The sequence below is a fragment of the Daucus carota genome, chromosome 6 (assembly GCF_001625215.2).
Source record: "Daucus carota subsp. sativus chromosome 6, DH1 v3.0, whole genome shotgun sequence".
Classification (NCBI taxonomy): Eukaryota; Viridiplantae; Streptophyta; class Magnoliopsida; order Apiales; family Apiaceae; genus Daucus; species Daucus carota.
In genome coordinates, this window is record NC_030386.2 from 9,416,469 (window position 1) to 9,488,557 (window position 72,089).

Below are 72,089 nucleotides of genomic sequence, written 5' to 3' on the forward strand. Positions count from 1 at the left end.
GATATCTGAGGATAAATTACATACCTTGAGAGGTGACTCATTTCTTTTAGCATAAGTACGGCCTGGTGATCAAATGTTTCAAAAGATGAAATGCCCTGTTGGTGGTGGTGATCCAAAAGTAGTCGCAAAAGTCACAATACAATCAAAGAAAGATAACTTGATTATAAGGAAAGAAAAGCTTCGCAAACGATTATGCCTTTCATTACAGTATACATGAGAAACTGGACTCACAGTTTGGTATGATTGGATGACTTGCTGCTAGATTGTGGTGATTCTGAAGTGTAAACCCGATGTGCACATGCTCGAGCCTGGATTCTGGCCATAGCCTGCATTCGCTGAAGCATATGTATACTCTGCTTTCTCACAATATTGCCTCTTACCAGTGCTTGGAGCCTCACCAATGCTTTCAGTTCCTTCAATGCCCTTCTTGCCTAGAGTAAAGCCATGAACGAACTCAAATCAGCATAAGAGTCGGTACCATCCCATAGAGAAATACCAGCAATAAGAAAAGTAAAAATTATCGCATCATATATATGACATTAGTTTTCAGGCAATAGTACAATATTTTTTTGGTAAATAGGCACGTATTATAAAAGGTAAGCATACACATGCCTCAAAATAAATGTTAAAAAAAATTAGTAAAATCACTTGATTTTCGGAAACCAGGAGCCCCCGTTTAATAGAGCACTCAGAATTGGCCAAAGCTACTATGATGGTAAATACTTAATCTTGAACTTGCAACCGAAAGACGTGAATACCAAATCTATATATTAACACACTACTTTAGAATTTAAAAAAAAAAAAAAATCCTTGTTCTATAGGTTAATCGAACTTATTCACTTAACTAAGCAGAAAACCAAGAGAGCTTCAATAGTTTTGTCTATCATTTATTTTATCACTCTAGACATATCTCTGAACCAAAGGTACCTCGAGGAACTGTATATAAAGCTTTCCACCTATTAGACATGAAAGAACCATAAACACAAGTACATAGGCCATAAAATACTGAATTAGAGTTTGTAAAGATCATGCATGTTGTGGAAATTGTTATATGCACCTTAAACAAGAATAAGTATAAATGCATTAATAGGAAAGGACATGCCTATAATCACAAGCTAACCAGCGTATACCATATATTGCATCACTTTAATAACCATCAGATATAGTTTTCAGTTTCAAGTAAATTTTCTTTTCAACCTACCTCACCAAGAAGTGGTCGACATCGGTGCAAGCGATTGGGGTTTTGTAGATAAAGAAACACATGAGGAAGCAATTGTGATCCCCATATTGGCACATGCAATCATCTAAAAAAATTAATAAAAAGACCCATAAAATGTACATATATTGTATTCCTGACAAGATTAGGGAATGAAGACGAAACTGTGATAATTAGCGAAGTTTTATTTTCAAGAAAAGATGAGCAAGTTCCAGCTTGCCAGAAAGGCTCCAGCCTTCTGTAACATTATACTTTATACAGATAATCAGAAATAGACTTTGGAGGTGAGAAGATCGAGGTTTATTGAGCGTATATTATTGCTAGAAGAACTTTTAAGCAAACTAAACTACCAATTTTTTTTGTTATGTTACTAATATCCTAGTGAGATGGTAATTGGTCTTATTATTTCTACCATGTACAACTGGAGAAGTTATAATGGTTAACGAGATCATCTGCTCTATCTTTAGACTCTAATAATAATAAAATATGTTAATTTCCACCAAGGCTGTAATCATGTAATCGCTAAGAACAGGAAACCATGTAGTAATACATAACATGACAATTACCTTGATAATAGTAATGAGAGGACCATTTTTATCAACATATCCCGATTTAGATTTCATCTGGTAGCAGTGTAGCACATCCCTTTCATTCTAGTAATCATCTGGAAACAGTAATTGTAAGGATGAACTAAATGGTAACCTGACAAAACATTTTGGTCGATAAAGGCTTTATGCTGCTGCACTATTGCTATATATCTTGTTCATATTCTGCAAAGCAATCTCATATTTGTATACTGATCAGAACACATAAGCGTACTAACCTCAGAAATAATGAACTGCTCTGCAAAATTACAAACAACTACATGAAGCTCATAAAAGATAGATAGATACCTGTTTCAGATAAGGAAACAACAATTTAGGAGAGATATAACAATTTAATAGATACATATCCGTGTTCTTCTCCGATCCCTCGAGCCTAACGAATGAGAACACATGAAGCTCATATGGTGGTGTGTATAGTCACAAACAAATGAGGAAAGAAAGAGAGAAAAGAGAACATACATAGAAACTTAATCGTATCATCATTATAGTACAAATTGGGGTAAGAGTAATTTTTTATACTTAAACTAATACAAGCATAGCAGGCACAAAAAAGTAGCAAACTCTTATATGTCAGATCTAACTAATAGCAACCAGCAGTTGAGAAAGTTCCAATCTAAGAGCATGGTGAAACTATAAATACAATTTTATATCCTATATATGCATACATAGGTGTCACATTTCCAAGTTTATCAAATTTAGACATGTACTAAGGCAAGATGAGGATAAATGAAAGTATAAACCAGTACTATCTTCAGCATGAGCAAGAACATCCCTCCTCCATTCAGAAAGCCTTTATGTGCAGCAGCGCAAATATAAAATATACTTTTCTTTTGCAAGTTACTGAGCATTGAGGATATCCATCTATATCCTGCATTGAAATCATAAAAAATATTCAGACATAATTATGATATTATTTTTTACAAAGTCAAGGAAATTGAAATATGGGCAGAGATTCAGAGTACAAATAACATAGTCACAGCCTTTTAAAGCAGAAGAAATTAACGACATCTTGTCTCGATAAAAGAGATATCAGAACTCTCGAATTCAAATTCAGTAGAAAATGAGATAGCTCTATTTCATCAGATCATAGATCTACAGTAGAGATAGTTTGTATTTTCTTTCACATATCTGTCAATATCAATATAAGCCAACACTATAGAACACGGAGGATGCATCTATCTAAAAGTTCAGTCGCTTTCAAACAGCATTAAACTAATAATCTATTGCATTCCAGGTCATTACAGAAATCTCTTTAAGATTTAGCCAAACAATATTAAAGACTATTCAACTCTCTTTGATATATTGTCATATTTCTACATCAAATGTAAAATAACTTAAATCCACATGGGACAAAACATAAAAGGCTTGGATAATCACCAAACAAAAACTACCTTCAAATACGTGACAATGCCTGCCTAAATAGTTTTAAAAAAAGAACAATGAGCACAAAAAAGCATTCTGGGTATGAAAAGTTGAGAATGCGGATTTCCTTAGCCTTTTTACGAATTAAGCATCTAGCAAAACCAGATTTTGCCAACAAAATACAGAAGACTGCCACTGATGTTTTCGTTACAACTTATAATTCCTCAGCTAACAAATGATCCCACAAATAAAAATATATAAGCAACACTATCCTGAAAAAGGGTGACACTAATAAGGTATTAGAAGTGCAGCACAAAACAATTTAAATAAAGTACCAATTGCTGGGGAGTTAGTGCGCACGAAGGTCTAAGCTAATTCTGGAAATCTAACTTTATTTTGATCCTCTCATCCTCTGGGTATTCATATTCAAACACCTGGTGCATCGAACAACGACACCAGTGTGTACAGATGATAGAGAAAAGTCGATAACATGTGATCATACTACCCATGAACAATAGTAATCTAGTCTCGAAATCATATACGTATTAAAGAATAGATTCCTGAACCTCGAACTAAAACTCTAAACCTGCAAGGGAAAAGCCCAAAAATCTCTTATACCCAATCACCTTGAAAACTGCCTATAATATCAGCAACTGTTTATGAAGCATATCTATGTAGTATTAGATATACAAAAGACATATATACCTTTACGATGCAAGCAAAAAGTGAGACGATCCAATCGGCTGTACAAGAATAAGCAACGGCTGAAGGAATTCCCAGACAACATGACTGAAAACACTGATCGTCCAGCAGACATAGGGATAAAAAAGTAATGCAATCCTTATTATCATGGGTAAAATTGTAATTTCATAATGATTTTTTTGGCTCACACAAAGTCCTTGTTGCAACATTATATATATAATAGATTTTTGTAAGAGATTTAAATGGTAAAATAGAAAATTGATTGATTTTAAAACTTATCCCGGGCCAGCACCTTCTACGAATCGCACATGCACTCTCTTAGAACATGAAGCCTATTAAACAAATTTTTATCATTAATATATTTTTGTATAATTAGAAGATAAGAAGGAATTTTTTTTAATATTTATAATAAAAGGTTGTTTAAAAATAGATAAAGAAAAAATAGGACTTTTTTTGTCACTTTTATATAATTATTATCTCTTTATATATCAGAAGGTAAAAACAAATTTTTTTTTTTGAATATTTAAAATAAAAATCCTAGGCTTCGTCCTGGCTTCAATTTTTTTTATCTTACACTTTTTAAATATCTTTTGAATTAAATTACTGCCATATAAATTACAAGGAAGGTGGTCTCATTTAACAAACTTCACATTGTATTATTAAATGTATGCTAAGCTTTATTCAAAAAAAAAATGTATGCTAAGCTTTTTATTCTTGTTTTTGCGTTATATACACAACTTAAAAAAAAAACATTCCAAAATTTAATCATAATTTTTCTATAAAGAAATCTTAATAAAAACATTTTTGTAAGAAAATTGACTTTGTTGATAATAAAAAATAAAAAAACTTGCAAATTTTCCTCTTTAGCACTGATTTTATGTACTAACACTCCCTTTATTTCTATAAAATTCTCTTAAAATATATAAAATGGCCTACGCTCTCTTCCATCAGATATTTATGCAAAATTTAAAAGCTACTCTAACATTGTCATAGGAAGATTTAATGCACATATAGTGCACAAACATACTCCATGGCATAGATGTGCTTTTTGGAAGCGCATGTATGCATAACAAACGTAGGTATATATTATATGAACTGTTGCATGCATGCATAAGAAATACAGTATATATTATTTGTTTAAATCTAAACAAACATAAACCCCTGATTAGGGTTGTCATTAACACACACTCTTCATCACTAACCTTTGGTTAACTTGCTTAATTAACACACACTCTCCAAATCATCTACCCCTATGCCCTTCGAATCATCTTTTGATGTGTTTTCTTCATTACTCTGTTTACTACTGCATAACTACTCAGGAATTGCATTATTTTTGTTATGCATCTATGTTAGGTCCAAAGTATCGTAGAAGGGGGGTTGAATACGATACTTACTACAAATTAAAATTCTTTTGAATCTTGCGGATAAACAAATTGCAGTTCTGTAATGGGTTTCGTGTTCTGGATATTTATAGGGTCGGTTTCTGAGGATATGAAAATATTAAACCAACACACAATATTTTCCAAGGTATATCTGTATATTGATAAATACCTCGAAGGTGCTATAAATCCAAACCCGAAGGTTGGCTACAATGGCTAATACTACGTACACTCACAAACTCTAACTTCTAAATATATATATATATATATTACAAAACTAAGCTATGATTTATTTGTGTGTAGTAGTGTGCAAGGCACAAAGCCATTCCACCATAAAGGTGGTGGAGAGTGTTACCAATGATAACAAAATCCATGGTTATTTATAGACTTGTCACTAACTAACCGTGGTTAAATGAAGTGGCGCCAGAAACAACTAAACTTTCGCCTTGAACTTGAATTTGCGCCATGTAGCTCACTATGTATAATTATTTTGGCTTAGAATATTTTTCAGCAAGTGAACTTGCGCTAGCAACTACCCAGTTCTCTCTCCAGGTTAAGTTGTTAACCAACTTGGGCCTTTTTCTTTCTCTGTATGCTGTATGTAGTAGGCGCAAGGTTAATCTGGTAAAAGATTAACTTGCGCCAACCCTGGCCATTTCACAATTTGTACTGTTTGCCTTAGTTTCCATAGCTCTTACATCAACTGGCGTCATCAGACACATATACAGTGTATCAACCCAGCGCAACATGTAAGTTTTCAATTATAACCCTGCCTCTTGACAAGTATCACAAGATGCAGCACTGTGGAGAAGCGCAAGGACACATCAGGAAACAACCAACACCAGCTCGCGTTGTACGTGATCTCAGTTTACATAGCATTAGCAAGTTTGTGCATGATTTGCTGATTTTCTTCGAGAGTGCATGCATATGCATGTATTTATATGTGGCGCCTTGTTGTTCATACTGTGGACTAGTGCAAAAGGAGTTAAACCCTAGTTTGGGTGTAGACACATGACATCACATGCACATGCAAACCCTAGGTGCAATAGACACATGACATCATCATGCATGCATATAATATATAAGACAAAAGTTATTTGGACTCCTATAATTGTTTGGAGTCTTGGAGTCCAAATCTAGACCCTCCATTTAGAAATGATCCAACGGACAGGAGTATAACTGTTTTGTTTTTTTAAAAATATATTTTATTTTATATTTCATACAATCAGCCGCGCAAAGAGTGTTCTGTTGGTCTTGTCCCAGCGTTCATCGTGAATCATGCGACAGTTACAACAACATGAGCGTTTTAAGGAGTTCATACTGCAATTGTGTCTTGCATTATTTCTATCATTTTCTAATCTCTTTTCACCCTTTTGTCCTTGTGTTTGGAGCAACGAGAAAATCGTTCGTTTACAGCATGTTAGTCTAATGTCTAATCAGAATCCAAATGCAAGTAAGTAATGCATATTTATTTGTTGTTTCACTAACATTGGTTCAGTTTCTAAAGATTTTAATACTGGAAATCGATGTGTGTAGTACGTGTTGTAGGTGTTTGTCTTTTGTTCTATTAGTAATCTTATGTTTGCTTTTTAGTTTTTTAAACAGCACCTTGTTCGTTCGTTGTTGAAATCCTTATTTTGTTGTTTTGCACGACCTGGCCTGTGTTATATTAATTGGTTTAAAATTTAATTTTGAAAGTGTCTTGTTTTTAGGTTTTCCGGATGTCCCCCATATTTAGAGTTTCGATTCCGAACATTCATTTAGAGAGATGATGAAAGTGGTGAGACTGATGAGGACAGCCTGGATGAGATTGATGATGCTTGTGAATCTATATATCCCAAAGTTCCGGCCCCAAAAGTTGTTGTCTCTCCTAGTGTTGCTTTGTGAAGGCAACCAATATCAGTATAATACCTTGCGTCGTGCTAAACATATTTCAATGATGCTCCTCTACCATATTCACAATCCAAGTGTTCCATAATTTGTTCCTCTATGTCAAGTCTGTCGTCTTAATATTGAAACGGGTCAAGGATGGCACTGTGAGACATGTCCTGACTATAATATGTGCAGTGCTTGTTATAAAAAGAGTAATCATCCTCACAAATTGGCTCAGTACCCCCCAACTGTGGATGTAAATGCACGGAAGAAAGAAGCTACGCAACAGAATGTGACTCGAATGAAAGATGCATGATCTACTTGTGCATGCTATTCAGTGTCAAAATTGCCCGAACCCTGGTTGTCAAAAGATGAAAGGCCTTTTACAGCATGCTGCGATATGCATAACACATGAGATTGGCGGCTGTTTTGAGTGTAAAAGAATCTGGTATTTGTTTAAACTTCATGCTACAGTTTCCGTAGTATCACAATGTCATGCACCCCACTGCAGAGGTCTGAAGGAACGCGTGAGGAGGAAAAAGGAGTAGGCTGATTTTCGGGTAGATGCTTCCAATACAGTAAAGATGAGACAACCGTCTGCTAAGGCTTATGGCGTATGTTGATGTAAAGCGTAGAAGATTGTTGATCGGCACAATTATGTTGGCTGAAGTTCATCAAATGTGCTGACAAGAACTGTAGATTTGTCGATAGGACCATATTGTTTATTTCTGAAAGACTCACTTCTATAGATATTGAATGAAATGATACTCAATTCTTAAAATATATTTTTATGTTCTATGGTATTATTTAGTAGCTATATGTGTAGGTGCCTTATGTATAAAGTTGTGTTGCATAGGTGCGACGGTTAATAATGGTAATGGTAATCGGAGAAAGTAGAGAAATAATGAATAAGTTAAAAATAGTTGTAACATAATGAAAAAAGAAATTACCTTTTCACAAATAAACTTGAAATATGCTCTACAAATGCCTTGAAAAACCTACAATCGTAATAAGCCTACTTATAAAAATGATACTTTAAAACAAGAAAGTGGCTATGTCTAGCAGAATTATATGCCCAGACGTAAATCTAATTGTCATATGCTCAAATTATCCTCCCTTGGTAAGCTCTGAACAATATCTGACCATCTCCCCGGAGAATGATCACTGCTATTAGAAGACACTTGGGCTTCTGCTCTTGTCTCTTTAATCATCCTCAAGACCTCCCTCATTTTGAGCCTATTATTTGGTGTGAGTGCAACACAGGCCATTGCAATGTTCAAAAGAGCTGTAAGTTTCTCCCCTGATCCCTTGTTGCTAGAGCCAGGGTCATCACCAGACTCAGTCTCTTCTTCTCGGACTGAACGGACCCAACGTGGAATGTCTGCGCCATGTTCTTGAACAAGGTCTTGGAACGGAGTTTTTCCTGTGAGGAGCTCAACCTACGCCCAACAGTTTGAAAGTTTTAGCACAACTTTGCAATATACATTTTAAAAAACAAACTATGCATCCAAAAATAGACCCATCATTACGTGTGCAGCAAGCACAAAAAGTATGACCAGTTATAGACATAAGAATTTCATGCAGAAGACTATAAAAAATAGTTTGGACATACACTGCATAACAACAAAACCAGGAACATTATCACTCAGACTACACCTTAAACTACAAACCAAGTAAAAGGAATGAAGAACATGACCACATGCTACAACTACAAAGTGAAGAATCAGATCAAATACCACATACCCATAAATCCACACTTAAGTTCTGCAGTTTACTAAGACATAAAAAAGGATATATGCAGGACTTTGCAATACACATCTTAGGGAACGAATTATGCATCCAAAAAATAGAAATATCATTACGTGTGCACCAACCACGACAAGCATGACCACTTATTGACATGGGAATGTCATGCAGACGACTATCAGCAAAAACACGTTTAGACACACACTGCATAACAACAAAACCTAGAACATTATCACTTAGACTACACCTTAAATTATAAACCAAGTAAAATAAATAAAGAACATGACCACATATTACAACTACCAAGCGAAGCAACTTACCAAACAACGCATACCTGTAAATCTAATTTACGTTCTACAGTGTACTAAGACATAAATAAAATGAAATATGCAGAACATGTATGCAGGACATAGAAATCTTCTCTTTAAACTTCCTGAAATCAGTCAATATCTTTGCAATGTCAACTGCAGAACACAAACAACGCTTCCAAATATTGTGTGGCACAAAAGAAAAATCCCCTAGCCAACAAATGCAGGACACGTATTCATCAGAGAGCAAGTCTCAACTTCTATTTCTCAAAATCACTAAATATATTAGCAACATCAAATGCAGAACAAACTTAAGGTTATATTAACTATTCTGCACAAATAATAATACCATTCGGCCCCTACTGTTAACAGGAACAAGCTTCAATTCCCAAATAAAAAACTAGTCCACTCCTTAAATACGGTACAAACAACAACACTCTAACAATAATACCCAGATGATGTGTAATCGAAGCACTAAAGTCATGCCGGTTATAAAGTTGCAAGACACACGTAAAAAAACCCAAAGTCATACCCGTAAATCTAAAGTTACAAAGTTGCACGACAAAGTTGTAAGATACTCTGCACATACGTTATAACTAGTCGGCCCAAATAAAGAAGATACATTTTGGTATATTAGATACTCTGCAGTACGAATATTTAGTGCACAAGTGTCTACTGTGGCACATCTTAAGTTTAAGATTCACTAAACAAAAAATTAATTCGTGGATACCACACACTATTTCTAATCAGCTGGACACAAACATATAGTCCGTATACACTTACAAGCTGCAAGACTCTATAGTCCAGGTACCGAATAAACAATGTTTCATTCTTTTTCATACCCCACAACAAGATCATCCCCACTTTAAAAGCTCCACACCCGAAAAAATACGGAAATGTACTGTACTCGAATACCCAAAGTCACAATTAAAAAACCATCTTTTGCCTCCCAAATTAAAAAATGCAGTACCACATTATCTTGCCCATCATGATATAGACAACCCCATTTCCAAAATTTAGACAACAAAAGGTATTTAAAATTTTAAAGCAATATATCAAAACTAAAGACCCAAATTTACCCAATCACAAATGTGCTGACCTAACATACAAGACAACATTCGATTTTCAATTGATAATGGTAGAACTATACTTCAATTATTATTAGCTTCCAGTGACAATCAAAATCAAACCCCACTAAATCCCCCCAAAACGGGCGACGATTAGTTCGAAGACCAAAGCGCAGGACGGCCCATTCAACTACGGAGCGGCGGTTCACCATAACTGGTATGATTTTGATCAAAAACACGGCATGCAAAGAAAAGTGCAAACCCAACGATGTAGAGTGTGAGGGTACCTGAACTCATAATGTCGTCGCCAAGTATTGTGCTGCGGAATTGTACCGAGTTCTTGAATTAAGAGAGTGACGTCCCGCACCTTGGTTTGATCACACCGAAAATCAAGCCCTCGTGATAACGACGGTAGTTTTGAGCGGATTATGTGGGATAGGGGTAATAGTTAGCGTTTAAATTTTAATAAAACTGTATCTGCAGTATTTTATTTCATTTAATCTCAGCCACATGATCGTTTTTAAATCCAATGGTAGATCTTAGGGACTCCAATTTGTCAATAAATCTAGCACCCCATAGATCTCCACTATATATATATATATATAGAGAGAGAGAGTTAAGTTCTATGGAGTACATAAAATATTGGAGTATTGGAGTACAAATCATAATTTTTTAGTTTGATCCTATATAATATCTTTGATTATCCAAATTTTGATATAATCTATCATTTATAAGTTGTCTTGCACATAATTGTCAATTAATCATTAATATCTTTCAACTTTAACAAGTATTAAGATTATTGTTCTGCTTATTAGTTATATTGCAGAACATAGAGTCCTATGATTTATAAAAGTAATTATTCTACCATTTGATCACGATGTTTATGTTGCAGAACATAATGTGCAGGTTGTCAAATATTTACAAATATTATTGAACAAAAAAAAATGAAATTTAGATGATTAGATTACATTTTATCAAACTTTGTACTCCAATACTCCAATTTTTTTTGTACTCCATTGAACTTAACTATATATATATATATATATATATATATATATATATATATATATATATATATATATATATCGATTCCAACGATGAGGTCGAAAATGACATTTGAAAACTGGAACTTGAAATTAGGATTTGTAGTTGCATATATGGTTGCATATGAGGTTGTATTCAGTTGATTCTATTGTAATCTAATGGCCCCGCCAGGGGCACACATACATCAGTTGCAACTTATAGTTTTCCGTTGCATATGAGGTTGCACGCAACCTCATATGCAACTAAATGCAACTGAAAACTGTAAGTTCCAACTGAAGTATGGGTGCCCCTGGCGGGGCCATTAGATTGCAATAGAATCAACTGAATACAACCTCATATGCAACTAAATGCAACCTCATATGCAACTAAATGCAACTGAAAACTGTAAGTTACAACTGAAGTATGGGTGCCCTTGGCGGGGCCATTAGATTGCAATAGAATCAACTGAATGCAACCTCATATGCAACCTCATATGCAACTAAATGCAACTGATAACTGTAAGTTGCAACGGATGTATGGTGTGCCCCTGGCGGGGCCATTAGATTGCAATAGAATCAACTGAATGCAACCATATGCAACTGAATACAACCAGATGCAACTATATATGAAACTGAATTTATGATTTTCAGTTCCAGTTTTCAAATGTCATTTTCGACCTCATCTTTGGAATCCATATATATATATATATATATATATATATATATATATATATATATATATATATATATATATATATATATATATATATCGACTCCAAAGATGAGGTCGAAAATGACATTTGAAAATTGAAACTTGAAATCAGGATTTGTAGTTGCATATATGGTTGCATATGCAACAACCGTATTTTTGAAAAATATTTTCAAAAAGGTAGTATTTTTGAAAATATTTTAGAGATTTGAAAATAAGATTGGAGCAGGTAGTATTTTTGAAAATAAGATTGAAAAAACAATATACAAGATAATTCCCCAAGAAAGTACTCCATCCGTCCCATAATACTTTTCCGGTTTCTCTTTTTCATGCTTGCCCGTGCATGAAAAATTTTGAACTATTTAAATTTAAATTGTAAATAATAAATTTAAATTTTGAACTATTATTAGCCCGTGCTTCGCACGGGTTTAAGGCTAGTATTTGATAATTGACGAGTTTGATAATTCCAAATTCCAAAGTTGATGAAATAATTGAAATATAAAAATAAGAGATTTTGGATATTTGTTATTTGGGGATGGAGGTGTCTGATTTATTGGATGCATCGGATCCTTTTCATGCTTGCGCACCTTTTTATACAGGGATGAAGTCAAAGCAGTCTATTAAGATTAGATTTTTTTATCCCCATAGTTGTTAAGGGATATATTTGGAATTAAAATATTTTATCTTTTAATTATATTTGGGTTAGGATAACTTCCTGATTTCAAAATTACCGTTGACATATATTGTCTATAATTAGTCAGATGTTATTCCTCATTTCAGGAAGATGAAGTAATTAATTTGGGACTAATATTAATTATTAATAGATCATTGTTAGGAAATTTAGGAGATTATTCAGCTTGAAAATTATTCAGCTTGAAAAAACTAAGTGTTAACAATCCTCAATTCTTCAGGGCAGCTAAATAGACAGAAGAATTAAGCATTCTGCGACGTCCGAATTTTTAAGTCATAAAAAACAACTGGAAGTGGAAGAATTAGTAAAATATATTGAGCAAGTGCCGTATATTGTATGTGAAGATGCAAGAAATTAAAAAAGCTGAAATAAAAAGGAAATATGTACGTCTTGAGATATTTGCATAAGCAGTATCCTATAGGATTTCAAAGCAACACCCCGAAGGATTTTTCAAACAAAACCCTTAAGGTTTTTACCTCTCAATATCCTAAAGGGTTCTACAAAGCAATACTCTCGAAAGACCTACCAAACTATATCCCGAAGGGTACTCCAAAATAATACCCCCTAGTGTCACGCAAGCTATATCCCTGAAGGTCTCCCTCGGAGGGTACTCCAAAGCATTACCCGGAGGGTACACTAAGGAATACCCCGTAGGATCTTCTTCGTAGTTTATTGGTAATACGGGCTATTACATCATAGGACTCTTACCTACCTTTTTAAACTCAACCCTTCGCAACTGCAATATCACTAAATCTTTAAACAACCCCACCTCCACCTCCACCTCCACCTTCTCCGGCTAGGTCGCCACTTCCGGCAACACCATGCATGCCGCTCCCTCCATGTTTGTTGCCCCGTGCCGCCCCGTTCACGTTCACCGTCCTTCCAATCCTCCTCCACCGTTTTTACCACCAGGGCCAGCTCTATTCATAGGCCATTTAGGCCATCGCCTAAGGCCCCCAGGAGTAAGAGGCCCCAAAATTAATTTCTATTAGTATGTATATGTATAAGTATATGTAAGAAAAAAATAATTTCATAATATGAATTGAAAAATTAAAAAAAAATAAAATTAATAACTAAATCTTGTAGAAAAACTGAATCTTTTTGTGTGATCAATTTTATCAAAAAAATAATTAAAATACTAGTATTAGAAGTATTAATCATGTTTTTTTACTAACTTCATAAATACTTGACTTGAATTCAAAACTTAAAAATATGTAAATGATTGTTTTATGTGATGTAACTATATTGAATATATATGGTGAACATAAGTTCCGGTTGTAACCTGATTTTCATAAATTCTTATTTTAAAATAGAATCCTAAATAAATTATATAAATATATACAGATTATATAATCAATTTAATTTTAATAGATATAGTATTTAATTGTGTTTGCTTCTGATTTTAATATAATTATATATTTTTATTTAGAATAAATTATTGATTTTATTAATGCCTAATTCTAATATATTGCTTAAATCATTTTTACATTTCAAATTATAGATTAAAATATTAATTTTATATACTAAGAGACATAATCAATAAAATTAATAATATAAAATATTATATATAGTAGTGTGTTGTGGGTATTTTTATGTTTGCAATATTTAAATATTGAAAATTTTGTATTTATATTATTAATTAAATATTTTTTTTTTTAGAATTAAGGCCTCGTTATATTGATTCGCCTAAGGCCCCAAAGTCTCTTGAGCCGGCCATGTTTACCACCAACGTCCACCTCACCTCCACCTCTTCCACCACCTTCATCTCAACATCAGCCATCATCACTTCCACCTTGACTTCTACCACCACCGCCTTCATCTCTACGCGATATCTCAGCCACTCCCTCCGCCATAACTCCACCTCGACCTCCACCTCCGCCATCTCAACCCCACCTCTTGCATCCTTCATGCCCCCGCCCCCTCCATGTCCACCACCACCATCTCCACCACCTTCGTCACCTCCAGAATCAACAAACTAGAACAGATATGGAGGTTTGGATCAAGTTCTGGAGATCTCGACGAATATCACTAATTTCTAAAGCGAATATCACTAAAATGTATAGCTGATATCACTAAATCGTACATCTGAATATCACCGATTTTTGTAAACATGTCAGCAGCAGGTGGCAGAGGTGGTGATGATAATGGTGAAATTGGAAATAGTGACATTGGTGGTAGTGTTGGTAGGAGTGTGTGGGCAGAGATGTGGTGGTAGAGGTGGAGGGAGAGGAGATAGATGAAGTGGGGTTGATGAAAGAGATAAGGTGGAGTTGTTGGGTAGTATAATGGAAGAGGTTTTTAGTTTGTATTTAGTAGCTGGTTTGTATTTGATCATTAGCCTATATATATATACATACCTCAGATTTGGATATTATCGTATACAAATATGCCTATATCTGTATCCGTATCTGGAATTTTCGGATTCGGATGCGGAAATATCCGATTTGTCTCGGATACGGATAATAACCGCTTTATCTTGGATACAAATGCAGATTTTTCGGAAGGATATCAGATTTTTGGGACTTTTTTGACAGCCCTACTTCTAGGCACTCTTTAGCCTTCTCGCACTCTAATTGCTTTTCTTCGATGTCTTTTCAAAGGTCATAGACCCAACTATTTTCTTTATATGATTTTTGTGATTGGCATTCTGTGATGGCCTCAACCGTGACATGATGAAATTTGCCTTTCGTAGTTTGTTGTACGTCTCAATACGTCTTTGTCCAATGGTTTGTGGTTGCCCCCTCTATGGGCAATGGGAAAGCAGAAGCAACATGCATGATCAGGTCCACCTGTAGTTGTGTGAGTCCCCTCTGGTTGAGTCACAGTCGGTATCATTTATTTTATTCATGAGAGGTCCACTACATACACTCTAATGCCTTGCTGCGAGCGAGATTACATTTCTCGATGTGATGTATTCCTATATATAGTCATCTTAGTGTCATGTAGGGTTATTAGTCATGTTGTCGCATCTACTTGGAATCAGACCCGATATTGTTTGCATAAATTAATATTATTTTGCGTGTACAGAGTCGTGTTTCGTATGGTTTCCTTTCTTTACTGTTTGTTTAGGAAAAATCCCCTCCCGGCGTGTCAAATGATAACTACTCCGCTCTTTGAGATGTCATTTTTAACTGTTTCGGGCGGTTTCCGACAGACTTCAAAATATCGCCGCGGGGGGGGGGGGGGGGGGGGGTTGTTAAGCATCTCAAGCTTGATAATTAGTTATCTGAATGTGTGAATGAGAGCAAAAATTAGAGATATATTGTGTGACACTAATTCTAGGGAGTGGAAATTTTATGATCCTTCTCTAGTGTTGGGACATTTATATTTGTAGTGTTGGCCATGCATGCACTATAGTTATAGTGGCGGCCATGACCCTTACTTCGAAGGGGCATGTGTTGTTAGAAACCTACCATTGAGCCATGTTTATTCTCCTTGTTGTCCTATGTGAAGTGATTGAAATTCTCTTTTCCAGTCCCTTTACCTTTCACGCGCGTATGATTTACAGATTGATATATTTTAAGTCTTTCTATTGTCTTTTGACCTGTGATGACACGTGAATCACCGGCCAAGCTTGTCCATTATCAGGATATGATTCTCAAAACTGTCATCAATATATGATAAGATATGACTTACTAAACATGTCATTGACAAGAATTGGTTTATAAAGAACATGATAATGATCGATAGAAAAAAATAAGTTTTCTCTATAAATGATTTTTGGACTACAAAAGAAAATCATAGTTCCATGATGTTGATTTCGGTAAAAAAGAAGAAAGCAGTGTTATGATCGCATCCACTATAGATTAACGTTAATCAAACACGATAACTAGCACGAAAGCAATGACCACGAATAATTAGCGTGGAAACCCCTCAAGGGATGGTCAAATAACAATTCCAATAAATATGAATTTATTACAAGATTGGAATCACTCCCTCACTCAACACTCTTGTATATAAACACCTCAACTTGATCACAAAAGTCTTCTCTTGTGTATCTCGTACACAACTCTTAAACTTTTGCAATACATAAAAATCGTGCAGATAACTATATTTATAGGCATCAAAAATATTCTTATCCTAATATATTTCGGATCCTATTTCTACCAAAAATAGGATGACCTCAATTAATATAAATAAGATACCTTCTCAAATTGGGATTATTAACTTATTTCGGAATTCAAGCCGGGCCCCAACAAATCCTCCCTCGACTCGAATTTCCTAAAACTACAATTGATTCCGAGAATTTTATATTTTTCCTGGTCTCCATCTTTGTTGCTCCACCATCTAAACAATAGATGTTCTTCTTGTTCATCACCCCTCGTAGAGTCAAGCTCTTTCCTTATACACCTTGCAAATTCGCCATCATCCAACGAATCCGTACCCTCGTGATGCCAACATGTTTAAAGACAACACATTCTCTGATGCATATGGTACATATTTCATATTGAGAGCTTTCTTGATTGTACCATCATGGAGTTTAAGACAAACAATTCCAACTCCTTGAACTTTCATCTTCTCCTCATTCCCCATAATGATATTACCAAGATCTTTATCCGTGCATAAAGCCTCAAACATCACTTGATCCCTACATATGTGCATAGAAACAGCAAAATACATCACCCATTCTGATTTATTCATCACCGAATCAGGAATAGTATCCTCACTCACCATCAAAAACTCTCCATCCTCGATCATATGTGTAGAGTGTGCATCATCATTTTTGTTCTTTCCTTTCAAGTCTTCTTTAAAGTTTGAACTGAACATCTGCATATGACCCATTTCATCACAATAATAGCACTCAACAGTTCTCATATCCTTTTTACTCGGCTGAGATTTACTTCTTCCTTACGGTTCAACGCTCGCGCAACTTCTCCTTCTTTCAGCACTTTTGACAGCTAAAAATGTCTTACCACTTTGGGAAACAACATCATTTATCATTCTCTCATTATCTCTTTATGCCTTAAACACATCATCAAGCGCAAGAGACGTCCTCTCCACTAACAGCATTTACTTGAAATATTTGAAGGACTTCGGTAATGATGACAAAAGCAACATAGCTTGTTCCTTATCTTTTCTCGGCTTATCAATATCAGCCAGCTTACATACTAGCTGATTAAAACAACGAATGTGATAATGAAGATTACTTTCTTCATCCAGTTTTAAAGAGTACAACTCCATCTTCAAATTAAGTCGGTTGGTCAATGACTTCGAAGCATATATGCTGGCTAATTTATCTCATATCTTCTTCGGTGTCGACTCCTTCAACACGTTATATCTCACATCGGGTGCAAGTTCCAGCCTAATTGTACTCGCCGCTCTCTTATGGATTTTGCCCAATCTGTATCACTCATCTCTTTTGACTTTGTCTGCTCCATGACATCATCAAGTCCTTGTTAAATTAATACATCCTTGATGGTTAATTAATTGTTATTGCCACATAGTGAAATCTGTCTTCTCATCATACCTGGGTGCATTAATCCTTAATGATTTCATATATTCCATCAAGCCAAAAAACCAACTCAAGACCAACTACACGCAAACAGCCTACTTCGTGATTGCCTCCTCTTTAACATCCAATATACTTCTCGAACGCAAGTTCTTGATACTAGTTTGTTAAAATCGTATCTACTATAGATTGATGTTAATCAAACACAATAACAAGTATAAAAGGCTGTCGCGTGCCTATCAAATAATAAATATCTAACAAACCTCCTAACTATGTAGTAGGGTAAGTCAGAGTCGTTCCCACAGAGACAAACGTATCAAACACTAGCTATCTTCGATTTAATCCAACTAACAAGTAACACAATAAAAGATGGAGATATAATTAAAATAATACAAATAAAATCTAGAAAATAATTAACTAAAAATATCCAGAATCAAGTATCCCCACTAGCATGAATCAATGCAATTATGATTTTCTCCCCCAATTAATCAGATAAATTACCCAAGAGGAAAGATGCGCCCTATAAAATACCAATAACCTCTTCCGAGTATTAGTGGCTTCTCTAAATTACAATCAAGCCTATTTCCATGGTATCATGCAATTCAGAGACATTAAACACAGCATCCTAACTTCCAAACAATTCTTCTACCTATTTTCATGGAGAAGTTCATGTCCTTATTGGATAAATCACAACCATCTAAATCCAACTTCCGATGGCAGATAGATATTGGTTCAAACAATATACATAATCACGTCTGACCTGTAATTGTTAATTAGCACAACTCAATAAGCAAGAAGAGCAAATAACCTTATCAACCGAAGATCATCGAAAATCATGCATCAACTATAACTAGGGTTCAACTTAACTCCAGAATAAAATCTACTCTACCATAATAAATATAAAAGAAAATAAAGATGGATATTACAATGAATTCTTCAATCCCGAATTCTTGAAGAAGAAGAGCCAAAAGTGTTTTAAACCTAACCTAATTATACAATACAATTCCCCTCTTCTAATCTAATTTATGTCTCTATAAATATATATGATTTTAATGCTTACAAGGAAATACAAATCAGTTTCCCAACCGGAATTGGTTTCTTCAAGGAAAATTCGTAGCTGATAATTCTGGCCTGTTTTTGGGCTGATTCTGTTGGATTTTGGATATTGGACCATCTCTGAATTAAAGAAAATTATCCAAGCTTCGTGTGGGCTGTAAGATCACCCAATTCTGACTTCTAGAACTCAAGATATGGCCCAAATAGTGAGTCATGTGCACGCAATCCAACAAATCCGAATTTCCTTCTAATTGATCTTCAAATAAAGCTCTTTATTCCAATTTCCTCCAACTTTAGGAACTCCTTGCTTCCTACAATAAAATATTAAAATCTAATAAATAAATATCCAATTAAATGCAAAATATAATTAAATATGAGAATAAAATCATCTAGAATATATGTAAATATATACTCTATCAAACATCCCCACACTTACCTTTTGCACGTCCTCGGGCAAATAAAAGAAATAAAAATATCCTAACTAACTAACTAACACCACTTTCGTAGATGACACGATTGCATTGAGCGCATGCAACAAGCCGTTAAACCCCTAGGCAGCCCTAGTAGGACGAGTTTTGTCTCGTGAGGGTTTATAGAAGATATACCCACAAAATCAAATATTTTCTACCAAGTCTCAAGAATGCAACTAATATAAATGCAAACTAAATGAATATGCATAGAACCCAATCATGAAAGCATTAACCTCGTCAACATATAATCTTCAGAATTGCAACAATCAAGAATTTCATCTATCTCACATTTTAGTCATGCAACTCTTCCACTGCAAGTACGGAGTGAATCGTGTGTGCTTAACATGCTCTCTTATGAAACAAAACAGAGACCAACAAACTTCAACAGAGTCTTAAACATGAGTCGTTAATCAGAATGATGCTTAAACACTTTATTACATTATAGTCAACTATAGCTTAGGGTCACAAAGGAATTTCTATGCCTCTCTTATATTTTTTCTTATACATAATTCTTTTCTTCTTCTTTTTTCCGCATACTCGGTCTAGGGTTGGGACGCTTCTCAGGATAAGTGAGTTACGACCACCATAAGACTTTGCAAGCTTATTTTTTTTCTCCTTTATTTTTTTTTAGTCAAGTAATTCTCCAGTAACCAAAGGTTGTGAAAAGTCACCAAGAAATTTTATTTCTAGTACATCACTTAATACCAGCACATGTACATGGATCGTCCCTTTCACATGACATTATATTGCCACCATTGATTTCAAAGGAGTACTCAATATTTTATTTTTAATATTTTATTTTTTTTAGAAAGTCATATACATCCCATTTATCCCCCAAATCTAAGATTTACATACTCTAAGCTCAAAAGAGAATAGTCAAAATTCTACGCCCGACTCATAGGAAAGACTCAAGAATTAAGCTAGCTTATGTCTCGTCTCTAGATCATTTTATAGTGTAATTAAAATTTCCGCACAAATAATTTCTAAGCATGCAAGACATCACATATGATTAAGACTACTAGCCAAGAAATTATGCAAACAATTAACGTAGAAATCCCTCGACGGAGGATAAAACCACAAATCCACTAAATATGGATGTGTTACAAGATGGGAGCAGGGCCGGCTCAACTCAATATGAGGCCCTAACCAAGATTTTAATGGAGGCCTTTTCTTATATATATAAAAAGAAAATTCTCTTTTATTTAATATATAAATTTATATATTATTTATAATAATTTTTTATGTAATACTCATTTTTTATATTTGAAATAGTTTATATTTTGGATTCTTATAGATAATTATACATATATTTTTTTATGAGAACATTAATAATTATATTTATATTATACACAAAATTTATACATCATTTATATATATAATTATTTTTTTAAGTTAATTTGTATATTAATATAACATTTAAACTAATCAAATTTTTAAAGAGTACTATAGCAGAAAAGATAGAAATCACATAATTTATAATAACCTAAAACTTATGAAAAAGAATATATATTATTTATATAAACAGTATATATATTAAATTTATTAAGTTCTTACACATATCAATGAAAAATTCAAAATCATTTGTTTCATCTAATTCTCATTTTTCTAAACTTATCTTATTTATATTACTAATATTATATATATATATATATATAAATATATAAAGTAAAATAATTTATATTTATTTTAAATATTTATTTTCATAAATACAAATCAAAATTTAACTATTATAACCTAAACATATATAGAATACTATAAAAAAAATTGAGGCCCTTCCAGGACTTGGGGGCCCTAAGCAACCGCTTAGTTGGCTTCAGTGTTGAGCCGGCCCTGGATGGGAGTCGCTCCCTCATAACACTCTTGTATACAAACACCTCAACCTGATCATAAAGTTTTCTCTTGTGTACGTATCACTCACACAAACTCCCTAGCTTTTGCAATATATATAAAACTTCTACAAATAATTAAATTTATAGGCATCACGAATATTCTAGTCCTAATATATTTTAAATCCTAGTTGTGAATATTATTTTTCTTATCTTGAATAAGATCCTTTCACAATTAATATTTCTACTGAAATAAAAATAATTCAATTACCATAAATAAGATATCTTCTAATTTATTCTTAATTTAGGTAGAAATTTAGGATGGGTCCTAACACGCAGACATGAAGAGCGGTCTTATGTAGTAAGCGTATAGCTTCTGAGACGAGCTGTGGACTTTGGTCGTATATGGAAATTATGAGTTGATAAATTTTTAATATTTTGGAGTCTTGTACTCCCTGTCACTCGCATTTCTTTACATTTTTCGTTTTGGGTGTTCTATTCAATTCTTTACATTTCAAAACTTACCAAAAATGATTAATGGGTCTCACCACTTCTCTACTTTTCTTTCCTTTTCACACTACTTTTACTCCACTATCTTCTTTTTATACATTAAAAATCAATGAGTCCCACCACTTCAACCACGTTTCTTCCTCTTTTTCACTACTTTATACATATTTCTTAACATCCGTGCCCAACCCATTCGATAAGAAATGGGAGGGACGAAGGGAGTACAATTTATGATTGATGGAGTCCTGGAACAAAAAGAGTTGACTCGGGGGATTCATTGATGAAAAATCAAAATATGGGTCCTCAATTCCTAGTAGGCTACGTAGGTGGATTACATTGCTATTTATTTGCTCATATAAGCATGCACGTAACCAAAGAGTGTGTTCTCACGTATATTATTCATGATTTTTTGGACTACGGTCGCTCAATAACAATCACATTTTCAGTGAGTTATTGAATTTTATTGTATTATATTCATTAATAATAATAATGTAAATTATATATATAAAAATAATAGATCAAAACAAAAATAAGTTGTTATTATACGCTGATGTGGCCACCTCTTATATTAGCACCTCTTCCTCAAGTGCGGGCCTGATGACGGTCGTCTAAAGAAAAATTAATTTTCGACGCAATAAAGTTGGTTATAACTGGGATCGACCTCATTAAGGCGATCAACACACCAAAAAATATGTGCATATATAGTATATAATGATAAATTTATACATTTATATATTTATTACATTTGAATTGATTGTGTTCTTAATTTTAAAATAATGTTTTTGATTATGTTATTATATTGTATGAATGTATATAAATTTCTTCTTTACAATCTTGAAAAATAGGACACGGTTTTTAAAATTTATCCTGGGCACTCAAATCTTTAAGTCCGGGCCTGGTTATAATCATTGATTAAATTGAACTCGTAAAATATTATGTAAAATTGGTCGAATCTGCAAAATATTGTGCTTCGATGATGTTGCCTATATTGGTTGGCTATAATTTAAAAATAGTATGTTATTAATATTTTAAATGATTAAAATAGAAAATATTTATTTAATATGATAATAAATGATGTGCAATTTTTCTACAAATTTTTTACACTTCCGTAGAAATTCGACAAATATAATCATAATAGAAGATTTGTTATAATTATTATTATAACAACAGATGAATATGACTGATGTGATTTTTTCATAATATTGATTATATTTTTTTTATTTTTAAATATGTCAACTCATATTTTAGGTTGAGTTGGACGTCCAAAGAGGGATGTCCACGTGGCAGACGGTTGAGTGGGGAAAGAAAGATCAAGAGAGGAGGCCAACTAACACCCCCCGCTTCCCACCCAACACTCTTTGCTTTGCTTTGCTACTCTCTCCCAACGTAAGTAATGAGTTGAAGAAAGAGAGACACACACAACACGTACAGATGTTGTTGTTTGATGTATCCCTATCTTATTCTCAGCATCAAACCCCTCTCTTTCTCCTTGTCTCACCTCTCTCTCCCTATTTAAACTAACCATCTTTATCATGCTTTCAATCACACTCTCTCTCTCCCTCGATCTCTCTCTCTCTCTCTCTCAAACAAAAACAAAATCAACCCTTTTTGTTGTTTATTTATAATATAATTGTGATGGGGGATGGTGAGAATAAATACGGAAATGGGAATGGACATGTAGGAGTGTTGATGGATATGGATGATCCCCTCAACTGGGGGAGGGCTGCAGAGTCATTGAAAGGGAGCCATGTGGAAGAGGTGAAGAGGATGGTGGAGGCGTACAGGAAAGAGCTAGTCCGTGTGGGAGGAGAGGAGCTGACAGTAGGGGAGGTGGCCGCGGTGGCGCGTGGAGTGAAAGTGGTGGTGTGTGAGAGTAGAGCAAGTGGGGTGAGGGAAAGTAGTGAGTGGGTGATGGAAAGCATGAGAAAGGGGACGGATAGCTATGGGGTGACCACTGGTTTTGGTGCAACATCTCATAGGAGGACTAAACAAGGGGCTGCACTGCAGAAGGAACTTATTAGGTACTCCCTCTCTTTTTCATCTTAACTACATGCCTTCATTTCATATCATCTATCTCGTGACAAAACAACTACTCCTACTAGATCATTCATTGTGTCCATAAACCTCATCTTCCTACTACATGCTGTATAACAAAGACATGGAGTGTGGAATATGCAAATATGGATGGAATTAAAATTAAAATTAAGTCACTTAGAGTATCTCCGACCATGAAGAACCATTAGCTAAAATCGGCCATGAAGAACCATTAGCTAAAATCTTGGTTGACATATCAAAAATAAAAAACTATAATCGATCTCTTCAAGAAATCACACTCCAACCAAACCCACCCTTGTTTATAATTTTAGTTAAAATGACTATATTTATCAAACCTTTACGAGTAACCGGGTGTTGGCCTTGTTATTACTGTATCCAATGTCCTAAATATCATGATCCTAAATAATGCCCCTAGATATTGTTTATTAACGCTATATTGTGTAGGCGTATTGAATATTCATGAAAAAGGCTACATCGTCTTGTGTTTAGTTAGAGTTAACCTAACAGAATGCTAGTTTATGTAGCGTCTCGTTAGGTTAACCATAATAGGAACGCTACATCATATAGTGTTTTGCTCGGTTAAAACAACAAAACGCTACACAATCTGGTGTTTTCTTCCCAAATTAAAAACGAAGATTATCAGAGGTTAATAAATGATATTTAGGACCATCCTTTTCAACTCTGGGCATTACTTCCGGATTTTGTGAGATCTGGGATCATTTACTTCAAATACATGTGTTTCCATTATAATTACTATATTCATTGGCTATATATTAAATATAGTATATTGTTATTATTTCAAATTGTTATAAATGAAATATATTGTATTAATATGATAATTGATGACGTAACATTTGTTACAGATCTATAGTGGTTTTGAAATATAGTCATCCATGGAAGATTGACTAAAATTACAAATAAATGAAGAGTATATATTTATGAAATTATTTATATTTTTTATTTTGGTATGCCGACTCATTTTTTAGCTAGAGATTTAAATGCTTGGAGTTGCTTTTAGAAGTTCAGCTTATTTAAAAAAATATAAATTAGTTTTTGATAGATAAATTAGAATTTTAAAAATTCAACTAATTTAACCGATTAACTTCAATTTTTTAATTTGAATGGGAATAGACTTATTGATAATATTAAAAAAATAATTTATAATATTTTTTTGATTATATCATTAATTTTCATATCTAACAAGGTGTAAATTATCAATAAGTCTATCCCCATTGATAATCAAAACTTGTTCTTCCTCGTTTGCATATGAGTTCTTTGAAAAGTTATGCGACAAGGAGCTAGTAGACAGCAAGGGGCCTCATAAATATTTTTAAGAATCATACGGATGATTCGGTGATGAATCTAAATGAGTACATTTAAAATGATTAGTATTTTAAAGATAGAAGGATGCCCTATCTTGATTAAAAAAAATGAGAAAAGGTTATGAATATCAGAAATTGAATTCCAAATACCTTTTTTTTTTAGAATGAATTCCAAATACCTGAATATAATATTCTTAAAAAAAATGACCTTCAATATCGCATGGGGTTAAATGTTTGGGATGTAGTGTTTTGAAAGTGATCTTACATGGACTTGGTTTAAAACGCTGGATAAACCTAATGTTATATTATGTGGCATTACATTTTTAGAATTTTATGTGTTTTTCTTATGAACTTGGGCTGAAATAAGGAAGGGGTTTTATATCAAAATGCACATCGAACTCGTTAAAATGTATCAAGTACCTATCCAATCTCCAAGACGACTCATTTAACGTACTAAAATCATTATTATATATATATATATCAGGCTGTTAGTTTTTTTTAATCTCTGAACATAGTTTGGGATATCCTGACTATACGCAGACAATACTTCGGTCAAGGTCTCTCGAATCATTTATATATAAATGTATGAGATAAATAGCCTCTCAAATCTATGAGCAGTCCCTGGAGGTTCCACAAAACCAGTCTAAACTCAGGTGTTTTTCTACCCATTTCCATGTTCTTGTTACACTAGTAATAAATCAATAATTCAGGAAGCATAGTGTTAATGAAAGTAAGTCGCTCAGTTTCACTGGGTGATAAACAATTTGGGATAATAATCATGTGCTCAGTTTCACTGGGTGATAAACAATTTGAGATAATAATCATGTTGAGGGGTGTTAACACAAGTCGATAAAATACTTTCATTAAGAGATTAAATAAATTAACAGCCTGATATATATAATGATTTTAGTATGTTAAATGAGTCGTCGTGAAAATTGGGTAGGTACTTGATACATTTTAACGAGTTCGGTGGGCACTTTGATATAAAACCCAATAAGGAATAAACGTCCATTGTGTAGCGTTTTAATATATATATATATATATATATATATATATATATATATATAAGTTACACGATGTAAAGTTATAGAATGAGATTTAAGACATATTTTTTGGATGTGATATTTGCGACATTAATTATTATTTGAAATTGCGTTACTGAGGGACAATACCAAAAAACCAGAGTAAGATATTTTTAAGAAATCTCACTAAAATAATAACAATTCTTGGTCTTTAATGTTGAGAACCAGGCTTATATATAACTTAGGCCATCTCCGATAATTCTATTCTAAAACAAGTTTATCTTTATATTTTCGCTTTATATCACCACTAGATCTCCAACCATTGCTCTAGATATTACTTCAAAATTAGCAATTACACCCATTTTAACTGCTTTTTTAAGAGAGATGCACAAAAACAATATTTACATTTATTGAGGTGTTTATTTGAATACTTTTACATAGCTACCCCTCTTAATGTCAAACTAAACTACTATTTGTATTGCATAGAAAATATTAGCTGCACTAATGAGGGGTAAAATTGAAATTCACCTACCAACTACCAAATAATGTATGAAAACAAAAAAAAATCACTTATTTTGGGACAACAACTAAATTTTAAAAAGGCTATTAAAAAGCGACGGAGGGAGTATATAAATATTTTATATATACCTGCATACAATTACACCTACACAAAAATTCCATATCTCAAAACATGTATAAAATCAAATAGTTGATTAGTTAATAATGAATGGAGACAAATTTTAAATTTTGACCCTATAATTAAAAATAAAGTTGTCTTTGAAGGCATCGGAGATGCCCTTGTATCGCATACATACCACTGCAATGTACTCCCTCCGTCCCCCTGAGTTGTATACATTGGGGGACGGGGACGCGGCACGGACTTTAATGCTCCTGTAGAGTGTAGTTGTGTAATTTATTTTTAAAATTTTCTTTTTCTGAATTAAAGTTTGGATGTTATATTTTTATTCAGGAAAAGAAAATCTCAAAAATAAGTTACGGAACTATATTTTATAAGAGCATTGAAATGCGTGTCGAGCAGTTGAAAAAAACGTATACAATTAAATGGGACAGAGGGAGTACAGCACAACGCATGCCTGCAAAATAGCAGGGAGTAAAAGTAGTGTGAAAAAGGAGAAAAAGTTGGGTAATAGTGGGACTCATCGACTATTTTTGATAAGTTTTAAAATGTAAAGAATTGGATGAAACATCCAAAAAAAATTGTAAAGAATCTGGTGGGACGGAAGGAGTAGCTTGGATCCAGTTTTATTACTAGATGAAGATACAATGGACTGAAGAATATCAAAATAGTAATATGGTAAATCTCAGGATATCAAAATTCCGTGCACTATAAAATATAATCCAATATTTATTAATATCTTAACTGTGTCAGTTCCCATATTTGTAAATTGTCTACAATCCAAGACCAAGAAATTAAGAGCCACTGATGTACTGTTCATAGATGTATTATTCATTTCTGACTTGTCGTCTGCCTCTGGTACTAGTTCCACTGGGGGAGAATTTTGGGGTTTACAACACTAACTGACTGAAATTTGAAATAATATTTCAATGTGTTGATTAGGCATATGAATGAAATATAAGCTTTCTGCATAACACACTAAGGAGTCCCATAATCCTTGCCAGGTTCTTGAATGCTGGAGTATTTGGAAACGGAACAGAGACAAGCCACACATTGCCTTATTCAGCAACAAGAGCTGCAATGCTTGTGAGGATCAACACTCTACTGCAGGGATACTCCGGCATTCGATTCGAGATATTACAGGCCATTACTAAGCTGCTCAATAACAACATAACTCCATGCTTGCCACTTCGAGGAACCATCACCGCATCAGGTGACCTCGTCCCTTTGTCGTACATTGCAGGCCTTTTGACAGGTCGCGCCAACTCCAAGTGTGTGGGGCCAACAGGGGAATTCCTCAACCCTGCTAAGGCCTTTCAGGTGGCTGGCATTGATGGCGGCTTCTTCGAGTTGCAGCCCAAGGAGGGGCTAGCATTAGTCAATGGAACAGCAGTGGGTTCAGGGCTGGCTTCTTTGGTCCTTTTCGAGAGTAATGTGCTGGCCCTTCTATCAGAAGTTCTGTCAGCCATTTTTTGTGAAGTTATGCAAGGGAAACCAGAGTTTACTGATCACTTGACGCATAAGTTGAAGCACCATCCGGGTCAGATAGAAGCTGCAGCAATAATGGAACACATATTAGATGGGAGTTGTTATGTTAAAGAAGCAAAAAAGTTGCATGAACTGGACTCTCTTCTGAAGCCTAAACAAGACAGGTATGCTCTTCGGACTTCACCACAATGGCTTGGTCCTCAGATTGAAGTCATTCGGGCATCAACCAAGTCCATTGAGCGCGAGATCAATTCAGTAAATGATAATCCTTTGATTGATGTTTCAAGAAGCAAGGCATTGCATGGAGGAAATTTTCAAGGCACCCCAATTGGCGTGTCGATGGACAATACTAGATTAGCGGTAGCTTCCATTGGAAAACTCATGTTTGCTCAATTTTCAGAGCTTGTTAATGATTTCTACAACAATGGTCTGCCCTCAAATCTCTCTGGGGGACGAAATCCAAGTTTGGATTATGGCTTTAAGGGCGCTGAAATTGCAATGGCATCATACTGTTCTGAGCTCCAGTTTCTTGCGAATCCAGTGACAACCCATGTTCAAAGTGCTGAACAACACAACCAGGATGTGAACTCTCTAGGATTGATATCTTCACGTAAAACAGGCGAGGCGGTTGATATATTGAAGCTCATGTCAGCTACTTATCTGATTGCTCTTTGTCAAGCTATAGATTTGAGACACCTAGAGGAGAATCTGAAAAGTGCTGTGAAGAACACAGTGAGCCAGATAGCTAAGAAGGTACTAATTATAGGGGTGAATGGAGAACTCCATCCTTCAAGATTCTGTGAGAAGGATTTGCTTAAAGTGGTGGATCACGAATACGTCTTCGCCTATATAGATGATCCGTGCAATGCTGCATACCCGCTGATGCAGAAGCTAAGGCAAGTCCTTGTTGATCATGCACTGATCAACACTCAAGGTTCGAACAAATCGGGTACTTCAATTTTCTTAAAGATTGAATCATTTGAGGAAGAACTAAGGAGTCTGTTGCCCAAAGAAGTGGAGAGTGCAAGAAGTGCATTCGAGAGCGGAAATCTGACAATCCCCAATAGAATCAAGGAGTGCAGATCTTACCCGTTATACAAATTTGTGAGGGAAGATTTAGGAGCAGAGTATTTGACAGGAGACAAATTAAGATCACCAGGAGAGGAATTCGATAAAGTTTTTACAGCCATTTGTGAGGGAAAGATTATTGATCCATTATTCGACTGTCTCAAGGACTGGGATGGGACTCCCCTTCCTATTTCTTAGCTATTCCCCGCCTTTGTGTAAGTTAGCTTCTCTGCTTTCTGTAACAAAAACATCCAGTTATTCATTTATCTGTAATAATAAATAGTTTTATTTGAAACCAAAATGTATAAACTTCTATTCATACTAATCACCAATGATCAATTGCAACTCAATTTGCCTTTATTTAATGCATAAGTTATGCTTCAGCCCCGTCTGACTGCCCAGCTTCAAAAAGAAGCAAAGTACAGTTAGAGGTAAAAATCTGAAGCTAGAGAGTAGAGAGACATATGATGCTTTTGGGTGCATCTCATCCATGAGAAATGAATAAATGAATTGGAGAGAGGAAAATTGTTACTACTGCGTGAATCAGCACAGCAAAACAGTTCTATACAGCAGCATATATTCGATACAACATTTGACAAACATCACTTGTGTCTGCGATGCTGAAGATTTCTAATTGAAGACCTATAAAAAAAATTCAGAATTAATCTTCATCTGATAAACAAACTAAATTGGTTGATACATCTGGAACTTCTGAGCTTGGTGGCAAGCTAGGCCCAGTTTCAAATACAGAAAAATCTATTGAATCTAATGTAGAACCCAAATCTGGGAGAGGTTCATCAGGTCTCTGTGCACCATGTGTCTTGAGCAATTCCTGATTGGACATTGAAGCACTGGGAGGAGCTGATACTCCAGGTGGTAACATATCTTTTGCGGCATTAGACTGGGTTGATGATTTACTATAGATGGCACTGGAGTAGTTTGGTGCCATATTTGGGGCTACTGAGCATGGCAGAGGATAAGATGAAGATGCTGGCAGACTAGTTGGAGTCAGATGACCCGGCGCCATACGTTGTGCAGAAGTGTTTACAGATGATGCAGATCTGAAAGCCTGTAGATGTGGGGCAGGAGCACGGGCACGATTTTCATTTCCAACTCTGACATTGCCCATCGAAAGGGTGATAGGATTTATCTGAGGTGGCCTGGTTGAAATGCTTGAGAAAAGAGCCGCTGATTGGTGAACAATTTGTAATGGAGGTTGGGTACTCTGCTGACCGGAAGCAGAATGAGCACCAGAAGATGCTAAGGAGATGGGAGAAATCCTTGCTGAAGGCTGCGACAGTGGCTCGTTGTTCTGCTGGTAGGTAGCCGGTTGGCCAGCTGAAGATGAAACAGGGACGAAGTTATTACCAGGCTCAGGCTGCGTCAGCAGAGTAGTATGCAGCTGTGTGGCTGCAGGTTGGCTATCAGAAGATGCAGTCACGGGTAAAATCCTAGTTCCATATTGTGATGATAAAGTCGTATTTTGCTGATTGGCTGATGGTTGGCGAGCCATAGACGAGACAGTATTTAGGTGAAGCCTTGATGCAGGCTGTGACCTAAGAGCTGTATTCTGTTGACTGGAAGCAGGTTGGCCAGCTGAAGATGCAACGGTGATGGGAGATGGTCTAGGTGCAGTATGCTGAGGTAACTGATTCAGGTGTTGCCCACGACCAGGATGCACAGCTGCATTAATAGTGGCAAATAATAATTATATATATGCCACATCACCAACATACAAGAATTTATAACTTTGTATCATTTTCGACAAAAAAGTTCTAGCAAAATAAAGGAAGAACAAGAACATTCTACTAAAATTCTGAATTTAAAATATTACACAACTACACCATACCCTATAACATGTAATGTGATACAAAGACATTCACAGAATAAATTGGATATCATATCACTACTATGCTAAGTTTTTTTGGTTACTTCTCCCGGTATATCTTAAAGTGAGCAATACTATTATTAATGTATCAATGCATATGTGCCCACTTCAGTGCTTCAGAGGCTGGCAGAAGCACAAGTTACGTTAAGAACCCGGTCACAAACGTCCCAAGTCTATCTAAAATATCATATATTGTGTATCTTACGTCCAAAAGACACAAGTAAATACAATGATTTTGGGTCTCTAGATAAATCAACTTTCCTAATTCATAGATTTAGTATACATAGAAGTTGTGTTATAATTGCATCTCGATATTTATAGTGTCTCATCGAGTTTAAATCTTTGATTCATGTAACTAGGTAATATCTCAACAGAAAATTTAGCATTGGTATTTGTGGTGGTTATTTCTTCTGTACTGTGGGAGAGACGTGAGATTTTGGTAATCAAACAAAAGTATTTACAAGGCTAAAGACAAATAAGAAAGGCCATCTGAAACTAAAGAAAGGGAATTTCCACAATCATCTCAAAATTCTTCATAGACATGAGGCCCACAACAGATTAGGGCATAGGCAGAAGATTACTCATAACTGTGAGCACTGTTGAACGAGCACAGGGTTGGGAAACATGAACTGCTAATTCTGAAACCTTTCGGCGTGAGCATGTGAAACAGGTAAAGCCTGATTAGAAAAAAATCTTCAGAGTTGCTAGTCTGTGTCACAAAGGCATGCCAAATTTGGAGACAAATCACCCCATTAGCACTCTCCTAGATGGATTACAGTTGTAAGAAAATTATTTTGCAAATAAATACTGCTAGAGCTTGTAACATATCTTTCTAGCCCTCATTTCTTTTATTAGATTAAAGAGACCTCTACCATGGCTAGAGAAAACACATGTTTTAGATCCAGTGTTCGAAACTGAATTAGTTTGAAGCAAGGGAAAAGATTTTGGCAAACAAAAGAAAGGAAAAACTTTATCCTCTATTTTGAAATATCCAGTGGTACTTTACCAAAGGTTGTGTGCATGTCTTCTACTTCATTAAAGGAAACCCTAATTGATTGGCTTGATGATAGTTTGGATCGAAATGAGTACAACCAGAAAAACCCTAAGGCTGTGTTCACTTGGATGGAATGAAATGAGGGGAGAATGGAATGAAATATTATATAAAAGTTTTATGAAGAAAGAAGAAAGTATGACATAATATTGACTAAATATAAAAGGGTTAAAATATCTTGTGATAAAGATTGAAAGGAAACATGACGTAGAAGTGGAATAAGCATTCCTTCCAAAACATGTGGTTTAGAATTCTAGTTAAGATGATAGCAATGGAATGATCGAAGGAATGAAAATTTCAGACATTTTCTCAAAATAACACCATGTTAGAGTACAAAATTCATTCCATTATCCTTCCATTCCATTCCATTCAAGTGAACACAACCTAATAGGTTGACATACTTTTGGGCAAAAAAAAAAAAGAATCAAGGATTTGAACAATCCAAGCCAATCACTTGTAGCTGTGCAATTCCCTTCGATTGAGTAGATAGTGAATGTGATCGAATTGTTCAACTAATGTAAAGGTTCAAAAATGTTATCAACCAAACATTAGGTTGCAAGTATTTTCTCTGTGTAACGTTACGGTCCAACTTGTCATTCCACCAGTTGACTTAATTGTTGATTTGTTGTAATCGGTCCAACTTGTCAATCCACCATGTTGACTTAATTGTTGTAATTGTTCAATAAGAAGACCAATTTTCTACTGTTCTTTTGATTATTAAGCATATATTCGGGAAGTCATATGTATATGTAAAAAGGGTAGAGTGAGTGAGAAATTGTACCCATGACCTCCATTATAGGAGAGGGAAACAATAGACTACAAAAAAGACATTATATTTTAACTATTAGTCTACCTTAGGTAATTGATTTATGTTTATATGGTTTGCCTTTAACTACACATGCATGTAAAAGTGAAACATTTAGCTTTATCTAGTATCTATAGAGTAATACAGTATGCATCGCAAAATAAACCCCAAAACCAGAACTGCCTGTTCTACATTAAAAATATTATAAGAATTGCATGAGACTTTCTACTAACTTTCACTGCAGTTCCTTTCCGAGCGGCTGTAGCACAGACGGCCGCATAGGTAGTAGGGCAAGGTAAAACGCCATATACCTATGACTTTATAGTCTGTAGGGATTACACTTCTATATAAATCAAGGAAGAACTAAATCATAATTACTAGGATACCGTAGAGGAATTATTAAATCTTAATCCTACATCTTTTATCACTTTAAAAATCATTTTCCTTAAACCATTTAATTAAATTAAGTTGATTCTACTTTCAAATAGAATTAGAACTAAGTTTAGGAATCACCTATTTGATTCAAATTTATAATATGATTAATTCCTACCAATTCTAGAAAGAACAGTCTTTCCTTTATTATTCCATTTCTTCCCCGAATTATATCTATAGAAATTCCCATCCTCTTAAATATATATATATATATAGAGAGAGAGAGAGATATATATATATTCACACTTCCCTACATATTTATTTTGCACCTCTTATTTCTTCGTAAAATTTGATTTCACTCCTTCCAACTAAACACAACCTTAGTCTCTAAAACATATTCACACTTTCCTACATATTTACTTTGCACCTCTTATTTCTTCATAAAATTTGATTTCATTCCTTCCAACTAAACACAACCTTAATCTCTAAAACCCAACTCTTAAGTGGAGGTAATCATCGACCTATTTAGTGGTGCAGAGGATCTAAATTGACTATAATTTATTTGTTAAAAAGTAAAGTAGTGGACTCTCAACTGTGGCTATCAGATAATAACCATGAGCCCAGAATTGTTCTGCCCAATTACCACCATTTAATCCAGAAGTCATATATAGAGAAGTGAAACATCACAATCACTAAAGGAGATAATTTGAGAAATTAAGAAGCATTCCCCAGTATTCAATTGATATGCAAATGCAGAAAAAAAAACTCGAGTAACTGTAACCCTATGATTAGATGTAGTTGAGGCTGTATAGCATATAGAGTTGATTGCGGACCAAAAGATGTCTAATCATGTTGCTTCTCCTTTTGAAAGTAATAAACCAGCACAAATAGCTTCAAAAAAAGGGACAATTCCAAGTATCATATTTAATAATTACTTACCATGTTGCGACCCTGTGTACCTAGAAGGTTCCACGCACTTGGACCTAAAAGCATCCGCCAGAATTTTATTCACGAGGACTTTGTTATGATTTGTATCAAGTTCTTTCTTCTTCCATAGGAATGCATCCTCAGCTTCCTTACATTTAGCTTCATAGTTCCTACGAAGTTGAGCTACACTTTCTTCAAACTCGAATTTCAGTCTCATTTTCTGCTCAAGAAAAGTACTACAAATGACTATAAAGCAAACAATATATACGATAACTTATGATAATACTTTTATAGAAAATTTATAGGTGAGCACTGACCCCCTCTTCATGAAGCTTTATAGCTTGTTCAGTTTCCTTACGAATTCCTTCAAGTTGATTCTGTAGTGGGTCACTGTATGAAGTTACCTTCGGAATTCGTGAAGGGACCTGGTGTTCAGCACGCTGTCCCTGAACAGACATATTTACTCTGGTCGAAACCACAGCTTGTCTGGGAAGCTCTGTTGTACTCTCATTGACTTGTGGCACAGCCTCAGAGTTCAATAAATATGTACTCAAATGGACAGGCTGGTGATCGAGTGTACTAGATGGCAAATCAGGCTGGTTTTGAGGAAGAGGTGTTTCTATTACATCAGTAGTGGTATGCAGGTCCACATTTGCCCCAAGAAGTGGAAGAACTTGATCAGGAAGCTCTGTTGGGTGCTCAACCAATCGTGGCGGAATCTCATGATGCTCGTTCGCAAGATGCCTTGCTTGATCATTCTCTTCTGCAATTTGACCATCTAGTGAAAAATCCTGACCTGAAAGCTCCATTGTATTCTCAGATCTATTTTGAGGAAAAGTATCCCTTTCATTAGTTAATCTAGGAGCAGATCCACTAGCTGGAGGTAAATCGCTTGAAGTGTGACCTAAAACTGGAACTGTAGAAATTTCCGATTGCAGTTGCTCAACATGTGACACTTTTTCAGCACCAAATACTTGCAAAGCTGAAACTTCAACTTGATTACAAGCAGTAGATAAAGCTGGCTGCTTTTCAGGTAATTTTAGTATCTCTGTGGAAGAGGACTTAACATCAGCAGAGCTATTTGCTTCACCCCCATGGGTATGATTTTCAAGAACATTTGGTGTTTCAGAGCTTGTTCCATCTACTGTATCATTCTCTGCATGGTATTCTACAGCAGGCGTTTTCAGCTCTAAGGAGTTGGCATCACCGATCACTTTCTCTGGAATCCTTTTCAATGGTTCTGATAGAATGATTCTACCTGGATCATTTAACACATTTTGTTCTGGGTTCTTATTTTTGGACTGATTCCTACAAAAAGATCCCGTGTTTTCATGAATATTAACAGAACCATCTATAATAATAGGCTGCTTACTTGTAGCAACTGGGACATTTACTAACGCCATATTCTCCACCTCGTCATCTTTGGAAGCTTGATTTGAAATCATTCCACAAGTATTACCTGGAACCTTTTCAACTATATTTTTTTCACATGCAATGAGATTAGGTAGTCTAGACAGAGTTGGAACATTCTCAGAAACAGTTGGAGACCCATACTCACCAACTCGAGAGTATTCCCCCTCATTCTGAACACCAGATTGAGGCAAAGGCAGCTCCTTCTGGCCAGCAACTTCTGTAACAAAGGGTGTTGCTGATTTTGCCCCCTGACTTAACTTCCTGTTCTCATCTGATAATGCATCAAGATGCCGTGCTTTTAATTGTTTAAAGCTTATCTCCTTCTGACGCTCAAGTTCTTCTAATTTCTTCGCGCACTCATTATCAGATGCCTTGAGTTTATCCATTCTTAACGCTTCATGAGTATACATCGCTCCAATAATAGCCGACTCAACTTTTTGCTTTTTTTCAATATCTTCTCTCTGGGCCTGCCAAGATCTATTAAATTCCTTTATTTCTTCATCTTGTTTCTGCTTCAGTTTTGCTATTTGCTTCCTAAATTTTTTCTGGATGAGTTTTAACTTAATCTCCTTATCTACATTGTGTGTCTTATCTTCTTGTACCTTCTCACCAGTACACACTTGATCTCTTGTTCCTTCATGCTCTAGTTTTACGTTTTGCAACTGCAAAATCTTCTCATTCAGTGTTCCTTTGCAGGACTTTCCAACTCCCAATATGTTACCCTTTGAAATATCTGATATCACATTCTCCTTGAATGCTTTTTTTAGCTTCCGCACAGCAGAATACACAGAGTCTGCTTCTTTTTCATTACATATAAACTTCAGATGTTTCTGTGCAAGGAGGAGAGATCCCACCCTATCAACTTTCTGATTTAGAAGTGAAGCTGAACACCAGCACTGAAACAGAAAAATAACCAGCACAAAAATAATCATACAATTCAAATTTGATATGAAAAAAGAAAAAACAATTGAGCCAACAGAAAATTCCAACTAAAGTGCTTTATATTATTTTTAGAATTTGATGAGAGATATTCATACCAGAGATATGAGAAATGCCTGCAATATGTTTTCGTCTCTACTGACTTGATGATTAGAAACAACATATTCAAGAAACCGTTCTGCCAGATTTTTGATGTCATCCTGAATATTACACAAGTCAGATGTTTAAAATATGATATCAGTTACAACCAATTTAATAAATACAGCAGAAATAGGTATACCACCTTTCCAGTTTAAAAAACAGAAAGCTGTAAGGCAAAATAGAGAATGAAAAGATTAAAGGGCTCATTAAAAATGGATCATAAATGATTACATGAGCTCCAAGACTGTGTCCTTACTTGAGCAAGATTCATTTTAAAGGAGCATTCCAATACCGGTATAATAGTACTACAATTAAGACTGGAATGAGAGAAATTAAATTTTACTAGTGAAGTGAATTTCTTAGGTCATTCAGATATCATCTTTTCTCTATATTTTTCTTTCGAAGCTAGGAAGCACGGACACATCTGGAAGGCTCAAGGTGGCGTTCCAATATGCAAACAGCAGTTGACTCGTCGCTGACACGAATCAGACGCTGCCCAATGACTAGGCCCACCAAGAAAAAACCTAATCCAATCTAATTTTAACCTAATTTATCAGCAACTCTTCCCCCCCCCCCCCCCCCACCCTCCCCCTCTCTCCCCTTCTCTACACCTCCCTCCCCCGCCCCACCTCTTGCCCCCACCCTCCCTCTCCCTCCTCCTGCCCCCCCCCCCCCATCTCTCTCTTCCCTTTATGTATACATATACACACATACAGACAGACATATAAATGTATAAAACTCTGTATATTTGGAGTCCATTTTCAATGAGCTGAAGTATGAATAGTAATACCGGTGTAAGTGGTTGATTTGACACACAAATTCTATATACGCACACACAAATAGAAATGTATATTTTTGTGTGTGGTGTCCTGTATCCGGGACTCTTTGATAAATGATGATTGGTGAATCCTCTCCCTGAAACTCTGCCGCCCATATCCGAGTCTGTGCTTCCTAGCACTTTAAACAACTGCCAGAACTGTTTCATTAAACAGCATTGCAGTAAATGTGAACTTTTATATTTAAATCTTTACACATAAGATAAAGTTCAAAATGATAGTCAAGCGGAAGCAGCCTGAAGTTGGCTAAAAAGTTTGAGTTTTTATTTGGAAGTAATGAATGTTGCAGAAATATTAGCACAGGGGTTATCTGATTATAGTGATTTACAGGTCTAGTTTTGGTGCATTGGGTGTATGATTTTCTAGCGGTCATGTTACCAAAACCCTCCTAGTGCATCTTTAATAAGTGTGTCAAACCAACACTATATATGTACTACTTCTAAAAGCTCCAAAAAAAATCTCTTCTTCCAAATGGACCAGGTTACACTAAAAACACATTAAATTACATCATACTAGAATTCCATGGCACCCCAAAAGAAAAGTGGAACGAACAACAAACAAATATTTGAAAGGGAATAGAAGTTGCATACTGATAATTTTAAAATCTCACAAAGCTTCAACATAGATGTCTTCACAGAAAGATTAAAATTGTTCTGTGCATCTGGCACTCTGCTCTTCTCAGAAGCAATTGTGGTAGCATTGCTAGAGTTGAGTAAGTCGGTTACACTAGCATCTTGTCGTTCCATACAGCACAGACCATGATCTTCTGGAATACCAGAAGCCCCAGCAATTTTGTCTGCAAACAGAAAAACACATTGAGACAGATGATGATAGACAAATGAAGCAATAGCAAACTAACAAGTACCTCCTATAGCCTTGTTCTGTTCAAGCCCGGGACTGAAATTAGCTCCTCCCTTCTTGCGCTTCTTTCCAACTTCAACAGCTTCACATTCTGCTTGCTTTGGTGAATCATCAAAATACTGAACTTTTTTCCGGTGCCTATGAGTTTGACCGGTCAAAAATTTCCACTTCGGATTTCTTCCTTTTAGCAAATTTTCCCAGAAAATATGTGGATGTTCACAATCAGATGATATAACCTGTTGCTCGCCCAGCAACCTCAAATTTGAACTGTAAACTCCACCTCTCTGCTGAATCTTTGAGATGGAATAGTTGTCAATACCATCACATTCACCATGCTGAGAAAGTAATGCCAATATTTCATCCACTACTTTCCTCGCAAGGGTTTGTTCGGATGAGACATTCGCATCAGGGGTACTATGAAATTCGTCCAGCCTATTGAATAAACTTGATACTCCCCACATCAGCAATGTGTTACTAGTAGCACGACTTATGTTCTCTAAGTTGCTTTCAAGTGACAATCCCTGCTTAGCAAGAATCAGAACTTTTTCTTCAACAGTAAAAGCTGAATATAGACGAAATATCTTCATCTGCTTGGACTGTGAATCAATAGATATTCTGTTTAATGCTTTTATATCATTTGCTGGATTCCAGTCACTGTCAAAGATTATTATAGTGTCCACTGACACAAGTCTAATGCTTGGGAGGCAAGCACGGTTTTCTAATAAGAACACAAATCTCCCACTTCCCTTGTTGAAACTGTTCAATGCTTTTTGTCTTAACTTAGATGAGACCGCACCCCCATCAAGACGTTCATAAGTATTTTCACCAAATCTCTCACGCAAGAAATCATCTAAAATATCTCCCAGTCCCAGTGTGTCCCTCCCAGATCCTGCTACAGACTGTCAGGAAAAGAAGGATTTTGAACAAACACAAATTAATAGAAGTAGCCATAAAAATGAAAAAAAAAATTATGGGATCTTTGCAATTGGACTCAGATATCTGGTAGACTTAAATAGATACATCCGATAAGCAATATGGCGCAGGTTTGACACATAAAAATCAACAATATCAATCATTCGATAAGAATTGAACATGTCCAAATGTATGTAGATAGAAGCGAGGCTTCAAAGGATACACGCAAAATTCTATGAACCCAAGCAGACACACAGCTTACCAGCAGAAGCTGCTAACTTGCTGTAACCAATAAAAATTTTAATTTGTTGGTAAAGATCACTCTAATAATTATTACATCTACTACCCTTTACTGAAAGGCCAACGGCCCTTTACACAGTACGCCACATTACCATTTGGGTTATGGTTATCACCCATATTATCTAAACTAAACTATAATAAGCGAACAGAAAGTTATCATATAACTGATACAAGATAAATACTATCCTTTTTATTATAAAAACGAAAAAATGAAAAGTATGAAAAACATAATTTATAATTAGTTAAAAAAACAAATAAAAAGTGAACTGCCATCAATAACATATATTAATATTAAAAAATACTTATAAATAGATGATAAATATTTATATATTTCTAATTTCTACTACCCATTTACAATATATAAGAGAAATATTGTAAAAGCTAAATCTCTAAAAGAAAACATAATCAATCGGTCAATAATATTTAATCGAACTTCAATACATTATCATATCTCATATAAAAAAGAATATAAATGAAGTTAAAGAATAAATTAAAAAAATTGTATTATATTCACGGGTTTAAGGCTAGTAAACTATAATAAGCGAAAATTGGGATAATTTGTAGTAGTAGTTTGGTCAGATATTATTTGTCATCCCTAAATTACCCTTTCCTTTGCCATTCGAAAAAATAATTAAAAAAATCATATTAACAATAAAACATGTCTCTTGTTCAATGTGTTTTATTTCAAGACAAACACAAGTGATTATATGACTCTTCTTCACTCTGACGTGTTCTACTCTAACATGTGTGTTCTACTCCAAGACAAACACAAATGATTATGTAAATCTTCTTAACTCTGACTTGTTCTTCTCCCCGTGAAGCCAATGAAGCCAATACATGCATATGAAGCCAATACTGGATAATATCCTTTATTTATCCTTTTCCTTCCTTTTAAATGAAGAAATAAGCAATATGAAAAATATGATTTAAAAATAATCAAAAAACACATCCACACTTTTTAATAATTAGGAAAATATCTACAGATAAATGAAAAAAAATTATTGTGTTTACTACCTATTCATAATATTAAAAAAACATTGTAAGAACTAAATCTCTAAGATAAAATATGATCAATCAGTTAATACTTGATAACATCTAATCAAACTTCAATACATTATCATGAAATTCCTCAAGCAAAAAAAGGGGGCATCCAACAATACTAAACCGCTAATAATATGATGTTAAATATTAAATAAACCGAATTACATACTCGTCCTTCACACGGGTTTAAGGCTATATATACACACACACTCACACACATATTATCTCGTAATATCTAATATTTGAGAATTCAGATACATAAATTGGAATCCTGTAGAATTATAATATATATCCCTCTTTTCTAAGTATATAGTATATCCTACATCTTGACCTATCAAAAAGCCAAAACCTTAGAACCACTCGTCCTTTATAACCAGAAAAACAGGTTAGAAGTGGTCAAAATTGTAAATACTGTGACCATGGATGAATGGGGATGCTTGTTGTCCAGAGTAATAAAATATTCCAGAATATGATGCAAGATCTCTTACTCTACCAAAGAATTGATAACATAATATCCCCAGAATAAGTTTTGTTGTGATTGTAACACTTTGCAAGACGAGCATAGAAGCAGAAATGAAGAAATCTTATAAACTTGAAGGATTAATCACACACCTGAAAGAGAAGGAGCACTCTCAGTTGTTGCCTTCTAATTTGCGAGAGTATCATCTCCAGAAGTTGTAGTTTTCCACTAGCTCTTATCTCCACGTCCAAAAAATTTATGGGAGGAAGATCTTTCGTTATTAGGACTTTAAGAGAAGGATCAACAATATAGGGATGGTCACAGCTCTAAAAATCAAACAAGTGCAAAACAATGTCAGATTTTGACCATATCAAGATATTCTTTAATATCAGATCATGAAACTGAATGCAGATTGCAGATGTGGCCAGAGATTAGAGACATAAGATATACATATAGCATTAAAACAAAGAAGCACTCCTTTATTGTAGAACTAATGGGCGAGAGGCCTAACCTTTCTAGTCAAAAAGACAGTTTGGCGGAGAGCCCCAACAGGATCAGTCTTTGAATTCAAGCATAGACACATTGATTTTGATAAAAGAGTATCACAATACTGCTCAAGCTGCACATTCGATATTATAGAAGGAACCCAAAACTCTACAAACCTGGGAGAGTTTGACTTGCATTCAGATGCAATATACTGTGATAACCTCTCCTTGAATTTACTAGTATCACTCGACTCGGCATTCGAAACATCAATACCACAAGAATCAAGCAATGACAACAAATTTACATATTCAGTGACATCATCCTGCAAAACTCTGACGATTATTAAATGACTATGATTAAATAAAAAACAAAAAAGGGAAAAAAATTTACCTTTAATGGACCGCCATAGAGAAGTAATTTCACATCGGCAACTAACATCTTAATTTGTTCAAACTGGGATGAGATTAAAGATTGTTGGCACTCATCAACTATCACTACTTTCCATTTCATGGACTCCAAGAAATGCAAATCCTGGAAAATATGTATGAATTAAACTGAATACGAAGCCAGCATACGGCTGCCAAAATTATGAGGGCTAACATCATCAACTTATATTATAGATCCTAGATAGATTTGCGGATATCTCATGCTAAATGTCATTGCCTTAAGTTTGTTTCCAAGGATCACAGTCCAAGAAATATACATATACATATACATATACATATACATATACATATACAAATATATATATATATAGAGAGAGAGAGAGAGACACATACATGCAGAGATATAGTAGCCGGATTAAATATAAACTTTTTTAAGTTACAAAATTACAATCTTTTTCCGGCATGGTATATTTTGGTTATAATAAGCCTCCATGTCTAATTTAAAAAACATCACCTTTCTATGAAAAAATATATAAATGAAATTGTTTGTATAACGTGCATTCAACATTCTCAGTGCTTCAGTTCAACATCATCAATTGAACATGGTTATTATTATGATGAACTTATGTTTAAACTATCATTCTGGGATTCACCAATACCCAACTAGGGTGTAGAAATATCAGATATTTACTATTTAATTCATTTTACTTAATTAGATCATTGTAGAAATAATTATATACTTCATTCAGCACAAATAAAATGTTCAACAGAAATTGTTGAACTCAAGTTATATATGTGATGTTACATTTGGGATGGGTGATGATATATAGAAGTGGCAAATGTCATATAGAGGGGTTTGTCTTGATTTCTGTTTAGTTTTTAACTAAGTTGTTTCTATCTGATCATTTGCATATATATATATAGGCTACCATTCAAGAGAGGGACTCCTTATATGAAGTTACATAGTGCGCCACTATAAATCATCAATTTTATTATAAATTCTGTTATAAAATACATATAAAACGTGATTCTAATATAGAATACTATAAAATATATCTATTTTAAGTAATTTAAAACTTAAAATTTGATGAAAAAAAGTATATTTTCGAAACTGATTCTACGACAGAATAATTCTGGATGATTATTATCTGTTATAGAATCATTTTGAGATATTGCATAATTTTAGATGATCTTTGGAATAAAAAAATTGCATATCTTCGTTTTCGGTTTAATAATCAAAATTTGCGATTATATTTCATATAAAATATTATAGAATATATATTATGTGTATATTTATAATGGTGTGCTATGTAACTCCATATAAGAGGGTATGCTATGGAGGAGTGCTGCCCTATATATATATATATATATATATATATATATATATATATATATATATATATATATATATATATACACAGTAATACATACATACATATATAAGTAATACATTATACCACACTTTTACCAGTAATTTATAGGATCTATTGATATACAACTCCAGAAGTTGTAGGGAAAGATACTGAAAGTACAATAGCCGTCCCAATGTTAAAAGCACTGAAACCTATAATCATCCTAGAAATTTCAATGATTGTGTGATTTTCAATTAGGGTAGCAGTCTCTTAAAAGTTAAAATATATCCCCGAATCTTATGCAATCTGAAACAATCATGCTCCTAGGTCTACAATGATATTTAGCCTAATTGAACATGGGCTTCACAAATTATGATGTACCTCAACAATGATTTCCACCGAAGATAAAAGCACTTGAAGCATTATCCCACCCCCATCATCATAAAACTCCAGTGTCCGGATACTTTTTCTGTTATCAGAACTCCCATCATATACTACAACATCAATTGATGGTGCCACACGCAAGAACTCAGATTCCCACACAGGAAGCCAAAAGGAAGTTGTTACAATAAGGAAGGGCTGACAGACGTTAGACAAGGATACAATATATAAAATTGTCTTCATTATTCTGTCCTGCAAATAAGCATCTTTCGTAAGATTCTATGCATGCAAGTCTGAAGAAAACTAATCCAATTGGTATCAAAAATAATTTAAGATATAACTAGTGCCTCCTTGCTTTGCTTCAATTATCTAAAAAACAGCTGTATCTGCAACTAACAAGTGAGCTATATGTGGCTCTAAAACTAAAAGTCCCGGTAAGAAACAAACTGATATTTAATAATAACAAATAGCAGGTTGAGGTCAACCCTTAACAATGACAAATAGCAGGCTGAGGTCAAACAGACAATGTTTGGCAGGGGTTATCAGCTAGTATGTCTATTATAAGCTTGTTATTTTGAACCAAGGACAATAAGAGCCAGAGCTTCAGACCCAATTACCCCCCTGAAATGGTAGAACTTATGTGCTTTCAGAATGATCAACTAACAAAGTAAACCATGCAAGATTCTCAAACAGCAAACACATTTGCATTTAAAATGAAGTTTATTCAAGGTACACGGGACTTCTTTCACGGATTCTTAACAGCATTAAGAGCTTGCAGTAATTGAATTTAAACATAATTTCCATGTGAGGTCTGAACATGTGTTCAGCCCTTAACATCTTTATGCATGTCTCTCAGGAGATTCACTAAAAAACCAAATTACACTTCTGGAAGTAGAATTATCATAATGTCTATGTTTTAAACAACAATAGCAACATTTATATAGAGGTTCGGTATTTTCGGGTCTGTCCAAAAAAGCACAAGAAGTGAGCTTCAGAATGAAGATTACCTGGTCATCAAAAACAACAGCATTCTGCCCTTTATGTCTAAACTCTCGCAGCTTGTTCAAAGTATCAAGATGGCTAGGACCCAAGCCAGGTGGACTCCCAGCTGGAAGCTTTTGAAGTTCAACTACATAACCATGATTATCCTGAAGTATGACCATAAGATTTCTATAAATCATGAAAGCAAATAAAAATTCCAACACGATATATACAAAAACAGTTGTATCAATTGAAATGGACGAAGAGCTTCAAGATCTGTTATCAGTGCTGGTGCCTGGATTTTGACAATGATCAATAACGGAAAACACATATCATTTGCTCTTAGACTTAAGATTTGTTGAAATTAAGATTTGCTGAGCTGGAAATTACAAAGGAGGCTCTCACAGTTAGGAACAAATTTAAGAGAGACAATTCAACAGAAACTTAGTGATTATGGATCATTGTGATCTTTCAACAACTGGATATTATCATAATTCAACAGAAACTTAGTGATTATGGGAATCATTGTGATCTTTCAACAACTGGATATTATCTTAGATACAAAGATATTTCCTCCAAATGTATATTCCCAAAAATATACACATGTTTCCAGCAAAATTTGTATATAGCAGTTATGAACTTTATAAAAAAATATCTTATACAGTTCGTCGAAAATATCACTAATAAAAAAGTTTCGAAGGCTGCAATATTATTTTGGGTGGAACATTCTTGGAAAACCTAATGTTGTGTTTGGTTGGGGGGAATGGAATGGAATGACTAAATATAAATTAAGATAATAGAGATAGGAGGAAAGTTTTGAAAAAAATTGAGTGAGTGCAAAATTGTTATGATGGATTTAAAAAAGATATTGAGTATAGGAGGGAATGGGCCATTCCTTCCCAAATTGAGGTTGCGATGTCTAGTATAGATTATAAGGAATGGAATGGAGGAAGGAATGAAATTTATAAGCAATTGCTCATAACATAGTTTAAATTTCATTCCATTCCTTCCGAATTCATTCACCCCAACTCAATTTTAAAGATAATCAGAGTACTAGTTGAGTGCTCGTTTATCTTTATACATTATGAAAGTGTAAGCCGGGTTTTGACTACTACGCGAATTGTAGAAGACAGAGCCTGGTTGTGGTCAAGAGGTCAGATTCAACAGGAGGCAAGGTAGTTGTGGCTATGTGCCAAACATAGCTGTGTGCTAGGGACCAAGATTAACCAAGGTGCCTCAAAGTATACTCAAGGTTATTTTAATTGTTCATTACATACTTCATTTTCTTTCAAATCAAAAAAACAATGAATATACACACCTCAGATAATTCTTGGAAAGCTCTATGCCTCTATCATTCTTGCACTCTCATCTACATATCTATCCAGTTTTTAAGGAGTGTCAGCTGATAGTAAAGTGGCAAGGGTTTATCTTTATTAATAATAGAAGACCTAGCCATGTTTTGACTACTAAGCAATTTGTAAAAGACATAGTGTAGTTGTAGTTGGCGATGCGGTTATATAGGAGGCGAGGTAGTTGCGGGCCTGTGGCTATGTGCCAACAATAGAAGTGTGCTAGGGATCAGGATTTATCAAAGTGCCTCAAGGTATAATCACGATCCCGGTTATCGTAAGAATATGTTATTTAGAAGTTTAATAATAGATTATCTATACCACGCTGGTGACTTGGATGCAGGACATGCTCTTAAATTCGTATCTTCTGCACGTTTAGTTTCTATACTTGCATATATATACTAACTGCAGTAGTCGGCCTCCATTAATATACTTATCCCTTTCGGACATTCCTCTCCCTAATGTATTTCAATTCGTAAGTGAGGGTCCCTTTGTGACTAGGATTTCTAAACATAACCCTCACCCCAAGTAAATATTAAAAACGTAGAACAATGTTACAAAGTATGTGCCACAATCAAAAATGTTCTGCATGGTGCATCATTCCATTAAAAATATACAAATTCAAAAGGCCAGGGTCTCTTAGAGTTGAGAGAACTAGCTTCAGTTCCAGTGTTTACCATCTTAATATTAGGGTTTACCACCTTAATTTTAATAGCTAGAATGGAGGTGGGGCAGTCGAGACATCTGTTATGCAGATACCCTAGTTTAATAACAGCTGTTTCTTTAAGTTAGAGTATTAACTTACTAAAGGCTTAAGAAATAAACAACTGGATCCTCAGGTATTAAACAAAGGTCATTTCATCGTATTTAAAATTTCCCTGCATTTAGAGATGCATATAAAGAAACCAAAATGGAGAAAAATTAAAAATTACCTTCTAAAAGGGACTCTTAGGTTAGTCTTTGATTGAGACCAAAAGTATGCTTAGTCTATCCTATGTAACTCTCAGTCCCTGACTGTGTCGGCCTGGAAAATCTTAAAATTGGAGACACATGGACACTGTCCTATTTCTTGGACACGGGTACGGGAACACAGCATAATGCATTAATAAACAAACAAGCATGGTAAGTAGATGCCTTGAACAAAAATTAACAATCAAGTTCTGATCAAACACACTTTTGTAAGGAATTTTGCAAATTAGGGATCTTCTCTACTTGTTTTTTATTTTGGCTTCTTTCCTTTTGTTTTTTTTCTGGTTTGCATTGTATATTCAACTTATTATGTGGTCTTTTAGTTGGTCAAAGTGACCACATATCAGTCAGAGGATCAGACATGAAATAAGTGTCGTGTCCAAGTGTCCAAGTGTGAGACACGGGTACGACTACCTAAACAAAAGAGTCAAAGTAACATAGAGTCTATCTGCATACCGCTGACAACACTTCTGAGATGTAGCTCCTATTTCATGACAATCAAATTGAATTTCTTACCATGCAAAACTATCTATCTATACTCTAATACTAGAACCTAACAGGAGATCCTTTTCAGTTGGCCATTTTTTTTGGTTTTTTTAATCAACACAATATTAAAATTACAAATTCTATATATGTTCCTTCGTACTTAAGATTGACTAGTACTAAAACTATTCTATGCATGGTGATTCTTATTGTAGATTTACTTACAATCATATCACTATTTTATTCAATACTCTTCTATTTGTAAATAGTCATCAATATTTTTAATTATGTAAAGTAGTTAGTTAACACTAATTACTAATACAGATTGTAAAAAGAAAGATTGATATTTGGATTGAGGAAGACTCCCCGTGTTCCATCAGGGATATGTGTGCCCGAGTACCCAACATGGGAATATGTTGGGTGACCCAAGTATCCCTGCTTCCTAGCTATCAATCCTATTACAATTTTAGCTCAATATTCTATGTATATATTAGTAATTCATATTCAAAGTTCACATTTAATACTATAAAAATTCTAATTCTATATATATGCTGCTTCCCACTAAAGTTTTAAGTATATTATGAAAAAATATATATATGAATTTCTATGCAGTATATTGTATATTCTTTTGATTCACATTTAAAATTCTCTATATATTATTTCTAATTTAAGATTTTCCTAATATATAATATATGAGGCATGCACAGGCTATGTAATGCTTGTAATTTATCAATAGTAATTTACACTATACATTTTATCTGGCAGTTTTTACATTGTTAGCATAATCATTTAAAGGGCCAGAGTTGCATTAAAATTCACATAATTCTGATATATTCTCTGTGTTGACCAACCTCAAATGCAAGATTTGATGTGTGTCATGGTGGTGTTAGAGGTTCATAAACATTGATATTATTTTTGAAAACTTAATGGGTCTTGAAACAAAGAAATAATAATTCATAATCACCTTATCAGCTGAAGGATCTCCTAATGCCTTCTTGTGACGATTTTCATACTCCTTTATGAGATTCTGACCAACAGCAGAGCCAAGAGAAGTATCCAACTCCCATGTAGCATTGATGTAATCCAGGCCACGCCACTTCACAAGCCACTCGCATTTAGAACTAGAAATTTCGGCAGCGGCACCGTTCTCCTGCCCGGGGGCCAATAACAATCTTTTCTTCAGTAATCTGTGTGGAACAACCCACTCCTCGTTCCACTTCACAACCTGTATTCAGAAAAATCATTTTTTAAAGAAAACTTGGCAGGAGTGTTGCATGTGAGTAATTGCATAGTCATTCCAGCGAGCAAGATGCTCAATAATAAGAGTTTAAAGGGACTCAGAAAAATAATTCACCTCTCTTTTTCTATTGAATTCCTCAACAGATTCCCCAGCTTCAAGAAGTAACCGACTCTCCGCAATCCACTGGTTGTGAATGTGAGCAAGACCTCTATATTTGACAAAATATTGCTTTTCCTTTTGCAATCCTAGATCAAGAAACACTATTCATGCTACAACTAATGTTCAAAGCACACAGGTTATACTATTCATGTAGAGGATGTATACAACTAAAGTAACAATTCTACTTTTAGGACTTCAATATCAATGCATGTTTTTCCAAACCTTCAGCATTTGAGACCTCAGCTTCTCGAGCATTCCAAATTGCCTCTACACTTCCGGGCAATGAACAAGCACCAGCCTGCATTTTATTGTTCAAGCATTGGAAACAGTGCCAAACTCCGGCTGGGGCATCATGGGTGGAATGATTTGAACAAGATACATCGCAGCTCATTTTGCATTCTATTCCATCACAAAACCTGGTATGGACGAAGCATATCATCAAAGATAAGAAATGAGATTTCTATTTAGCAGAGTTAAATATAAATAGGTAAAGTATAGTTAAGGATGTTACTGCATAACAAGGCTTTCTAGTAAGTATCATTTTTCTGGAATTTGGGTCCAAATAAGTCCCGAAAGTTTTTATATCAACAGCAGAAAATAGAGGTAGAGTATGGTGAATGGTAGTTCCAACTATCACTATCATATCAAGACAATCAATCAAACTTGATACCTTCGATGATTGCCCAGTGAATAAGGAAATATTAACAGAACAAATACATTGTGCGGAAATTTCATCAAACATGCCTATGATCCAATAAAATCAGCAGGAAACATCAGGTGGATCATGAAAAAAAAAAAAGAAGAAATCAAAGAAATTACACGTACAGTTCATCGTCTGAATTGCAATATACTAAAAATTAATGGTAAGTAAAAAAATAAAATAGAGGTATTTGCACCGCGAAACTAACAATAGCAGAGTTTAGTCCCAGAAGTTTAACATTAACAGCTTGCATTCATGACTCCAATCGAGCCTACAATGTGTACCCCTTCCATAAAAGGGTGACATCTCTTCTACACCAGATCTCTGCATAAATATATGCCTGTAACTATGCTGCGTTTCCCCTCTATTACTTTAGAACACCCTAATTTCCAATCACCTCCCTATTATGCCTGTAACTATGCTGCGTTTCCCCTCTGTTACTTTAGAACACCCTAATTTCCAATCACCTCCCTATTTTGCCATTCAAAATTTAAACCCACTTCTCAATTAAATTTGCTAGTCTGTAAGCGGTAAACATATAAACCTCTACATTTCCAGCCATTAATTCCCCAAGATCACAATGTTTTGTCTCTATACCAAATAATCCACCAGTTCTAGAAATATTGCTTTGTCCACTAGCAAGAAGATGTCTTTTTTTTAAGACGCTGCCGTCAGTGAGAAGATGGGTGTAATATTTTATTGTTCTTTCATTTAGAGCTGGAAATGTTCAAAATACCTTTTAATTTAAATTTAAGAGTCATTTTTCATAAAAAATATTAATTCAGAGGGGACTTGAGGTGCAAATGGAAGTTATGGAAGCAAACTGTTTGGTTTTTTCTATATATTGGACTGCATACCATGAGATTGTGCACAAATTTTTAAGGTTCACCGGAAACACTATAGTACCAGGAATTTTAAACCGAACAGTTTGCTTCCATAACTTCCATTTCCACCTCAACTCCCCCTAATCAAATTTTTCATGAAAAATGACTGTTACAATTAAATTAAAAGGTATTTTGAACATTTCCATTTCTAAATGAGAAAATGATAAAAAATTACACCCATCTTCTCACCCACAGCAGTGTCTTAAAAAAAAAAAAAAATCTTGCCAGAGGACAAAGCAATATTACTAGAACTAGTGGTTTATTTGGTACAGGGACAAAACATTGTGATCTTAGGGGATTAATGGCTGTAAATATAGAGATTTATATGTCTACTGATTACAGACCAGCAAATTTAATTGAGAAGTGGGTTTGAATTTTAAATGGCAAAATAGGGAGGTGACTGGAAATTAGGGTGTTCTAAAGTAACAGAGGGGAAACAAAGCATAGTTACAGGTATATCATATATGCAAAGATCTGGTTTAGAAGAGGTCGTAACGGAAGAGGTACGCATTGTAGGCTCGATTGGAAGTTATGAAAGCAAGCTGTTAATGTTAATGTTAATGTTAAACTTCAGGGACTAAACTCTTTTAGGGTAAGTTTCGCGGTGCAAATAAATCTATTTTATTTTGTTACTTGGCATTAATTTTAGTATATTGGACTGACTGCATACCATGAGATTGTGCACTAAATTTAGAAGTTCACCAGAAACACTATAGTACCAGAAGTTTAAAATTAAACAATTTGCTTCCAAAATTTGATTCAGGGGGACTTGAGGTGCAAATGGAAGTTATGGAAGCAAACTGTTTGGTTTTAAACTTCTGGTACTATAGTGTTTCCGGTGAACTCCTAAATTTAGTGCACAATCTCATGGTATGCAGTCCAATATATAGAACTCGTAATGAATAGTAGAGATTACTCAGGCAAACATTTAGAGGTCCAAAAGACCAAATGTTCTACTACTTGAGGGAAAAATTGATATATGAGGGTATTTTCACTCTTGCACTTAATAAACCAAACACAAGTCACAAGCCCAGCAAATTTTGTACTTAGATAGGTTAGAGTAGAGTCCGGCAATGCCAAGGATAAAAATATGAGATGCAAAAAGGAAATAAGATTTTGCACAAGTACTAATGTACCTTTGCCTCTTGGAGCAAGTGGCACATCTTCTAAAGACACTATGAGTTTTGCACCCAGAAGATGAATGAAGATTATCAGAACTAGAGGTACAGTCCTCTCTTCTACCATCTGTTGCAGAAGCATCAAGATCCACAACCAAATCTATTTTTCTTTTAGACAGTGTGGTATCATCACCACGTTCAACATCAATACCATCATTCTGGGATTTTCTTGTCAAACTAGAACCTGCCACTTCAGGAGTTTGGCCCTGCTCTTCTGTGGATAAGTCAACAACCAACTTTTCTGCAATTGCTGAAGTCTCTTCAACGACGCTATCCCTTTCAGAGGAGCTAATGCCATTCTTATCTGAGATTATCAAGAAATTAAGCATACCTATTTCAACAATTGAACATTATTTCAATCTAATTTTCCATACAAAATTCGATTGCTTCTTAATCACCACTAGAATAATATAACTACATATAATATATTTCTAATATGCCTAGAGCAACCTATCACAAATCAAATTGTTATCATAACAGTATTCAGCATACTTATAACTTTGCTCCCATAAAGAGCCCAACGTCAGAGTGACAGAATATGGGAAGAGGGCATAGAGAAACTTAACTACCTGCAGCAGCTTTTACATTTGATTGTCTCTTAAAAAGAGCTCTGAATGCACGACCATCATAACCTTGCTTTTTCCCACGACCAGATTTCTTACCCTCGCATTTATTTTCCCCCGTCAACTCACTCAAACTCTTCTCTCTTTTAGTCTTCATCTGATCCAGATCTACCGCTACAGACACCTTCTCCTCAGACTTCTTTTGTCCTAAGGAACCCGATGAAATCTGTTTCTTACCTCTATCAGACCTCCTCAAAGGGCTCGGTGTCAATTCTTTACTAATTCTCCCAGACTTCCTATTGCTTACCGGCGACACTGACGCACTTTTCACAAATCTTTCCGACCTCCTCGTACTTTGCGAAGTCGCGGGCACTTCTTTATTAGAAGAAGAATCTCTGACCGACTTCCTTAAACTGTAACTATCACCTGCACCAGACCCAGTAGCTGCTGATCCAGTTCCATTAACTACCTTCTTCTTTAAGCCATTACTCCCATCATCCTTACATTTACTACTACTTCGACTGTTGCTCGTCATTTTCCACTCCTAATAACAACCAACATAAATGACCATCAAAACAATGTAAATTACAGGCATGATACTACTCAGAAACCCTAAAAATTCAATTTTTATACCACCAAAGTACAATAACTTATAAATTAACAAGGAACAAAAAACACAATTTATAAATTTACATCTAACCATTAACAAACAACTTAAAGTCACCAAAACAAACACCTCAAAACTAGTACTTTAACACACAAAAATCCCTAAAATGTTAGCCTTAACACAAACAAAAACCCTAGAAATTGTGCACAAGTACAACACCTCAACTACAACCAATTGCATGCATTGACACAAAATGATCAATCAAAGCCCTAAACATCAAAACAAACACTAATTTCACAAAATAAATAAAATTGATTATACAAATCAATTGAAACTCACCTCAAAATAGATAAATCCGGGGAATTTTCGATCAACCAGACATAAAAACACACTGCTCCGAAAATTCACTGCTTGTTCTGATCAATTGTTGTTGGAAACTGTGTTCATCGATTCATAAGGTAAGTTATTAAATAAGAATAACGGAGGTTATTGTTTAGGTTGGGGGTTTTGAGCAAGTGTAAAGTGGAATATGAACTTATGCGAGAGATGGCGATTCAAACATACCTATTTCGCTATTTTTCTGCATAAATTACTTTGAATTTGTTTTTTTGCGAGATGTACTGTTTGTAACAAGTCTTCTAAATTTTCCCGTAAAAAAAATTCATCTAAATCATCGATCAATTAATATACTTATATATTTATATTATCTTTATATTTATATTTTATATTTTATATTATATAAAGGCATGGGTCATTTAGATGGTGCCTATCAGAACTCCATTTTATTTTTCTAATTTTTTGAATGGAGAAATATCAAAAATAAAAATTACCGTTTTTAATTTTGGATATATAGGAAGAAAGTTTTAAAAATATCTTTTTCAAAATATCAAAATAAAATCAGAATTTGAAACTATCATCATATTTTTCGAAAAATCTTATATCAAAAACAGAAAGTATTCTTTTTTCAAAATATCAAAATCAAATCAGAATTTGAAACTAACATCACATTTTTGGAAAATGTGTATATTAAAAACAGAAAGTATTCCTTTTTCAAAATATCAAAATCAAATCAGAATTTGAAACTATCATCATATTTTTGGAAAAGATGTATATCAAAAACCGAAAGTATTTTTGATAAGCCGGTCTTTTCTCAAATCAACCCCTATAAATTAAGGCCAGACATCATAAAATTTAACACATGCAATTTTTTTTTGAGATTATTTGTCTTCTCCATCTAATACAATAATGAGTTACACGATGCTAGATTGCTTTGAATGGCGATAGAGATGATTGGCTTATAAGAGTAAGAGTTTGTCGGATGTGGGAGTCGACAAATCCAAACACCGGAAACAATATAGTCTTGACATGATATTGATGGATGAAAAAGTCAATAAATTAACTGTTAGTGATATATGTTTGTTCTTTATTCTTTTATAATATTTGTTTTATTCAGCGGACATGTTTGTTGTTGTTTACTTTGTATACAGGAAAATAATATTCATGCAACACTTCCACAATATCTGTTTGCTTAGCTCCGTTCTGTTTTTCTAATTTTCTAGAATTTTTGGATGAAAAATATCAAAAATGAAAACTACTTTTTGTTATTTAGACAATGCAAACAACAAGTTAGATTGTAGAAGGGGGGTTGAATACAATCTACAAAAGTTTTAATAAATTCTTGCACAGCAGATTATATTCAGACAACAAGAGAATATAAAACTAAAACAGAAATTTAAAGAATTAACAAGGATCTTAAAAATTTCAGGTGGATTGTTTGATCCACCTGAGAGATTTTTATATCAAGAACCTTCCAAGTAGAATTACTTGGCTGCTTACAAAAGAATGAAGAGCAGAAGCTTACAATTTCTTGCTAACTTTCTCTAGTGCTTTGCTCTTCAGTTCTTGGTATTTGGATACTTTGAAATGTAAATTACAAAGTGAATATATACTACTACACTTGGATAGATTACATGACTTCTCATATTTACAATTATGTCACCCTATCTAAACATACATTGATGAGTCAACTGCTAATCTAGAAGTATACATAACATTACATCAATTGCTAAGATACTTCAGCTTTGTTACAGTACCTCATCATCCGTTGATGAGTTTATCTGATCAATCGATACTGCCTTAGCATGCTATCAATTGATCAGCTACATGCATATTTATTCTAAGTAAGAACAGAAACATTTTGCATCATCAAGCATCACATATTCCTAACACTTTTTTTATTTCAGATTAATTGATATGGTATATATGTTTGTCGGATGTGGGAGTAGACTGCTATCTCATGAATTTAAATTGATGTTTTCTGGATAACCAATCCAAAGAAATTGGAGGAAGGAGTCACTAATATACACCTGCATGGATTGAATTCATACGTCCTGACATAATTAATGTTCGTATAACTTGGATACAATGTTATCCCTGTTAAAACTAGGGATGGTTTCAGATTTGCATCAGATATTTGACTTTTACGCACTTATGTTTTTGCAAGTTTACTGTCTATTTTATTGGTCAATCAATGTATATGGCTAAATGTCATCAATCAGTTCTGTTAAAAAAATTCGTATGTTTTTTACATGTAGGACATGGTGTATGTCTAAGAAGTAGTGTTTGGAAATTAATGACAATGTTAGTGAAAAACATGCTTACTTTTAAAAAAAACACAACTAAAATTAAGATTTTTTATGCCTTAAATCGTTAATTATATGTAGAAATTTATTTTCATTTTTTCACTCCTGAATTATAGTCCAATTTTGTAATTTTATATATTAATATTGGTATTGCATTGAGATGTTTATAATATAAAATTTATTTTATTCTAAAAATATTAATTTTAAATCATTAATATAATATTTATAGACTGTCACACATTTATTTTATCTTAACAATACTAATTTTGAATCATTAATATAATTTATATAGGCCGCCGCAACGCGCGGTTTCTCAACTAGTTATTTATGTATAGTTTTATTAAAAATCCAAATTTATTTTCAAATTTAGTTATAAATACCACGAATTAGGATATATTAATTATAACTCTATTAAAAGTAAATAATCGGTTTATATATAATAATTTCATCAATTACACTACGCCATAAAAGGCCTATCGCAACGCGACCTTTGTAAATGTTGCTAAAAAATGTTACCTTAGCTACACTACTTTCACCCTTCCGCAACATAATATTTTTCATGTTAGCTTAGCCAAAAAGGGGATGTTGCCTTTGTTAGAAAGTGTTTAAGGGTGCAACATGGAGACAAATATGTTAGCTTAAGCTATTAAAATGTGAAAATAATATTTTAACTTAAAATTAAAGAAAAAAGTAATTACTTGTATTAAAAATAAAAATAGAAGTTATGTAATAATATAAACTAAAAATATAAAAAATTATATAAAATATTAAATAATTTAATAGGTGAATGATTTTATTTTAAATAATAAATATATGTTTATTTATTTAAAAAGTAAAATAAAATGTAAACAAAAAAATAAAATATAAACTAAATATATGTATATATGTTTATTTGAACAAGCGGGCGTGGTTCCCGGTGAAATCAGACAAGCAGCGGGACTTTGTTTCACTAACACCCCGCCCCATTTTTTCACTTCCTTTTCCACTCACACTCAGTCATCTCTCATTTTCCACACAGTCCTCTCTCGCTCTTCACCCCCACATCTCGTCTCTCTCTCTCTCTTTTCACCCCCACAGTCGCCTCTCTCTCTTTTCACCGTGTCTCTCTCGTCGCTCTGGTCTCTCTGGTCTCTCATCAGCACATCTCTCTCATCTCAGGTTTGGATTTCAAGTTAGGGCATGGTTTGAGGGCTCGATGCTTTGATACTCCTAACTAGGGGTTTCTCTCTTTAAATCAGGGCTTCATTTCTTTATTTTCTTCCATTTACAGGTCTTTCTTCTTTTAAACTACATCTAATCGTACTTTATCTTTGATTTCAGGTATTTTCAGCGGAGGCTTTGCATTTGGAATTAGGTATGGTGGCTTTGATTTAATTTTTTTCATTTGTATATAGTGGGGGCTGTTAATCTAACTTTATTTTCTATTTTCAGGGCTTCTTCGGTTGATTTTAAGGATTTCATTTAAAGGATTTAAAATTAGGGTTTCAGTTTAAAGATTTTGCTACAGGTATCTCCCTCTCTGCTTCAACATTTTTGAGTTTTTGGGTTTGTTTTTGTTGTTATTTGTTTTTATTAGGGAAGTTATCTGATTTTTGTTTTTATTAGGGGTTTGGAATTGCATTTTATGAATCTTTGTTGTTTTCATTTTGTGGCATTTGTTATTTGTTGCATTTTGTAGTTAATATTTGTTACTAGTTAACATTTGATTTATATTTTGTGGTAAGTGTATGTGTCCAGGACTTGTTATTAAATATTTATGCTTGAAATAGGTTGTTCTGGTGACCAGTTATGACTCTGTTTTGTGGTTTCTATATGTATGCTCTGTTTATAACTTAAAAAATTTGACAATTAAGAGTAGCTGGTGTTGATTCTCTGTTGAACATTTGTATATTTTTGTGCTCTGCTGCCATACATGTAAGATTCCATTGTAGATATTGTGAGCTAGTTGGTTAGATGCCATAACATATTATCTTGGCTCATAAACTCTATGTATACTCTATATATAACTTAAGGGAATTGCGATAAATTTCTATGTATGACTTACCTGATTAAAAGAATATTGTTGTTAATGATTTGTATGATTAATAATATGCATGTGTTTGGTCTTATATTTGAAAGTGAAACTATAAATTATGACATATATGTATATTCTGTTTATCTTAACCCCTGGGATGAGGTAGTACATGGCAGATATGTTAACCCCTGTATAGGTTACCATAATAAACATATAGGTTTTGAATGTTTTATTTTAAGTATAATCCATATATGATCTTCAATATATAAAGTAAAATAATGGTCTTGTCTAGGAAAGGCATTGAAATCGTTTGTTTATGTGACCTAAATAATAAATAAACTGAATTGTCTTAATTGTAGCCATGGACGATGTGGATAATACTTGGATAAACCTTCCAAAGTATAGTGTCGAGTACATCAGAGGAATAAAATCCTTTATTCGGAATGCATTCCCTAACGTAGCCGTAGGTGATGAAATGACATGCCCCTGTAGAATATGTAAAAACATAAAGTGGCATAGTCAGGACCTTATATACGATCATCTCATCTGCAATGGCCATTCGCCTTTGTGCTCTGAATGGATTGTGGGAATTGCACAGATTCCTCTCCAGCCAGTTAACGACGAGGATCTTGATTTAGGGGATAAAGAGAATAATTTAAATTTCGAAGATAACCTAGATGAGATGTTTCATCAGCCTAATGGACCAAATGTCGATGCTAAAAAATTTTATGCCCATCTTGAAGAGGGAAAGCAACCCTTATATCCAGGCTCCAAAAAATATTCAAGATTAAGTTTTATTATCCGACTTTATTCCTTAAATTGTGTTCACGGAATCACGGAGTCTGGATTTGGGACTTTCTACGTAGAAGATCCCACTGAAAAGATGATATATAATGTCATCAAAAAAGTGCCTAGGGACTGTTGTGATATCGAAAAAGATGATGCCAATGAAGGTCATGAAAATGAAGAGCCAATGGTGCATACTATTCCCCTTGTTCCAGAAGTGGACAATCAGGTCATAGATTCCAGTTGGTGTCGGGAAGATGTTCCAGCTCAACAAATTCTCATAGATCCGGATAGAGTCAAAGAAGCTGTCTAGAATTCTAAATGAAATTGTTTTGTTAACTTAAAGTTAATATCTTAAGATGTCTAAATATTTAAATCCTTGGTGCACCCTCTTTTGTAATTTGATCTAGTGATACATTTGTGTTTAAGTACTGTTTCCATTATAAACTTGTGTTTCAATTCTTAATTAAGTATATCCGCATAATTAAGTATATTATGCTCTGAATTTACCTGTGCTATTAGCTGGACTTAAAAAAGCTGAATCGAAGGACAAACAAAAAGAAAAGACGCGGGATGGGAGTGAAGATTATGATCCAGCACAGGATGATGGTAGCGATGCTGCTGGATCAGTGTCTCCACCAAAGGTCTGTATTTTTTAGAGTCGAATTTTATGGTTTCAAGCATTATAATTATAAATTAATTATTTGGGATATATGCCCCTGTATTTTGCAGGGAAAGAAGAAAGAAAGTAAAAAAAAGCTTGTCATGGGACGTGGACCAACAACACGTTCTCGAGCCAATGTTGGAAGCAAGACAACTGAGGATGGAAGCGATAAGGAACCGACGCATCATTCGGTACAACCAACAACAGTTGCAAATCCATTAATTGAGATACCCCAAGCAGATGATGGAAATGGTTCAATGACTGCTTTTTTGGCTCTCCGGAAACGCCAACAAGAGGAAGCTAAAAAGGAAAAAGAAGAAAAAGAAAAGCTCGAAAAAGAAAGAGTTGAAAAGAAAAAAGCTCTTGCAGATGCAAGTAAAAAGGTTGTTCAAGAATCTATGCCTGAAATAGAAGAGGGCGATGAAGAAGGTAAGCAATTCCTATTTTATTTTATTTCTCGATATAAGTTTTTCAAGTTTGAGTACATTTCTTTGTTGAATGATAGGAGATACAAGAAACACATTGCTTATTCATGATCTCAGTATGATAAATTATGGAATTTTTTTTAAAAATATTCTTTAATATCTCTAGTTAAACATGATAACTGTTATAATTCAACTTAGAGTAGTTAAAATTAAAGATCCCCATTTTGAATTTTTTCAACAGCTTATAACTCTTATTAGCTCTACTTAAACATGATAACTCTTATAATACATCTGCTGAAATTTGATTAGAAGTTGTAGTTCCATACCGCCCAAGAGGAAAGACAAGAATGGATAAAGTTCATACAAGAAGTTTTGAGCAGAGAATTGTGATTGGGATGAATGAGCTGGGCCAACCCATAACAGAAAATGACAAGGTACTCTCTGAGCTGAGTAGCTTTTTGGGAACACTGGCCAAGCGATGTGTGCCACTGACTTATGTAACTTGGCGCAAAGTTCCTAAAAATTTGAAGGAAACTATGTGGAATTATGTCAAGGTAATTATTGTTGAATATATCAATATTTTCTTGTTCTTTTTATTAGTAATGCATAATTCAAAGCAGTATGAATTAGGAACATCAATTAGTTAATTTTCATTTTGATTGGCTTATAGAAATGTTAGGTGATGATAAATTTAATTAGAGAATGTGAATTATATGAGTAGTTCGATAAAGTAATTCTTATTAATATTTGCAAGGCCCGCTATATTATTCCCGATGAACTGGAAAGTTGGGCAATTGAGACAATTCATGCATCCTGGAGGGGGTATAAGTGTCGAACTAAGGCAGCGCATTATACAGCTTTTGAAACTGATGAAATTAGGCTACAAAATAGGCCTGATGATATTCCACTTGAGAGGTTCAAATTGCTGTTGGAATATTGGAATGATGAAAGTATTCAGGTATACTTGTGATTTTAGGCACTAAATATTGTCTTGGGAACATAGTATAAGTTGCTCAACTTTCGTTTAATTTTTTGTAGGATAAAGCCAGGAAAAATTCAAATAGCCGCAAGTCATATACCGAGACTCACACTCTTGGTCCTAAAAGTATCGCACAGCTTCGACACAAAATGGTATATGGTCATCTAATTTAAATTAATGATTTCTGGCTTTCTTGTTCGATAATTTATGTCTCGTATAATCTATTTTTGTAGAAAAAGAATGCCCCAGATGAGTCTGAACCATGTGATGCAGAGGTTTTTGTGAAAACTCGGACTCGTGATGCAGGACGCGAGTACAAGACCAGTACTAAAACAATGAAAAAGAAAATTGTAAGTATTTAACTTAATCAGTTACACATAATATTTGCCCTTTCAGTTTTCTCTGTTTTGCATTTGCTCGTTTATGTTCATGTTATTGTACTTTTGTAGGATAAAATTAACAAAAAAATCAATTCCGGGGAGGCTGCTGATGAAATGCTTTTGGATAAAGAGCATGGCCCGACTTGGCTCTTAGGGAGATGCAAGAAGCCGCAAAAACTATCAGCTGCTGCTCCAACGGATACATATGTCAAAGAATTGACAACAAAAATTAAGGAAGGCCTTGCTGCTGAAGTCGAGGAAAAAGTGAAGAAAATCCAAGAAGAGGTAGATGAGCAGGTAAACAGGAAGGTGCAACAAAATTTGGCATCGGTCCTTAAGAAACTTGGTGAAGCAAACCCGTTCACAATTGATGTTACAGAGCTGTGTGCACATGTGGCCAGTGACAATGACGATGGCACACCAATGACTAAAGGCACCAGCTTCTAGTTTGCTAATAGTATGGTTGTTTAGACTTTGGTTCTTTGAAGTTATTTTGACTAGCTAATAGTATGGGGTTATATATCTAGACTTTTTGTTATTAAACTGTTAGTTTGCTGGTAGTTGGTCGATTCTGGATATTATGTTGGTTTAGCTGTGGATTTGATGTTGGAGTAAATTGGATTTGATGTTGGTTTTTGTATGTTTACAATGGTTTGTTGAAATGATGGACAAATTTTGGGAAGTATTGTATTTTAACAGTAGAATTGCAAATTTTTTTGGATAAAATGTTGCAGTAGCCTATTTAAATGTTGCAAAACTTGTATTTCAAAACTGTTGCAGTATAGGAAAAATATGTTGCCAATTTAGCTGCTGCCACCTGGCAACTTGATGGCCCCCACGTGGGCCCCACAGTGGCCCCCACGTGGGCCCCACAATGGCCCCCACGTGGGCCCCACTTTTTTAAAAAAATAAAATTACTCTAAGGTAACATAATTTTTTGTTGGAGTAGGAGAATAAAATGTTAGATTAAACACTCTTTGCTAACATATCTCGGTTGTTGCTGTAGGCAAACGATATGTTGCCTTAGACCCCCTAAGGCAACGGCAAAAATCCTATCATAAAATAAATGTTGCCTTAGCCCTTTTATGGGCCTTTAGCAACATATTGACCCCATTCTGCAACAATTTTTTTATGTTAGATAAGGCCTTTTATGGTGTAGTGATTAAAACATTTCAAAACGACATATCATCAACCATAGACAAAAGCTTTATATATTTAATTTGAATTTTCAAGACTCATAATTTTAACCTCTTATATTTTATTAATTAATAATTTTAATAAAAGACGTTCATCGCATTAATTGTTTAACACTAAAACGTATTTTGAAAATAAACTATAAAAGATACATATTCGCATTAACGCTTCGAAACTTAATTATATCCTAAGAATAATTATAAAAGGAAAAAACAACCAAATTATATATTTAATAGTTAATAATTTTTCATTTATTTATTAGATATTATTTTAATGCTACAATGATTTAAAGAATAGTTCTAAAAATCGTTGATTTGACCGGTTAATCGCTACTAGATACTCTATCGATTTGATTTTTAAAACACGATTAATCATAATATATTTTTCTAAAATTAATATAATAGACTAAATAAATTAAACATTATTATATTAAAAAATAATTCCCATCAATCATATATTCAATTAATTGCTAGAATGCGATCCGATTGATTAGTTCCGAATTCCGTCTGTTAACAAAATTTATTTAAAATCATAAAGTCTATGTTTATATTATATATATATATATATATATATATATATATAGGGGTTTGTTCAAATACAAACCAACTTTATCATAAAAACCTAAAAACCAATTTCAAAACTAAACAAATATCCCCCCAAACTCTTAAAAACTAACAATATCCCCCCCCTAGCTTTGCCATCAACTTCCCCAAACTTACACTTTCCACCCCCGCCACGTCACCATGCCACGTCAGCGCAGGGGGTCCCCCACTGCTGACGTGGCACTGCCACGTCAGCACTGGGTCACACCCACTGCTGACGTGGCAGTGCCACGTCATCTGCCACGTCAGCACCTGCTGACGTGGCACTGCCACGTCATCTGCCACGTCAGCAGTGGACTGGCCCAGTGCTGACGTGGCAGCTGATGTGGCAGTGCCACGTCAGCAGGTGCTGACGTGGCAGATGATGTCAGCAGTGGGCCCCCCCTGAAAATTGAAAAAAAATAAAAAATAAAAAGATTGGAGTGCTCATAGCAAAAATGGGAGTGGAAATAGTGGTTTTTAGGTTTGTATGAGAGTGTGGTTTGTAGTGGAATAAGCCCCTATATATATATATATAATGATTATTGGTGAAGGAGGCTACTTTAGTAATTTTTTATCTTCCACTTTTTACGTGTTTCTGCATTTTACCCAAAAAAAATAGCCGAGTTATACCCCTACACTCTCACATATTTGATCCATTTATCAGATGGATAATTTGTTTACAATTCATGCACAAACCAATCACTATTTAATGCTTACTCAAATCATGAAAAATATATTAACTGAAAGCTAATCAGATTGTCTAAATCCTCTTTCTCTGGACATCACGATTAATGTCTAAAAGGGTAGGCGTCTCTCTCTCCCTTTCTCTCTCTATTTCTGCCCTTTTTTCTCTCTCGTTATTTTTTGAATTTAATTAGGTTTTTGGTTAATTTTTTAAATAGTAAAATACTCTTAAATTTGGATTGAACCTACTATATTAACAAATTATTTATATATCTACATATACAATAATATTAAATTATATCTACTATATTAACAAATAATTTTCATATCGATATTCAATATATGTTTAGCAGTCCATTTATTTTACACTAATCTCGCGGATAGTCCATTTTATAACTCATTTCACTCTTTAAAAAATTTCAATCTTTTCCTAATTTTTAGTTTATTTTTTAAATGTAGTTATTGACTTCCTCTATTTCTAAATTAAATATGGAAAGACTTCTCAAGCACTCTCGAAGATATGAAACTAATCATCATTATTTCTAATTCAAAATCAAATCGGTCACCCTCTCCCCCAAATTTCCACACCATCCTCCCGATAATAATATATTTTAATGTCTCGCGCGTGTGAATCAGCCCTGGGATTCAAGCCGTCTCCGATTCTAGTTCATGATCGGTGGATCTCCGCCCAGTTTGCGGCTTACTTTTTCTTAATCTTTTTCGCTCAAATGATTTATACCTTGCTTTTTTACTTTTCTTATCTCTGCACCGTTTTAAATCGGCAACAAAGCAGCATCAGAGTTAAAAACAACCAGAAAGGCGTCCCTTGTGTTCCTGATTTTTTCGAGCTCCTAGATCCTGGTGGCGTCAGAAAGGTGAACTTCATGTAGACGGTGATCAGAATCTATCCATACAAAACATCTGTAAATAAATCGTAGATGTTGTGAACGAGTGAGAATCGGCTATATGTGGAGGCGGCTCAACGATATATCACTAAATGGTGGTCCTCAAATTATTGGCTCATTTATATTCAAGATTTCGACTTTCAAAATAAAGGTGTACTCTACCCAATTCTTAACATGTTTATGTGATTATTTATTTTATTAGTGTATATAATTTCGTATGTTTTAAGAGTTTTGTCGTAAGATCTCGGATTTTCTTACTTTTTTGTTTTTATGCATGATAATCAATTTCTGGAGGTGTGTTTTTGTTTTAATTTTGTCTTTTGATTTATCCAGAAGATGAGATAGTTGGTGAGTTTCAGTCAAACTTGTTTTGTATATTATGTGTATGATATGTTGTTTTTTAACAATTTATTCAGAGTCGCAAGTTCGTTTGCAATTGTGTTTTGAGCTTGTAGGAGTTAGAGTGTATATCGTTTGTAATGACAATGACGAGATTATGGTTATTTCCAGTGGCGGATCCAGCCATAATATTCAGTGGGTGCACCTCATAGTAACATATAGTTAGGGTGATGTGCCTAGTCCCTTTCCCCGTATTAAAATAATATTTAAATATATACATCTGAGATTTTTAAAGGATAATTGTTGTTTCTTTTGCCTATATTGAAATCAAATGAGCGATAAAACTCTAAATTACACTGAATTTGAACAATTGCTTGCATTGGTGTTAGATTATGACCAAATTACAGGGGCATTTGCAATAATTTAGTGGGGGCCTTTATAACAAGTTCTCAAAATTTCCTTAGTTTAGCAATGTGTTTCTGCTTCAGCCCAAGTTTCAGTGGGGTCCCATCCCCCCACTGCTTGCTACATACATCCGCCCCTGGTTATTTCCATGTCGGTGATGAGATGGTTATATCATTTGGCATGATTTTGATAATAGAATATTATTGATAATTTCTTTCATGATTATAGGTTTTCTTGTAAAATTAGTAAGTTTCTTGCCAACTTTATTTTATTTAATTGACTTTATTAGTAGTAAATGTTGATTTAATTTTGGCTATTTTAAATGGCTAGTTGATTTTGCTTGATTATTACTAACTTTCGAATTTTGTTTTTCGAGTTATTGCTAATTAATATGCTTTAAATGTTGTAATCCTCATTGATTAGAGTTTTATGCAATTTGTTAACAGATGTATAATTACTTGCAAGTCTTGATTATGGCTTTTATTTGTACCATTTATGGGTGGCCATGATTGGTGGCGTTGATTATTGGCCTGGTATACGGTAATTTGGTGCCATTTTGTTGGCTCGTTTTTTATATTTAAGTTTTAAAATTTTAGATATATTTTTGAAAATTAGAGTTTTATATTTTAGTTTTTATATTTTGATTCTTATATTACTAATTATATTCTTAGTATTTATTTAGTTTGTTATATATCTAGCCAAGGGGTCTCCCTTTGGTTAGATATATATTTTCTATTTTAGTATTTATTTTATTTATCACCTTTTTTTCACAAATTATTTTATTTATCTTTCATTGACTTTACCATCTTTTGATAAACTATTTTATATTTTATTGTAATAATTAAATTTATAATTTTCCTGTTATTAATGAATCATATTATTTCAGGGATGAGGTGGAAGTAACGTGGATTTGGAGCTTGGGACGTTTTATTTCAGACATTAAGTTTTTTTGTCTAAACTTCCGGAGACATTTTCTTGTCTTTCGGTTAGATAATAAGCTTTTTGAATGAAAAAAACTCCTCGGAGTATTGGCGTATTCTCGATACGAGCAAGTGCATTTCTGTCAAAAAAAATAATTTCAAAATCAAATCAATTCTTATTATCCATTTTCAAAATTCAAATTCATCGTATCTCTCTCATTTTTTTCCCCTCCTCTCTAAGTATGGTTTCAAGCTCCATGTTAATGGGCTAATGTAACTTCCCGACTTTTCGGAATATTAAAAACTAATTTCACGACATAAATAATACAATTACTTAAATCAAAATCCTCAAATAATATATAAGTCAAAGCAGCGGTCAAACCCAAATAATCATAAGTCATAAACTTAGAAACGCAGCTCCATAAATCCAAAACCAATATCTAATAAATTCATCAAATTATTCTTAATAAACACTAAGTTTTTATTCACTAATGCAAATAATCACGAAGCATAAAATCCAAAAGTCCTCAATCTCATTCTCAAAATTCTTCCAACATGATAGAACCTGAAATATAGAAAATCGGATGAGCTACACAGCTCAGCAAGTAACAATTTGACTGCAAATAAATCTCAAAATCAATGGTCGGTTTTATAAAACATTGTTTCTCAAAACAATAATAATTTTTAAAACACTTGTAAAAGCAAATCCAACCTACAGTTTATATTTTAGAAGCAAACATGATTTAAAACAAAAAAGAAATAAAATTCTTATAAATACCACAGTCTTGCTCTACGGCCACACTTACCCAGCGACCGGGATCTTAGCCTTATTCTTTCGGCACACTTACCCAATGATCGGGATCTAAAGTTCAATAATCACGCGCCCTTAGCAGGTATCTAAAGTTGCACACTTGGGCGCCTACTAAGGGTATCTAAGGCTAGTTCCGGAACTATAGCGTAAATTACGAACGGGTTTGAAACGTAGAGACTGGGTCTTCAAAGATTCTCATGTCTTATATCTTGTAAATTCTAAAACAAAATTCTTCTTCTTAAATCTTATACAAAAATCCGAAATTTGCATAGTCAAAATATCTTTTCGAAATTAAAAGTAAGTCAAAAAGTACTTACCTCAAAGTTGACACTTAAAATCCGAAATTAATAACACGAACAAAGCCTATACATTTAATTAATAAACAAAACATAATTAACATGTAGTACTCCTTAAACAATCAAGAGCAAGGCACATAACAAGTCTTAACAAAATTCAAACTTTAACAACTAATAACAATTAACACAATTTCATTTATCGAATAAGATAAATAACATACATGTTGTTACAAATCTCAATATTAACCAAAGATAGCTTCTGAATACGAGAAAATAGTCAACTGTAGAATCAAATTACCTTCAACAAGGATTCCAAAATGATCAGATTCATAATAAACAGACAGATAACGAATTAGTTATGAATTTTAGAAGTTCAAGTAATAGAGAAAAATTTTACTCAGGACCAGTTAACATACAAAGCTGATTTTGACGAAGCAAACAAACTGATCTCAATTAAACTATTACTAAACACTTAAAGAGAATTCTTAGAGGTTTCATAATTGGTAAAGATCACAATTTTATGGCAAATAACGAGGGAGATATGAATTTTTAAACACGGAACAACTCAGCAGAAAAGTATAAACAGCCCTAAATCTTTGTAAGTCAGTTTAAACAATTAAATCAATTTAAACAGCAAATGGGTATGACTGATAACGAAATATTATATCTCAAGATTTCCAGATTGGTATCATGAGTAAATTTTCGACATACAATCAATTTATAGTGAATTTTTGAACATGGGAAAAAGTTTCGCGACTAAGAACTGAAGGGTAACAAAGAATGTGATTTTTAGCATAGATACATTGTGAATTTCGACATACTTCATGAGGCAAAAGTTGTAGGTAACGAAGAATCTTTTTAGAATGTCCAAAATCAACAAAATCAGATCAATTTTCAATTTACTACAATTTTTACAACCCAAATGATTCACAGAAAATACTATATACGAATTTCAGCATAAACAATTATGCAAACAAGATATATTTACATCAAATGCACATGACAAGAAGCAAGAAATCAATATCTCAAGTCAACATATACGTGTTAGAATCAAAGAGAAAAAGAGAGCATACCCGTCCACGTAAATTGCTGTACGACTTATTCGGATTCTAAAGGATTCTTATATAGCACATAAAACCTAATTGTAAATAGGAAGCTCCAAACTTGGGTCACAAATTTCTCCACCTCATAAACCAATTTTCCAAATATAAGGTCTTCTCAAGAAGATTTCGATTTAAAAAAATAATAATTCTACGCTTCTTTCCATCAATAAAGAATCTTATCTACTCTATTATTCAAAATAACTAACACAAAATAAATTCTAGAAGATTCCAATTAGTACTAATATCGAATTATATAGATACAAACAATCCAAATCTAATATCTAAGTCATAATAACAATACTAATTAAACAAAAATATTCAAATAAGTAAATAAAATCACAAGATTTTACAGCTAACTAGTATATCTTTGCACGGGAAGTTTATGTCATACAATTAATACTAATAATCTCTTCTATATATAATAGCAGAACATGGAGATAAAATTAGTCCTCCAAAACCGCGCCGGTAACATCTTCTCAGCCGGCGGCGCGTTTCCTTCAATTCAGCGATCTTTCTCCTCTTCGTCGGATCTCATCACCGCCACTCTTTTCCCCGGCGACGGTATCGGCCCCGAAATCGCCGAGTCCGTTAAACAGGGATGATTTCAGGGATGATTTCATTATTAGCAGCCGAGGTTAGAGCAATATTTGAGAGTCCGGAGTGGCTCACTTCTATCCAGTATCATATGGGTGGTTATTGAATCAGACTCTCTTCTCGCCATTCAGAGTGTGATAATCAGTTCGAGGAAGGGCACATTATCAATATGTGTCGAGAGCTTATGTGTCTCTTTGTTTTGTTAAAAGACAAGCAAACAAGGGGTGGCCTCATTTTGATTTGTCAAGATTTTGACCATAGATCCATCTGCTGACCTTGTAAGTGGATTTATATGTTTGATCATGATCAAGGTACAATCTTTTCATGGTTTTCCTGTTGATTTTAATGAGTTTATTATGGGTTTTTGTTATGTGTTTTGTATTCAAAATTTCTTTTTTTGTGCATCTTTTATGTATATTATGTGTGTTATGTGTGTATTCTATCCATCTATGTGGGTTATATATTGATGATTATAGTCTAGTCTTGTTGGTTTCTTGTCATTGATGTGAATTGGTTGTGCAATCGTTGAGTGGATGTGGATGTTGTTTAGTAGGTTAAGTTTAAGACTTTTACATATTCTCAGGCTTGGTTTCTGAATTTTAATTTGACTTTACTACCCTCGGAGAAAGGTTTCATTCTTATAAGTTCTCTGTTGAAGTGTTGATGCTTGTTACTCTGGGATATTGATCTATGTGATTTTTACATTTTTGTCGGTAGCAGTGCAGGTGGTCTAGTGTTTGTTATAATGAATGTAATGAAGGTCGAATCCGTTACGTTTTTCAATCCATAATTATTATGATCGGTTGATTTTTTAGGCAATAATTTATTTGTAAATTGGATTCATTATTTGTTTCTTTAAATAGAACAGTTACTTTTAAATTGTGATTGTAATCGGAGGGATATTCTTTATTAATATTTATTACAATTTATGGGAGTAATTAATTATGACTTTATTATGCCTTTAATGGTTTTGTTCAAGTTTGGATGCCATTTTTATGGCTTGTTTACCATTTTGACTCACTTGATTGTTGCTAATCTTGAATTTTATTTTTTCTCGAGTAATTGCTTTTAAATATATGCTCTAAATGCTTTAATTCTCATTGATTAGAGTTTAATGCAATTTGTTAACCGGTGTATAATTATTTGCAGTGTTGATTCATGGTTTTGTTCGTACCGTATATGGGTGACCATAATTGATGGCGTATATTCTTGGCCTAATAATCGGCAATTTGGTGCCATTTTGTTGGCTTGTTTATTAATTTTAATTTAATTTTATTTAAAATTTTAGATATTTTTTGAAAATTATAGTTATATTTTAATACATTTTATTAATTATTCTTAGTAATGATTTATTTTGTTATATATCTAGCCAAAGGGTCTCCCTTTGGTTAGATATATTTTTTATTCTGTTTTCTTTCTTATTTTATCTTCTTTTTGTCAAAATATTATATATATATATATCATTTCTTCTACTTGTACCATTTTTTGATAATCTATACTGATTTTAATTATTAAATTTATTATTATTAATTTTCTTGTTATTAATGGATCGTATTTGTTTCAGGTGGCGTGGTCTTACAAATTGGGACGATTTCTTTTCGGACATTAAGGTCTTATTGTCTAAGCTTCCGGAGACATTTTCATGTCTTTCGGTTAGATGATAAGCTTTTTTGAATGAAAGAAACTCCTCGGAGTATTGGCGTTTATCGATACGAGCAAGTGTATTTCTGTCAAAAAAAAAAAAAAAAAATTAGTGATACTTTTAATTCCCTATAATTGTTGAGACATTTTAATGCATGGTAAAAGACAATTTTGTCCCCACCTATATTACTTCATATAAGTATTTTCCAAATAGTTCTTTTCCGAAAATCTCTCGATGCCAGGATGCAGAGCAAGAATTTTGTCGCATCTTTGTTATTGAATCGGGTCTGCGGCCAGATAATTTTGCTTACCCAAAATTTGTTAGTGTTATATAAGCCTAAGAATCAAAACTTCACATTAGTTACTGAGGTAATATTCAGCTTGCTATACGTAGTTGTACCATTCTATTTGATTCATGGGGTGAGCTACCATTTATTTATCTACCTGTACAATGTATATATACTACGGGAGCCTTTTGATTATTTAGAAACTTTTTAAATATATTTTAAATGATGTGGGAAAATTTAATTTATAAATAATAAATTAAAATTTTCAATTAAATAAAATTTGAAATTATGATATGTTTGTAAGTTAGAACTGTTGTAAAAATATATAATTTTTATATGTTGTTGGTATGATTTAAAATTTTGTCTTAAATTTTAGTTGAATAGAATCCAAAATATTAGTTTTTCATGATTTAACGGTTATGAGTAACTTAAATTAACACATTTGTTTTTAATAATAAAATATTTATTTCAGATTAAAAAAATTCATAAACACGTGAAAGACAAAAAAAATTTTGGATTCAGAAAAGGAATTATAAACATGCAAGTAGATACCAGTTACCTTATGGAACAGAAGTTAATTTTGTTCTAATCTAACGGTGCTTATTTATTCAATATACGATCCAACGGATGATAAGTTTTTACACTATACAACCATGCGACCAAATTATCTCCCTTACGCTTATTATATATAAGTATATAATATATAATATACTGCATACGTAATGGTTGGCGGTGCGTGTTCGTATGTTTTGTGGCTGGGAGTATCAGGATTTTGAAATTAAATTTCATGTATTTGTATTTTTTTTAAGAGTACAATTTAGTGCTGGTCAAGTATTTGATACTTCATCTGAATCAAATATACTTATAATGATAGCTTGAGAGGGTGTTTGCCCGGGCTTTAAGTCATCTCTGACTTTAAGCTGAAAAATGTCTATTTGTGTAATAAGTCGGAAGTCAGTTTAAAGTCAAAAATAAACTAGAAACTGACTTAAAGCCAGAAATTAGCTTGACGTACTTTTTTTAGTGGCTAATGTTTTTAAAACTTTTTTTTTGATAAAAATTACTCCTACATCATAAGTTACACCTAAATCGTATTTATTTTTATTATTATATTTGTAATAACTCCTAAGTCATTAATAAGTTAAAATTATCCAAACAGACACAGATAAGTCACGTTAAATCAAAAGCCATAA

At 33.9% G+C, this 72,089-nt stretch overlaps 3 protein-coding genes and 1 long non-coding RNA gene across 10 annotated transcripts; 2 read left to right on the forward strand and 2 right to left on the reverse strand.

Annotated features, from left to right (window-relative positions):
• Positions 1–1,754: 1,754 nt before the first annotated feature.
• LOC108224762 (uncharacterized) lies at positions 1,755–3,982 on the reverse strand. 2 transcript variants are annotated; one of them, XR_010284186.1, is made up of 4 exons: positions 3,889–3,982; positions 3,519–3,769; positions 2,040–2,689; positions 1,755–1,880 (listed from the first exon to the last, which is right to left on the reverse strand). It is a non-coding gene; the product is annotated as an uncharacterized LOC108224762 (long non-coding RNA). The 2 variants fall into 2 exon arrangements; XR_010284187.1 differs by having other exon boundaries at positions 1,764–1,918.
• A 19,354-nt stretch (positions 3,983–23,336) lies between these two features.
• LOC108224761 (phenylalanine ammonia-lyase-like) lies at positions 23,337–29,963 on the forward strand. The gene is made up of 2 exons (XM_017399483.2): positions 23,337–24,008; positions 28,028–29,963. Exons 1-2 carry the CDS (start codon positions 23,623–23,625, stop codon positions 29,775–29,777), a joined length of 2,136 nt encoding a protein of 711 aa, XP_017254972.1. The 5' UTR covers positions 23,337–23,622; the 3' UTR covers positions 29,778–29,963.
• A 126-nt stretch (positions 29,964–30,089) lies between these two features.
• LOC108227273 (helicase protein MOM1) lies at positions 30,090–53,831 on the reverse strand. Of its 3 annotated transcripts, none has more exons than XM_017402331.2 (17): positions 53,583–53,828; positions 52,643–53,180; positions 52,032–52,377; positions 49,534–49,727; positions 49,267–49,397; positions 48,877–49,137; positions 45,138–45,278; positions 44,131–44,382; positions 42,402–42,542; positions 42,037–42,333; positions 41,678–41,851; positions 38,817–39,711; positions 38,542–38,747; positions 37,073–37,174; positions 34,940–36,931; positions 34,635–34,842; positions 30,090–31,262 (listed from the first exon to the last, which is right to left on the reverse strand). In XM_017402331.2, exons 2-17 carry the CDS (start codon positions 53,169–53,171, stop codon positions 30,241–30,243), a joined length of 6,891 nt encoding a protein of 2,296 aa, XP_017257820.1. In that variant the 5' UTR covers positions 53,172–53,180; positions 53,583–53,828; the 3' UTR covers positions 30,090–30,240. The 3 variants fall into 3 exon arrangements, with proteins under 3 accessions (XP_017257820.1, XP_063935612.1, XP_063935613.1); XM_064079542.1 differs by having other exon boundaries at positions 52,032–52,404; XM_064079543.1 differs by lacking the exon at positions 30,090–31,262 and having other exon boundaries at positions 34,719–34,858; positions 52,032–52,404; positions 53,583–53,831.
• A 2,532-nt stretch (positions 53,832–56,363) lies between these two features.
• On the forward strand, positions 56,364–61,815 carry LOC108221190 (uncharacterized). Of its 4 annotated transcripts, none has more exons than XM_064078847.1 (10): positions 56,366–57,104; positions 57,206–57,239; positions 57,317–57,392; positions 59,208–59,329; positions 59,418–59,778; positions 60,084–60,328; positions 60,529–60,732; positions 60,813–60,905; positions 60,987–61,103; positions 61,203–61,815. In XM_064078847.1, exons 5-10 carry the CDS (start codon positions 59,451–59,453, stop codon positions 61,578–61,580), a joined length of 1,365 nt encoding a protein of 454 aa, XP_063934917.1. In that variant the 5' UTR covers positions 56,366–57,104; positions 57,206–57,239; positions 57,317–57,392; positions 59,208–59,329; positions 59,418–59,450; the 3' UTR covers positions 61,581–61,815. The 4 variants fall into 4 exon arrangements, with proteins under 4 accessions (XP_063934918.1, XP_063934919.1, XP_063934917.1 ...); XM_064078846.1 differs by having other exon boundaries at positions 56,366–57,043; XM_064078848.1 differs by having other exon boundaries at positions 56,364–57,239; positions 60,087–60,328.
• The last annotated feature ends 10,274 nt before the right edge of the window (positions 61,816–72,089 follow it).

Coding starts and splice junctions, on each gene's coding strand:
- LOC108224761 (XM_017399483.2), top strand. CDS start 23,623: ATGGGGGATGGTGAGAATAAATACGGAAATGGGAATGGACATGTAGGA. Junction 24,009..28,027: donor CTGCAGAAGGAACTTATTAG/GTACTCCCTCTC, acceptor AATCCTTGCCAG/GTTCTTGAATGCTGGAGTAT.
- LOC108227273 (XM_064079542.1), bottom strand. CDS start 53,171: ATGACGAGCAACAGTCGAAGTAGTAGTAAATGTAAGGATGATGGGAGT. Junction 49,138..49,266: donor AATTCAATAGAAAAAGAGAG/GTGAATTATTTT, acceptor TTCTGAATACAG/GTTGTGAAGTGGAACGAGGA. Junction 45,279..48,876: donor GAGATCCTTCAGCTGATAAG/GTGATTATGAAT, acceptor GTCATACTTCAG/GATAATCATGGTTATGTAGT.
- LOC108221190 (XM_064078847.1), top strand. CDS start 59,451: ATGGGACGTGGACCAACAACACGTTCTCGAGCCAATGTTGGAAGCAAG. Junction 60,906..60,986: donor CACAGCTTCGACACAAAATG/GTATATGGTCAT, acceptor CTATTTTTGTAG/AAAAAGAATGCCCCAGATGA. Junction 61,104..61,202: donor AAACAATGAAAAAGAAAATT/GTAAGTATTTAA, acceptor GTACTTTTGTAG/GATAAAATTAACAAAAAAAT.